General features: G+C 39.6%; 4 protein-coding genes across 4 annotated transcripts; 2 read left to right on the top strand and 2 right to left on the bottom strand.

Annotated features, from left to right (window-relative positions):
* Positions 1-18,504: 18,504 nt before the first annotated feature.
* On the top strand, positions 18,505-33,318 carry LOC122055013 (protein TPX2-like). Its single transcript, XM_042616412.1, has 5 exons — positions 18,505-18,582; positions 21,949-22,077; positions 22,147-22,206; positions 22,288-22,382; positions 33,006-33,318. The coding sequence occupies exons 1-5, from the start codon at positions 18,505-18,507 to the stop codon at positions 33,112-33,114; spliced, it is 471 nt and encodes a 156-aa protein (XP_042472346.1). The 3' UTR covers positions 33,115-33,318.
* A 4,201-nt stretch (positions 33,319-37,519) lies between these two features.
* LOC122056751 lies at positions 37,520-49,518 on the top strand. Its single transcript, XM_042618847.1, has 5 exons — positions 37,520-38,006; positions 38,717-38,815; positions 46,739-46,783; positions 47,624-47,761; positions 48,789-49,518. Exons 1-5 carry the CDS (start codon positions 37,632-37,634, stop codon positions 49,113-49,115), a joined length of 984 nt encoding a protein of 327 aa, XP_042474781.1. The 5' UTR covers positions 37,520-37,631; the 3' UTR covers positions 49,116-49,518.
* Positions 49,519-49,683: 165 nt separating this feature from the next.
* On the bottom strand, positions 49,684-51,455 carry LOC122056752 (light-harvesting complex-like protein 3 isotype 1, chloroplastic). Its single transcript, XM_042618849.1, has 3 exons — positions 50,994-51,455; positions 50,175-50,312; positions 49,684-50,094 (listed from the first exon to the last, which is right to left on the bottom strand). Exons 1-3 carry the CDS (start codon positions 51,382-51,384, stop codon positions 49,838-49,840), a joined length of 786 nt encoding a protein of 261 aa, XP_042474783.1. The 5' UTR covers positions 51,385-51,455; the 3' UTR covers positions 49,684-49,837.
* A 3,864-nt stretch (positions 51,456-55,319) lies between these two features.
* LOC121968437 (uclacyanin-2-like) lies at positions 55,320-56,140 on the bottom strand. Its single transcript, XM_042518813.1, has 2 exons — positions 55,965-56,140; positions 55,320-55,873 (listed from the first exon to the last, which is right to left on the bottom strand). Exons 1-2 carry the CDS (start codon positions 56,122-56,124, stop codon positions 55,443-55,445), a joined length of 591 nt encoding a protein of 196 aa, XP_042374747.1. The 5' UTR covers positions 56,125-56,140; the 3' UTR covers positions 55,320-55,442.
* Between the last annotated feature and the right edge of the window lie 15,949 nt (positions 56,141-72,089).

Raw genomic sequence — 72,089 nt, 5'->3', positions numbered from 1 at the left:
AGCCCAATTCAATAAAATAATAGTAATTAGATCCTGTATCCCCGAGATCAGGATCTAGTCAGGGTCTCAACTTAGGTTTTTCAAATAGACCTAAGCAAGATCGACGTCTATAATTCCCTCAACGAGGAACGCATCCTCACTGGATCTCTCCTACAGTTGCTTACCTTCAATTACCGCTTGGAGTCGCTTGACTTGCTTTTGACCCACTAGGTCTTCCCGCTAGTTGTAACGTCCCGCCTTCTACTGACTGAGTTGTAAGGCCGGGGGTTACATTGTCTAACTATTGTGTGCGGAAAACTGAACTAATTAAAATCCCACTCTGCTAATAACTATTAAAATCTGTAACTTATGTTCAAAATACCTTTTCATTGTTGTACATATACTAAAGAATGGAATCTAAACTCTCCATATAGTCAAGGAACTGAAATCATAGGTTTCCAGCCGAAATCAGGCTTCCCCAATCGATTGAGGTGGAGGCTCAATCGATTGAAACATGTCAATCGATCCACGGATCGATTCAACGTGCTTCTGTGCACGGAAGAACCATCTGAATCGATTGGCTGATCGATCCAGTCTGACTGATCGATCAGCTGATCGATTGAGCAGCTCTCTGTACACGCAGGTTGCGACTCAATCGATCGGCTGATCGATCAAGGACTCCTCAATTGATCAGCTGATCGGTTCAGCAACCTTCTGTTCGCGGGGTGTTACTCCCGATCGATCGATTGATCGATTGAGGACTCCTCAATCAATCGGCTGATCGATTCAGTAACGTTCTGTACGCGGGGATTTCTTCCAATCGATCGGCTGATCGATTGGGTTTCTGATTTTACAGAAATTCCACCCGAACTCATACAGAACTTTCAGAAAACCACTAAAAGCATAAACATTACTACTAGGCATGACATTACTCACATTTTGTTGGACCCCGTGGGTGTTTTGATGTGATCAACCAAGTTGGTTAGGTCCTGCGTTTTGTCTGATCCCTGTGTCTGAGTGTGCAGGAGCTTAGGAGCACAGGAAGTTGAGCGGAAGACGCAGCTAGCGAGAAGGACGGCACAGGTAGGGAGCTGACGGGCTCGGTGCGTCCGAAGGACGAGAAAGTTGCGGAAGAGTACTCAGGTGGAGCAAGAAGAACGTGCGCGGCGTTCGAGGGACGAGAAGACGGACGGAAGCCTGCTCGAGGAAGGCCGGAAATTGGGTTCGGGTGAGCCCTATTTCGATTGGCCGGAATCACCCAAAAGACCGGAACTACGGAAGACGTCGGAAGACGAAGCAAAGAAGCAAAGGATCTGAAAAAGCAGCTCAAGGCGCCTTCATCATGCTTGAAGGCGCCTTCAACTTGAAGGCACCTTCAACTTGAAGGCGCCTTCAAGGCCTGTTTAAGGCGCCTTGAGTCTGGTCAAATCGATCGTTTGGCTTCGGATAGAGTTCTATCCGAACACTTGCTTGGAGGTGCCCTGGACCATTGTTGGAGGCGCCTTGGAGCTTCGGGATAGACTTTCCAGGGGCTATAAAAGGACCCCTGGACCTAGGAATTCATCATTCATTCAAGCTTTCAATTCCTAGCAACTTGTGAGTTCATTAAGTGTGTAAAAAGGCTTCTCCGCCTACAGTGAAGGAGACTCTGCTAGTGCAATTTTCGATTGTCCTGGATTAACAACCTCCTTGGTTGTAACCAGGTTAAACCTCGGTCTCCCGTTTTATTTCCGTCTTTAATTTTATATAGTTGCTAGTTATTTTTACTGCTGATTTTATTTCTAAGTTGAAATCCGAGGAGGGTATAGTTTATTTTTGATTTCAGAAGCAATTCACCCCCCCTCTTTCCGGCCTCCACTACACCTACAATTGGTATCAGAGCCTGATCGCCTCAGAAGGACTAACCGCCAACTGAAGCACTACGATCAAGACGATGGCCGGAGCGAACATCCATCCCTCGAAGTTCGACGGAGACTTCGCCACATGGAAGCGCAAAATGGAGGTATTTTTTAAAATGGATTTTGATATTCTTATTAACATGAAATATGATTTTACAGCGCCGAAAGACAAAGAAGAAAACACATGGAGCAAGAAGGAGCAAGCCGATTTCGTCGCCAACGGAAATGTAGAGTTCCACCTGCTCAGTGTGCTGCCACCACAAGAGGTAAGTCGAATCGGAAGCTACGACTCTGCGAAAGATCTCTGGGAGAAATTCCTGAAGCTTCACGAAGGTACCTCCGAAGCAAAGCTAGCGCGACGCGACATCCTACGGACCCAGTTGAAGAACCTCCGGATGAACCAAGGCGAGAAGGTAGCGCAACTCCAAGCGAGGATCAAAGAGCTGATCACTCAACTCACCAACCTTGGAGAAGAAGTAACAAACTGGGACTCAATTCGATACGCGCTCAACGCCTTCCCAAGAACTCCCGAGTGGGCCTCCTTAGTAGATGCTTACTACATCTCTAAGGATCTCGAGGTAAGTACATTGGAACAATTGTTTTCAACTTTCGAACTTCATGAATCTCGACTTGCAGAAAATCTAGTAGAGAAGTCGAACCTCAACATTACCCTACGAGCCGAAAAGGACGATCCTGACTCCGAAGCGACAATCAACGAAAACGAAGCTGCTTTAATAGTAAGACGTTTTAATAAGTTTTTTAAATCTAACAAATTTAGATCGCAGTCAAGTAAACATCGTCAAAAGAGAAGGGCAGTCCGTTGCTACAACTGCAACGAAGAAGGGCATATCAAGGAGGACTGCCCAAAATTGAAGAGCAAACAGAAGGATAAGGAAAGGAGCAAGAAGCCAGCTCAAACCAAACACAACCTAAAGGCCACGTGGGATGATTTGTCATCCTCCGAATCGGAAGTCGAAGAATTCTCGGGACTAGCACTGATGGCCAACCATCAGCTAGAAGAAACGTCCAGCTCAGAGATGAGCATCAACGAAGGGGGAGGAACGTCAGAAGAGGAAAGCTGCAATGAAGTGGGAGCATCACCGAGTCAGGTAAGTAAGGTACGCAATCTAACCCCGACTCAGTCCTTTAAATTTATAAAAGCACTTTCTAAAGAGTTAGATAAATTTGAAAAGAAAAATAAAATTTTGAAATTAGAAAATACAAAATTAAAAAATGATATTGAAAAATTGGAAAATGATGCATGCTTAAAGAAGTTTCTAGATTCAAAAATTAGAATTTATGGTAAATTAAATTGGTACATTAGAAACCATCAGGGTCAACTTAGAAAAGTACCAAGAAACTATGTACCCCCTAAATTTTTGAATAACCCTGTAGGGAGGAACCTCTATTGGGTTCCAAAATCTGTGCTAAATTAATATTTTTTTTAATTAAAAGCTTTAAGAGAGAAAATTAAACATTGAAATTCTTTATGGAAGCTTTGTCTAAGGAACTGGTTGTTGCTCCAATAACCAAGAAGGCATAGTATCTCGCCACGACCTGGAAGCTAAAATATTGAAAGAAAATGTTTAATTAACTTTCTGAAAAAACATTAAAAATAAGAATTAAATAATGCTTTGAAAGTTTATCAAACATTTTTTTTGAAACTATTCTTGAAAATTCTAACTTAGAAATTTTTTTTAGTTAAGGATTTTTTTTCCTGGAGAAATTCTAAATAACTTTATTTGACTTAGAAATTTTTTTGGAAGCATTCAAAAAAGTTTACTTAGGATTTTTTTCACTTAGAAATTTCTTTTAAAATTCAGGTTTAAACTTAGAATTTTTTTTTTAATTCTAAAAATTCATTTTTGCTTAGAAAATTTTTTAAAATTCAGTTTAAACTTAGAAATTTTTGCTCAGAATTTGTTTTACCTTTATAATTTGCTTAATATTCTCTTATTGGTACCCCATTTTTGCTGTGATCAAAGGGGGAGAGAAAGGTACAAGTTTAGGGGGAGTACGAAAATTATAAAAAATTTTCTAAACTGTGTTGCAATTTTAATTATTGCAAATTTATGCTTAAATATGTTAGTTTAGTAATTTCTTTTAAAATTACTATTGTCTAGTTACCCTAACTTGAACTTGGGTTGATGCACATCAAAAAGGGGGAGATTGTTGGATCCCGTGGGTGTTTTAATGTGATCAACCAAGTTGGTTAGGTCCTGCGTTTTGTCTGATCCCTGTGTCTGAGTGTGCAGGAGCTTAGGAGCACAGGAAGTCGAGCGGAAGACACAACTAGTGAGAAGGACGGCACGGGTAGGGAGCCGACGGGCTCGGTGCGTCCGAAGGACGAGAAAGCTGTGGAAGAGTACTCCGGTGGAGCGAGAAGAACGTGCGCCGTGTTCGAGGGACGAGAAGCCAGATGGAAGCCTGCTCGAGGAAGGACGAAAATTAGGTTCGGGTGAGCCCTATTTCGGTTGGCCGGAATCACCCAAAAGACCGGAACTACGGAAGACGTCGGAAGACAAAGCAAAGAAGCAAAGGAGCTGAAAAAGCAGCTCAAGGCGCCTTCATCATGCTTGAAGGCGCCTTCAACTTGAAAGCACCTTCAAGGCATGTTTAAGGCGCCTTGAGTTTGGTCAAATCGACCGTTTGGCTTCGGATAGAGTTCTATCTGAATACTTGCTTGGAGGCGCCCTGGACCATTGTTGGAGGCGCCTTGGAGCTTCGGGATAGACTTTCCAGGGACTATAAAAGGACCCCTGGACCTAGGAATTCATCATTCATTCAAGCTTTCAATTCCTAGCAACTTGTGAGTTCATTAAGTGTGAAAAAAGGCTTCTCCGCCTACAGTGAAGGAGACTCTGCTAGTGCGATTTTCGATTATCCTGGATTAACAACCTCCTTGGTTGTAACCAGGTTAAACCTCGGTCTCCCGTTTTATTTTTGTCTTTAATTTTATATAGTTGCTAGTTATTTTTACTGCTGATTTTATTTATGAGTTGAAATCCGAGGAGGGTATAGTTTATTTTTGATTTCAGAAGCAATTCACCCCCCCCCCCCCTCTTGCCAGCCTCCGCTGCACCTACAATTACTCACATTTTACTATCTACTATCAAGACAACGAGGAGTCTAAGCATGGCGTAGTGTATACCTTCATAGTTCATGATACTTAAACACCCTAAAAGTGCAGAAAAGTAACAAAAATAGAAATACTAAGTCTTTAGATGGGCTACTCCCCAAGAGTCTTTATTCCTAGTTCCTTCTCACACACATCTTGACGCATTGCCCTCCAGCCTCTGCTAATCCATCTTCCCTTTACCTTTATCTGCAATATAAGGAAAAGGAAACTATAAGCTTGGGAGCTTAGTAAAAACCATCTACCTCACAAAACATACATTCGATAAAATCATGCTTTTAAAAGATGCTATGCTGATATACATGATGAGAATCATACTAAAATACTAAAACATGGCATATTGACATATAAGTCATGGCAATCAACTACTAAACATAAACTATTTATTGTATCAACAAGAAAACTAAACGGATACATAAGCTAAGTTAAAATTAATGTTAGGTTAATGCTGAAACTGTACTGTATTCACATAACTGATTTGTGAAGTTTTGAAAACTATTTTCATAATAGATAAAAATAATAATCATGCTGCTGATGGGCCCGGCAACTGTACTTACTATGCGTGCATCCCTAACTAGACCCGAGGTAGCTAGTCCCGAATCTAGTAGGGTTTACTAGGTTATCTAAACCTAGGATGACTATGGGAGCCCAACCCAAGGACAACTAAGAGTCCATCACAGTGCCACTGATAAAGTAAAATACTGATTCATAAGCTAATTTATCTTATCTTGCTCTTACTAGGTTATCTGAACCTAGAGCTAGGTTATCTGAACCTAGAGGCAACTATGGGAGCTCACCCATTGGACCGTAGTCCCATATAAACTGAAGAAAGACTAAGTATGCTATTTAAAATGCTTCTATGACATTTAACTGAGCTATTAAAATGCCCACTGCAGCATATAACTGTACTAGTCATTTTATCAAGCACTTGGTGTGCTCTAACTCTGCATATGGCTGAACTAAGAATATAGAAACATACGATTAGCTACTTATACTGCAGGTGAGGGGTTACTTACTTCCTGCGCTAGGTTTCTTACAATTCTGATCGCTAGATTTCTGGAGAAGAAGATCTCTTCGGCGGTCTTCTTGCGTCTACACGTTCTTCTCGCGGAGAGGAGAGTCCTCGTATCGGAGACGTCGCCGGAAGGTGCTCCTACGACCCTAGGGATGGAACCCTAGATCTCTTGGGGCTTGTACGCCGAGAGGGTGAGGAAGAGAGAGGGCGGCGTCGATTGAGGGTTTGAGGGAGAGTTGTCGATCCGAAATAATAAACTCCCACTTAAATTCCCTATTTATATTAAGTGATTAATACAACCCAACTTGATCATAAATATAATCCCTCTCCTCTTCTTTCAGCACACCCCTGCTGGGGCCCCCTGGTTACTAAGGTCATCTATAAATCGTAGGGTCTAATAGGTCTCGGGTTTAATTCCCGCTTAGGCTATTTTACGTTTTTATTTAATTTTTCTACTTCTGTTACTCCAAAAATTCCATAAAAATATTCTAAAATTCTAGAAAAATAATAGAATATTTCTAAAATTTATTTGAGAAATTTTCAGGCGTTACACCAGTTGTTAAGTCCACAAACCCAACTGGACTTCAGCAGTTGTTAGGTCTCGTGGACCTAACCAAACTTCCCATCAGATATCAGGCCCCGTGGATTTATCTGGACTTCCCACCAGCTATCGGGTCCCATGGACCTAGCTGGATGTTAACTTGGTGTATGATCTTTCATACCTGTAAACTCCTGCACACTTGGTAAAAAAGGTTAGACAAACAACACATCTAACTTTAACCTATTTGTCATACATCAAAATGAAAGTATTAGCACAACCTGTACAAACAATCTCCCCCTTTTTGATATAATGATAACCTGAGTTAAAGTTAGAAAAAAAAAATATAATTAAGGAAGCATTAAAAATTGAGTAAAGTGAGTTAACATGATTTGATTTTTCTAACCTATCCCACTATCCCTCCCCCTTTGACATATATAAAAAAATTAATACTATGCATCAAGCAGAAAAAATAGCAATTTGATCAAGGAGTTGGTCTATTTACCAAACTAAAGCTATATTTTGAACAACTTGACAAAGGTAAAAGCTCAGGTTCATTGGAGGGAGGAAAAATTATTTTTAAGAAAATTGTGCAAGGCTTTTTTTAAATAATTTGGTAAAATAATTTATACAATGGTATTCAAAAGATTTTATATAATAACTTGGCAAAGACGTTGTGAAAGAAATTACCAGAAAAATTTGAAAGGAGTTTTAAAATTTAGAAAATATTTTTTAAATATTTAAATTTTTAAAAATAATTTTCAAAGATAATTTTTGCAAGAATTTCAACACATAGAGTTTGAAGATAATTTTAAACTAAATAATTTTTTAAAATATTCTAAAGATATTTATCAAAGAGATTTTTAAAATATTTTTAAGAAAAAACTAATTTTGAAATATGATTTTGAAAACGTACTTTTCAAATGATGCAAGTATTTAAAATATTTTTCAAGGTAATTTTTGAACTATATATTTTAAAAAATTTAAACAACAGACATTAAAAAACTTTTTGAAAATATAATACTTTTAAAAACAGTTTTTAGATACCCTCCCCCGAACCTAATATTTTTATTGAACAATTAAAGAAAAAATAGGCTAAATCGTAAGTATAATAAGATAAAAGAACTGAAACATCTAGTAACCACAGTAAATATAAACTACTGAAATAATCAACCTAATAAGATAAAAGAAATATCTAAAGTGAACACTAAATAACATCAGTCAGATAAACTAGAAGTTGATCTACTGAGAAGACGAGGAAGAGGGGTCAAAGCCCAAGGATCGTATCAGGTCCATTAACTCAGTATGACAAGTCTACTCCCCCTCTCAAAGACTGGAGACGTTATGTCAAAGACTGAAGACCTCTTGTCGAAGACTGGAGACCTCCTGTTGATGACTCGTCATGGATCCCTCAAGTCCGATAACTCTGTCGTCTAACGTACGAGGGACCGGTGGTGCAGGCAGCCCAAAAAGATTAGTAATGTACTCATCTATCTCTTCCTCCTCTCTTGGAGCTAGATCAGGCTGATCCTAGGCCATAGGATTAGGTTGGGGCTGGGCTGCCGGATCACGTGGGGACTGGGCGATTGGGTCAGGCTGGTGCTGAGCCTCTCTCATCTAGGATAGGATACCCTCATCATCTATATGTACACTAGCTAAGGAGAAGTTCCTAGCACCTACTATATTAAACTCATTTAGAGCTCTGACATCACCCGTGGTGACATCAATGCCCAATCAGGCTATGTAGGTGGTTAAAATATGGCAATAGGGCATATGAACCCGTCGACTAGTGGTAATACTTGATGAGTAGATGATGAGCACTACTACAAATTGAGTCTGAGGCATCATCCTAAAAGTGTTATTTTTGGCCCTATAAATATTGCATTATGTCTAAGGTAATGCTTTTGACTCTATTTTCTAAAGTCCTGCCATGTTAGATATAACACAACGCTTTTGTCATTTTACGCAACACTTTTTTAAACAGTTACGATATATAGCAAAGGCAACACTTCTTTATATGCAACACATTTTTCTCCCAAGTGCAACACTTATTTTTTTATTACTCTTGAGCAATAGCAACAGTTTTTATTATTAATAGCAACACTTTTTACAATTTTTAAACCTAATAATGCAACATTTCCTTTACAAATGCAACACTTTTTATTAAAAAATTTTATCCCTTAAATGCATCACTTATTGCTTCATATGCAACACTTATATTTGTGTTTTATTTTTAAAAAGGTAACACTTTTGTCCATTAATAGTAACAATTACTTTTTCATGAATATATTATTGATAATGTAAGTTTATCATCCAAACACAATTCTACAAAATAGATTATCCAAAATATAATCATTGTATTGCAAAAGTTGTACCACACTACAAAAAGCCAACAATTAACATCTAAAAATATGTAGTTAGCTAAAGTATTATACAAAATCCATCAATTAATATCTTCATGAATCCCTCCATGTGGCATAAACATGTTCGCACCCATAGCTTTGTCATATACATATTTCAGTGTGAAGCTCATTTCAAAAATTGAATCATCACAATTCTTGTATGGCATCCAGTTCTACAGAGCTATACAAATCTTTGTGTCACAGCTAAAAATGAACAACCTCTCAAATACAACTATACCTTGATGTACTTGTCCACATACCCTTGCAGAAAACAAAAAGCAACCATCTTTACCATGCAAACTCCAAAGAAACTATGATTGCAATTGAATTTAAAGAAGCCCAATCAATTAACATAGAGGGGGCAAAAGAAAAAGTAAACTAACAAGAACATATTGAACTTTACTGATAAAGCTTGATCACCTACACTCAAAGCAAGTATCCTAATATGTTATTTTACCGATTTATAACAAGTACATAAGACTCTTGGTCACAAGCATGTTAACTATTTCTTTTTGAAGAATAAAGAAAGTAGTAAAGAAAAATAATTGAGTAAACAAACATGCAGCCACTAACCAAAACTACCAAATCAAGCATAGAATGGAATAAAAATACAATAAGCTAAAAGCAAGAACATCTTATCAACTCCAGAAAGAATAAAATGAGTTCAGAAAACCACATGAATGAACCAATGGACCATTAGAATCTTGTAAAACTTAAACATTTCTAAGTCCATGAATGGATTTCTTTAATAAAATGCATCTTTAGATAAAGCTACTAATACATTTGATAATGAAATTACTAGAAAAACATTCCAATAAGAGCATGATCAATTGTTTCATCAATTCTCATTATAGCAATCAGCTCTCCTACCTAATATAAAATCCACCAAGAAAAAATGGCAAAAGAAGTTTAAGAACAAGAAAACATAAGTTCTTGCCTTGAGCCATTTTTCTTTCAAGCATGGATAGTTGATAGAGTATTCTTTTATTGGGATCATGGGCCGCAACACAACAACATCACAATCTCATATCAGAACATCTTAGTATCCTATCAATACAATGAATAAAGATCTAAGTGAGTGAGATAAGAAAATTACCTTGCTTAAAGCAAGCATGAAGTAATTCTTTGCAGTAGATAAATCACCCTTTTTCCAATACAATTGCACAAACTCAGCCATGCATCTCCAAGAGAAGGATTAAACTTAACCTTTTGCTAGTAAATAATAAGTGACAACTTTAATAACACTAAGAAAAGAACAAAAACCCCAATATTCCAAAACAAGTCGACTCGAAATCCCACCAAAATGAAAAAAAAAAAAAAAAAAGTCAATAAAAATCAGCTCACTGAAGCCATCAAAAGAGAGAAAAACAAAAGAACCCATTTTGATGAAAACTAATGCTAATCACTCACAGCTTTGGAAAGATGATCCTTTGCATCTTTTCTATAATCAGAGAAGACATCCAACACTTTCCCTCTTAAATACTCGTGCATTGCTCATTGCATTGGCGATTCCTATTTTCTGTCCAATGACCACAAAGAATTATAAATAACTATGATCTAAAGTATGAAACTTCATTCCAAATTTGTTATTTTTCCATGAAAGAAGGGAAAAAATGGAAAAAGAAATATTTATACTTGGAGGTATAGAAATGAGGAGTTGAAATGCAAGATCATATTCAAACTGCAATATGGTTAATTTCTCATTTGGTTCAGCAGGAAAATAAGTGTCCTGAATGTTGTAAAGCTCATCAGCAGGACTAGTGTGGTAGTCATACAAACAGGAGAAGGGTCATCTACTCCGTTGGAACAGTGGCGACTGCAAGGGCTCAAGCAACGGTGAACATCGAGATCTGCTCACGATGGCGACATAAAAGTGAGCACGACAACGTTTCGTGCCTATGGTGGTTGCGATGGCAGAGATGCTCAGACGAGAGGGGCAGCAGATCCGCGAGAGAGAGTGGTCAGCTCCAGTGGATTGGGAGGCTAGGGTTTGGAGTGAAGTGGAAGAGATAGGGCGGTGGTGGTTCTCATTTGGTCGGTGATGAGAGGGCGATGCGAGAGGGAGGCGACGGTGATGAATCGGGGAAAGAGGAAGAGGAATGGGGGAAATGGAAAGAAATCGGGATAGGGGAAACTTAGGGTTTTGGTTATTACTTATGTATTTATATTACAGTACTTCTAAAAAGTATTATCTTTTCTAATAACAAATACAACACTTCTAAAACATGTGTCGCATTTTAGCTATAATGCAACACTTATTTGAAAGTGTTGCATGTTTTTTTTAAATTTGATATATGACAACACTTAATGAAGTGTTGCTCTCAAAGTGATACCTTAGGCTCATTTTGTAGTTGTGTGGTATGAAATATGTTCGAACTAATATCTATGTCTAATCTGTGACATAATGCATAAAGGAGAAATGAATGAAAAGGATGCATCATCGCTACGTCGCGAGTGGTCAGAGGTAAAATACATGTGACTAAGACCCTATAAAGGGCATAGTCCTAGACTCTAAGGGTGACTGATCGAAGCAGGGTCATAGCTGGTACATGCTAACCCCCAAAAAAATACGAATAGATTTTATCGAGCGTGATATGAGAGTAGGGATCAACGAATGGTGGATCCCGAGGGGGTAGCACTGGAAGGGGCATGTGAATGGTTGTAATCCTAAAAAGTCCTGGATGATAGTAAGGAATAACGTAACATCCGTATCGATGATTCTAGTGGTGTAGGTAAGATCATCAACTCTAACTAAGTTTTTATACAGTTTAGCACACAGACCTATGTTGACTGAACTAGAGCAATAGACTAAACACTACAAGTTATAATAATCAATAACCTCTACAGTAGGAATACATGATTGCATAAAAAATCCCTATCTAGATATCTAGAAAGTAGAGGAACATATATAGTGGATGAAAATCTAATCCTAAGTTCATCGGTGGGAAACCTAAGGTCTGTACTAGTAGTCGAGGGTCCAACACCAGGATGTGATCGTTTCCTAATTAACAAAAACATCCTAAAAATGAAATGCCAAAGGAAACAAAATAAAATTTAGGATTAAAATATTACCGATGTATCGTGAATATTTATAAAGGAACTGACGACCTTGGCTGATCCGCAGTGGCTGCTTAAGTACTGAAAAAATTTCTTTTCCCACCTTTTTACTTTTGCTGCAAAGCCCGATGAGGAGCCATTGCAAAAGAAAAAGGGGAGAGGTGAAAGGAAAGGGGTACCCACTAGCCACTGGCCCCCTTATATAGGTCGATCCGGGCGCTTGGAGCTATGTCCGGACGCCTGGACTGGGCAGTTGGGCGAGGCGCCCGAATCCCTCTTCCCAACACCCAGAGCCTTATTACTAAGGGTGCCCACCCCTAGTTTGTGCAGTTTATTTAATTGAATTGGTGAGAGATTAATTTAAGTAAAATATTAATTAAGTTAAAATTAGATTATTTAAAAATTAATTAAGTTGTTGGAAAATTAATTTAAGTTTAAATTAAGAGAGAAATTAATTTTAGTTGTTCAAAAATTAATTTACAAAAAAAAAAATATTTGTTGAAAGATTAATTTAAGTTATAAGTTTATTTAAGTTAAGAAAGATATTAAGTTTAAAAAAATTAAGTTAATTAAATAAGTTATTTTTTAAAAAATTAAGTTAGACAAAGTAGTTTAAGTTAAAACATTAGAAATTTATTACAGGTTAAGAAATTAATTTAAGTTAAGAGGTTAACTAAAAATAAATAAATTAATTTCAATTGATTAAATTAATAAATTGATTTAAGTTAAGAATTAATTTAGGGTAAAGATTAATTAAATTATTTAATAAGTAATTTAATTAGTTAGATTGTGTAATAATTAATTAATTTAAGTTAAGAATTAATTTTTTTAAAGATTAAATTTTTTAATAAGATATCTGATTAATTAAATTTTTTAATAATTAAGTTTAAAAAAAATTGAGTTGTTTTAAAAATTAATTGTTGAAAGATTAATTTAAGTAATAAGTAGAATTGATTTAAGTTAAAAATTAAAAAAATAATAATTTATGTTAAAATTAATTGTAAAAAAATTTAATTAAGGAAAAATTTAATGAAAAAAAACTTAGTTTAAAAGTACTCATCTAAAATTGGTCCCTAAATGTCTAACCTTAAGTTACTAACTAACTACCAGAAGATAACAGTGTTCACTTGGTTAGTCAAGTTAAGTATTAATGTTCTGTTAGACTTCGCCAAAAACAGGATTACTTAACTTCATTAATGTATTATTGTATTTTTCACCCAGACTTATGTTAATGCACTGATATAAATATCTAAAGTCCAGGTAAGAGGCTTACGCATCTCATGTCATTCTATGTTTTTGAATACACAATCAAGATAAACTTAGTATGTTTGTGAGATACTCGATTCATAAATATGTAGGAACATGCTTTCTATAGATTTGATCTAGAGCAAGGCCAAAATAATTTTTGCGACACTAAGAGAAAAAGGGAAATTTTTAGAAAAGTAAATAGTTTTTTCTTGAATTTTAAAAATTAACCGAATAGGCATCCTCCCCCTTAATTTAAGATCTTAGTTTTCAAAAATTAGTATGATTATTGAATTTAAGATTGATTAATTAGAATTAATCATAATTTTACTTATTCATCTCACCAGTCTAAATTTTTAGACAAAAGGGATCCTATGATTTTGTGAGATGAGTTACGTTGTATTTCAGGATTTGGTTTAACTTGTATTAGATCAAGTTTAGCTTTGGATTTAACAAATAAACATTCTTTGGATAAACTTCTAAGCTGTGGTGAGTCACTTGGACATCATTAGAGTAACCACGCCTTCAAAAAATTTTAAATAGTCCTATTCATTGAACTTAATAACAAAATTTTAGTCTAACCAACTAGGATTGATAAGGGATAGCTTTAGCTAGTTTCACTAAGTCAAATGCACTAGGTCAAAGTCATATCTTCCTAAACATACATAGACATAGTTTCCCTAACCTACTATCATCCAAAGCTCCTTAAGTGTTATTTTTCAAGTTAATTTTTTTATCCCTTTTTAATCTAATCCTAATTACCCTGTCAGGTAAACTATTATTTTAAATGTGTCAGCTGATTTTGAGCCTCTCTGAATTATTGAACTTTTAAGTTTAGGTTTTAGGTTTATGTCGATTATTAGTGTAGTTAATAAACTTAATGGTAATTTAAATTAGCCTTGTAATTATTTGATTTAAGTTTATTCTTTCGATTTGAATTTGGTTTGTTTTTACATTTTAGGTTTGAGTTAGGTGGATTTAATTTTAGGTAATGAATTTCATTTTGGGGTATATAGAATTGATTGAGTCCTACTTGTGTGGTTAGGCACGCTTTTGGAACCCAGACTTTGGTTAGTTTCTTGTTCTGACTTATTAGAGAGATAAATATTTTATTTGTCAAACTGGATTTATATTCAAGCCCGGACTTATTATATATGACTTTTTGTGTTTTAAGAATTAGGTCTAAATTTTTTGATCTTGTGGTAAAGGTTTCTAGCAATTCTTTGAGTTTGTTAATTTCACATTTTAAGCTTGTATTTTCCTCCTCAAGTTTTATTTCTTGATTTAATTTCTATTTTCAATTTATTTCTTGAGTTGTTGATTTTCCTCAAGAATTGTTTCAGTTTGTTTTTCATAATTTATTAATTTTTTATTCAAGCATGTAATTATTGTAAAAAAACCTTAGAGGTTAAGATAGAAGATACCTCGTTTGAACCTTCAGAAATGAGTGCGGATTCATGGTTTGATTCGTACTCAGACTCATCATCTTGTTTCATTTCACTTTTTGATTCCTGGTCGGATGTTATCAGCGCGAGTTAGTTGTGATGCTTCTAGTCTTCGACATCTGATTCTTCTGAGGATGATTCGTCTCACGTTACCTTGAGTGTCTTCTTTCTTCTGGTTGTTTTGGGTTTGTTGTCTTTGATTTTTGAACACTCATACTTGAAGTGTCCCTTTTTGTTGCACTTGTAGCATGTGACCTTTGCCTTTGTATCATTTGATTTGATCACCTTTTGTAGGTCCTTCTTCGTGAAGTTGTTCTTCCTTCTCGTGAACAATTTCTAACCATGTTCACGAGTTGTTCTTCTTCATCTTTCGAGTCAGATTCAGATTCTAGCTCTGGACTGTTCTTGTGTTTGGCTTCTTTTAAGGGACCTACAAAAAGTGCAATACCTTTCTCAACCTGCTTTGAGTTAGTTTGTTCATGGAGTTCAAGTTCACAAAATAACTCATCTAGTTTTAATTTATTTAAATTTCTCAAAATTTTATAGGCATCTACTATAGATGCCTATAGTGCATTTCGAGGAAAAGAATTTAAGGCATACCTGATTACATCTTTGTTCTCTAGTTGGTGTCCGATTAGGTGGAGCTCGTTCAGAATGTCTTTGATTCTCACATGTACTTGAGTAGCCATTTCTCCATCCTGTATTTTAATATTGAATAAGTTATTTAATAATAAATCACACTTTATTACCTTTACATCACTTGTGCCTTTGTGCAGTTCGATCAATTTATCCCAGAGCTCCTTAGAGTTCTCGAATGGTCCGATGCGGTTCAGTTCTTCCTTGGTAAGCCCGCATTGGATAGTGTTCTTTGCATTCAAGTCGTCTAGGCCTTTTTCTTGTCTTCTAGAGTCCATCTTTGTGGGTCAATTAGTACTTTTGTTTCTTCATCCATCGACACCCAGTATCCTCGTCAGATGGTGAACCATTGATCGATATCGGTCTTCAGGTACACCTCCATCTTCTTCTTCTAGTACAGGAAGTCATTCCTGTTGAAGATGGGGGACAAACAATGCTGCATCCCTTATTTTGGGCCATTTAAGGAGCCTTGTGCGCAAAGAGACAAAGAAAAGAAGTCACAAGACTAGGTCTTTGATTAGCAGTGTGGGAGAAAATAAAGATATTAAGACTCGATTGGTGTTGTACCAATTCAGAGTAGTTTGTAATAGAAAAATTTATCCAAAGAGGTAATTGTACCAGTTTGGATTTTATTAAAAAAAACTCAATAATTGAAAGAGAAATGTTAAAAAAAAAAAGGTTAAAAGGCACCCCTTTCCTGATTGGTGGTTGCACCAATTCAGAGCGGTACCTGCTCTAATACTATTTGTAGGACCGTAAATATGCTAGAGGGGGTGAATAGCATTTTTCAAAAATCGAGAGCGAATTGTGTAGCGGAAGAAGAAAGAAAATTGCACACTAACAAAAGTAGTTTTACTTGGTTCGGAGTCTTCGATGACTCATACTCTAAGGGTCACACTCATTGAGTACTTTCGTTAGACAATCACTATCAGTTCATAAAAGTATTACAAAGTTGAGTACATGAATTGAAAATAATAAAGTTACAGATAAACAGAAAGGAAAAATGAAGTCTCTCGTTCCTCAAACTTCAGAGCAGCCTTTTGGTGTCATCGGAGTCCTTTTAGAGTAGCACTTGAATATGAAGTTGTTGGTCGAAGGCCCTTATATAGGTCCATTTTGGGTGCCTGGAACCCCTCCGGGCGCTTGGACCATGACAATCAACGTGGCTCAACCAGTCTATGTGCTCCACCTCAGCTTTTGGATGAGTTTTCGGGTCCAAGCGCTTGGACTAACTCTAGGCGCCCAAACCGCTCGAACCACCCGGGTGCCCGCAGCACCCACCCGAGTGAGCTAGTCCAGGTGCCTGGACCAGCTCCGGGCGCCCGGACTCCTCTTTTTCTAACCTTCTTCCATGCAAAAAAGAGTTAGTCCTGGGCAGTAAAAATCAATATATCCTGCAAAATAAAGCTAGCCCAATTTAGTAAAATAGTAGTAATTAGATCATGTCTCCTTGAGACTAGGATCTAGTTAGGGTCTCAGGTTAGTTTTCTCAAATGGAACTAAGTTGGATCGACGCCTATAATTCCCTCAACGAGAAACGCATCCTCACTGAATCTCTCCTCTAGTTGCTTACCTTCACTTACTACTTGCAATTGCTTGACTTGCCTTTGACCCACTAGGTCTTTCCGCCAGTTGTCAGGTCCTCAAACCCAATTGGACTTTGGCCGATTATCAGGTTCCGCGGACCCAATCGGACTTCCTGCTAGATATCAGGTCCCACAAACCTATCTGGACTTCCCATCAGCTATCGAGTTCAGTGGACCTAACTAGATTTCAGCTTGGTGTCAAGTCCTTCAGACTAGTTAACTCCTGCATACTTAGTAAAAAGATTAGACAAACAGCACATCTAACTTTAACCTATTTGACATACATCAAAATTAGATTATTAGTACAACCTGCACCAACAACACGCACTACGAGTCTCTAAAAGGCTTAAAATAAGTTAAAGAATAGGATTCTTAGATCAAGAGATAAATATTTGATTGGAGAATACATAAGACAAATATGAAAATATTTATCAGAATGGAGGTGTAGATGGGCCACATTTCTTATGGAAGAGTTGGACCCTAGTGGTTAACTTATAAACCAAATTGAATTAGTCACGAACTAATTTGGTTTAGTTGTGAACCAAACTAAGGGGTTAATGGACTAATTTTTTTATTAAGGAATAATGGGTTGAATTTAGGCTTCCTAATTCAATTCATTAATGAGGGCTATATATTGATATGGTTAAGAGAGAATTAGACACACAATTTATTATTTTGGTTGATTGGGTTTTTAGAAACCTAATCCTCCTCTCCTCCTCTCTCTCTCTCTCTCTCTCTCTCTCTCTCTCTCTCTCTCCACCAATAAGAGGAATCCCTTCCTCTTGTTGTCATGACCACCACAAGGAAGGAATTCCTTCTTTGTTTGCTTCTTCTTCTTCTTAATCCCTCTCCTCCGCAGATGGCTAGTAACTTTCGAATGATAGGCTTGTACTCAAGGAGTTATCTTAAGGAGCTTGGCATGGATACAAATAGAGGCGAGGTTCGACAACGTCATTACAATTGATGTCCTTCTCGTTACAGGTCATCCATAAGGTATACCTAGAATAATTGTTATTCATTTTCATTTTCATTTTCATTTTCATTTTCATTTTTATTTTATGATCTTGTCTAGTGTGATTGTATCTTGTATGCGTGTGGTGTGTGTTGTAATAAATTAGATTTATTTAGGTTTTAGTCTTCCGCTGTGCATGTTTACGAAATATGTTTTAGCATATACTTTATTGGCCATATCCCAACAAGAACATCACCCTAAAAGTAAAAAAGAAACAAACCAGACTCTAAAGCTTCTCTCGACGAAGACAAAGAAGCTTTTCTAGTATGAAAGTTTTTAAAAAATTTTAAATCTAACAATTTTGATAAGAGACAGGCAGCACAACCATTTCAAAGTAAAAGGAAGGTTTGGTGCTACAACTACCAAGAAGAAGGGCATATCAAAGAGAACCGTCTAAAGCTAAAAAGCAAAGGAAAGGATAAAGGGACAAGCATATCCAAACACAAGAACTTAAATGAAACATGGGATGAGTCCTCATTCTAGTCCGAGCTAGAAGAATATGTTGGGTTAGCACTGATAGTGGATCATCAGGAAGACAATGAAAGTTCGTCCAAAATGAGTATCGATGAAGGGAGAGATGCATTGGAAGAAAGCACCGATGAAGGGGAAGTGCCAGACTACAAAAACAACATGGTAAGTAAGGTACGTTCCTTACCTCCCGAAAAATTGTATAAGTTCATGAAAATACTTTCTAGAAGTTCGTACAAATTAAAAACAAAGAATGCACTATTAAAGAAAATACCGAATTAAAGGTTACCTTAGCAAAAACATGCTTCTTAGAAGAAGAAGATTACTACTAGGTCCAAGTGCCCGGGATGTCCCAGCCACGTCAATGACTCATTGCAAAGAAGATTAGAGCTGGAGTACGTCTACGTTAGTAGACTCCAGGTGCCCGGAAGTTGATAAGTCATTGACGAAGAGCCATTACGGAGTATATTGAGGCTACCACATCCAGGTGCCCGGGAGCTTCCATGTCAACAAACAGCTAGTTCGACTAGTAAGCTATAAATAGAGCCTTAGTCTTCGAAGAAAACAACAACACACTAGTTATTAACTTCCAAAGTTTGTAATTTCATTATGTGCTTCCAATACTTGTAAGAAGCTACTCCGCCTTCTTCAAAGGAGATCTTAATGAGCTTTCATTGTCTTAGATTAGCAATCTCCATGGTTATAAATCAAGTAAAATCGGAGTCTTTTCTTAATTTCATTTTATGCATTTATTTTTGCTTAACTAACATGTGTTTGTCCTTGCTAAGTTTTGAAAGCAAGAGAAACTTCTAACCTTAAATTGTAAGGTTATTCACCCTCCTCTAGCCGGCCTACATCGGACCAACAATATACATCCATTGGTATTCCAATCTCATTGAGTCAAAGTTGTAGTCGTCTAACCAGGATTGTATTACTCTTTGAGAAACACTCGACTCAAGAAATATAAATCCATTGGTCTTCTAATCTCATCGAGCCATAGCTATAGTCGTCTAATTAGAGTGCTGGCCATGATTGCATTTATTTTTTGAGAGATGCTTGACTCAATTCTTTAGTCAATTGCAACATATGTGATGTACTCCTTCTAAATAATCTATTTTGACCTCCACTTAAGTTTCATTGAGTTAGACTCAACTCGGGCTTGATCTTCTATATGAAGACTTCATTAGTCTTCTTTTTGGATAGTTTAAACTTACTATTATCAACTTTATGATTTTAGTCAAATGACCCCTACAAAACCTTGATCATTATTAATGTTACATTATACCCATGGTATAGTTTATTATCGTCCATGCATCCTTTTAAGGCATGGTTCTCGTATACAAAAATTCTATTCTTTCTTATAAATAACTCTCCCGCCACTTAAGGTTCACTTTTAGATGCATTAGGACATCTTTTGATAGTAACATTTTCTTCAAATAATATAGTGACTTTTATTGTCATCTATTGAAGAAGATTACGAAGAATTTCTTCGATTTCTCTCCAATAGGTGTGAGACCCATAGTTGCAATAACCATGAATATCATTTTAAGATTGTTTAATTTTCTCCATATTTAATGAAAATTTCATCTTAAACCTTATCAATTATTATTAATTAATTCAATTATTAATCTGATTAATTATTACTTAATCTATTATAAATATTGATTAATTAATTAATTAATTAATTAATTAATTAATATTGCAATCATGATTAATCTTTTAATCAATCAATAGAATTAATTATAATTTCACACCACTCAATGATTTTACATATTCGAGTTAGCGTTCATGTAATCTCATCCATGAATCTAACTCATGTGCAAGTCAAACTTCTGTCCGATCATATCGAACTAACCCTTCATCAAACATTAATTTTTTATTCACTCGAGAAATTCGTTTACGATAGTCTACTCGTGAAATAGTGATCTTATTCCTAATTAATTTATTAATCACCAAAATAATTTTTTCAACAATCATAACCATATTTAGTAATGTAAAATCAAAAGGGACAAGAAATCATTGGGAAGAAAATTTATGTCACTTACAAAAACTCGTAAATTCCCGAACAATCATCTCTACCTTTCGATGACTTCTATAGATCTTGTTAGATGAAGAGAGTTTACATATGACTTTAGCCTAGACTAGGCCTCTCCTTATAGGAGTATACTATCTAGCCCAAATATCTAAAGTCCATTATAAATTTTCTAACTAATCCAGTATATCCTCTTCTCCATACCCTTGTAGATTGTTTTGTTGTTTAAATTGAGCGAGAGTTTGCTAATTCAATAGATGTTGAATCCATAATAGATGAGTTTGATAAGAAGTCTCCCCCCCCCCCCCCCCCAAATTTTAATAAAATATTTTTATAGTTTTTTTTTTTATTTTATTAGTATATATATTATTTTACCCCTATTTAAAATATATTTATAATTAGTCTAATGGTAAGTTTTGTTTTTATTTTAATACACCTCTTGAGTTTGAATCTTTGTAGGACTGAATTTTAATTTTTTTTCTTTTATTTTTCACATTTCAACTAAATATACATTATGTATTTTGAAAGTTTGGAGAGGTCATTATTATATAATACATTTAATAATTATTTTCGTTACCCCCACTAAAATCCTAGATCCGCCCTTGTGTAGAGTAAACATAGTATCAATGCATTGTATTTTTGGTGTCTTGTATGATTATATATTTTTAATCTATTTTTATTTTTTGAATTATTTATTTTTATATTTTGTTAAAATATTATTATTACCATTCGAAAGATTTATTATATAATACTAGTGTAATCGTGCACACGCGTTGCGTGTGTAATATAATAATATATAAATTATTTGGGTAAAATCCGAATTGTTTAGATTTTCTAATGTCACCCTTATAAATCAAGAATTAATTATTTGGGTAAGATTCGTCAGACTCATGCAATAGTGACGCTAGAGGATCCCATCAACAAACTACTGTAATGGGATTCCCTATGCAAAAAATTATTTTAATTTAATATTATACTTATCTTAGTAAAAAAAACTAAGAAAAGTATATTTTTTAACAACGTCGGCCTAAAATATTTATAGAAGCTTCTTTGATCATAGTATTATCAATTCTAATATATGAGACTAAAGAGAACTATATTTTTTTTATATAAAATAACCAGAAAAAATTAATGATGAGAAAAATTCATAATAATACGCTGTAGCTGAGTCTCAAATTCTAGATCACTGATTGTTTCGCTTATGAAATTACTAATAAACCTTGGAATTATTTTTAGTGTAAATAGAAAAAATGACATTAACGTAAATGCATTTTAGGCTTCACCAAAGTTAGTTAGTAAAGGGGGGAGATTTTTAATAAAATAGTAAGATAATGTATTAATTTTTTTATGAATAAATTTTTTTCATATAAAAAATAATGATTTATTTTAAATTTAATCTCCTAAAATAAAATCAGGTTTCCCTAACTACTTTATAGTCATAATGTACTTCTAATGCAAAGTTAGTCGGTTTGAACCAACCAAATTAATTGTCGCATAAGTTTCTGAAAAATCTTCCTGTTTGGCCACAGAATCTTGCAAAACCAGTAGTGAAAGAGCAGACCAAGCCGAGGAACATCAGGCTTCACACAGAGCAAAGAGCAGCTCAGCGTGCAGGCTACAACCACCTGGTAGCTACCGAAACGAAATACTCGCATGCAAGAACAGCTCTGAAATGATTTAACTTGAGTTTTCTACAGGTTGCAAGCAAGATCAACTCCCTGCAAATCCTCAGGAGGTTCGAAGAAAAGCTTCTTAAGGTTAGTTCAGCATTGTGCATATCCATGGAGTTCTACCCAACATGAGTCAGTGACTAAACTACAGGCAATTCATTCTCGCAGCACATCGAAGAAGAGGAGATAAAGAGCATGAGAAGGGAGATGGTCCCAAAGGCACAACTCATGCCGATATTCGACAAGCCATTCTTCCCTCAAAGGTACCCTAAGCTTGTAGCATTTTTCAGTGAAGTGTATGAAAATTGTGTTCATTCAGTTTGTCTTTCTTTGTTTTTCTTTCTGTCACGCCCCCAGAAGAGTCCCTGTCCGAGAAAATTTCGGCAGCATCTCCCCTGTACGGCGGACAATCAAAATTTTCTACAAGCACTAAATACTCAGTCACAGGCGGCTGGAATAATAACAGTAATGAAAATCAATCACCACGCAGTTTATATATATATATTCAGCCTCTGGCTGATACAACCACGCAGTAATAATACTCTGACTCGAAATCAACCCTACTCAACTACACTCGTAAAGCCCAAATCCGATTTTTTTTTCTTACCTCTTCTGCCGTTCAGGCAGGCATGTAGTAGAGTAAATCCAAATCATACGAAAAGTTCATCCAACGGAAAGATTCCATACAATATCCATATGTAAGTCCAAAACAAAACTAAAATAAAATCTGATAGCGAAAAGCTAAAATGAAACAACTCAAAAACCGGAGTAGACACGTGCGTGGGGACTAGCGATCGAACTCCCTCCGACATCAACACGAAAATAACAACAATGGAGGCGGGTGAGTCCAACACTCGTGACAGTTGATATGCAAAGTAAAGAAACAACACCTAGCACTAATTATGCGTGCGGTCTCGATAAGAAAGATAAAATACATCCAAGTAAGCAGGAGAATCTTTGTACTAACCAGTCCCGAGTATAAGGTCAAGCAGTCAGAGGGATAAGGAAATCTGTATGCATGTCAAACATAGGTATCAAACAATATGCAGCATATAAATACCACAAACACAACAATAAATGCATCATGCATATGATGCCAATGATGCGCCTGGTCACCCGACGCCGGTCGATCATCTCACACACATAGTGAGGCCGAGTGGGTAGGGGTGTGACAACCGTGCACTCTGTCGTCACTACTCGATGAGTGACCGAGTGGACGGGATGCTGTCGGAGTACACCTATCCTCCTACCCCAAATCAGGGATGCGCAATGCTCTCAACTCCGGTACTCAAAGACGGGGAGGAATCCCTGCAGGATAACACGTTGTGTCACACTACCCATGAGCGGACCAACGGTGCCTAACGAGTCCCTGCTGCAACACACACTTGAATCGACCACTAACCCATGAGTGGTGGTGTGTGCAGATCCATGTAACTGGCGATGTGCTCAACAATAATGGAGCGGACTATCGCACGGCATGCAATCATGCAAATGATGCATGGCAATAACCATATAAACATCCGACCTAATCCATATATATAGAAAAGTGCACCCTAGGTCAACGAATCATATCGAATCAAAGGTACACAGAAGGTATAAAACCTAGGTCCTGAACATGGTCAAGCATGGCATATCACTACCCCTATAAGCATATATAAACAGGTAAAATATACCTGAGATGCAAAACCAATCAATCAATCAAGCATGTAAGATTTGGGTAGTGATTAACCGAAAACAGATAAGAAACACAATTAATGCAGCATGTTAATTTAATTACTAAGCATATCAAATGACATAAGTCAAAAGTACCCGCCTCCAAATAAGAAATGTCCAATCCAACGTCGAGATACCGTCTCGCGTCCAGTCCTGTAATAACCACATTTAATTTAGCTACATATATATCACATAGCTAAAGAAAATTCCTTATTTACCAGAACCCTAATTCGTTCCACTATAAAATTTGATTTAGGTCTAAACCTAAATCAACTTAAACTCTCCCAAATACGAACCTGATACCAGAACAAATTTATACACCTTACCTCTAAACAAACCATTAGATAGAAATCCAAAAACCTAAATCCAAGTACTCATGAACATAATTACTACACCTTACCTCTTCCTCACAGCCCCTCTTCTGATGATCCTCTGCCAAGACCGTTGCTACTGGCAACCAGGTGAATCGCTGGACCAAAGCACACCACAAGCAAACCGGATCAAAAATAAAAATCCTTGCACCTACTAAATTTCCAACCAAGCAAAACCTCACCGTGGACTTGATCAATGGCAAAGAGCACTAGGGCACAACACAGTGGAGGAGGCCGACACAAAGGAGATCGGCAAAGGCTCAACTGCTAGGGCTGAGGAAAGCTTCGGCCTCTGTGGTCGGCGTCGGCTCTATGGTCGGCGTCGGCTCTGTGGTGGCGGCAGAGGAGAGGAGAAGAGAAGAACTCGGCCGGCGGCAGCGTCGGGTACGCACGGCTAGGGCAAGCAGAGGAGAGGAGTTTGGCTCGGGCAGGCGGTCGGGCGGCGGTGCTAGGGCTCCGGCAGAGGAGAGGAGGCAAGGAAGAGAGAAACCGCCGACCGGCGGTTAGGGCAGAGAGGAGGAAAATCGGCGGCGTCGGGGAGAAGGGCTCGGGCTCGCGGAAGAGGAAAAGAAACGGAGGAATAAAAATAAGGAAAAAGAAAAAGAAAAGGAAAAGAAAAATAAAACTTTTCCTCATTTAAATAGGATAGTCTAAACAGGCTTTTCCGGGCCCCGTTTTTATCCCCGTGAACTTATCCGTACGAGCTCCGAAAAATTCCCGAAAAATTTCCAAAAATTCCGAAAAATTCCCTTAATCATATTCGCCTATTTCCGGTATTTTACATTCTCTCCCACTTATAAAAATTTGGTCCCCAAATTTCGTTATCTACCATCAGCAAATACTAACAACAGACAACAAGTATAAATGCTGAACGGTAACTAAATCACATACCTCAAGTGAAAAGATGGGGATATCGAGCTCGGATAGTGTCCTCGAGCTCCCAAGTAGCCTCCTCGTCTGAATGATGCTGCCATCCGACTTTAACCAGCCGGATAGTCTTGTTCCGCAACTGACGCTCCTTCCGGTCGAGAATCCGTACCGGAACCTCCTCATAGGTAATGTCAGGCTGAACTGGAACTGGAATATCAGCCAGTACATGCGTCGGGTCGAGTACATATCTCCTCAGCATGGATACATGAAATACATCGTGCACGCCTGACAGGGACGGTGGTAGTGCCAGTCGGTAAGCTACTGCTCCGATCCTCTCCAGTATCTCGAAAGGACCAATATACCGCGGAGCTAGCTTACCTCTGAGGCCAAATCTCTTCACCCCTTTCGTGGGTGAAACTCGCAGAAATACATGGTCGCCAACAGAGAACTCTAGTGGTCTGCGTCTCCGATCAGCATAACTCTTCTGACGATCCTGCGCCTCTGACATCCTCCGTCTGATAGTACGGACCAACTCTGCATCCTGCTGAACTCTATGAGGTCCCAACAACTGAGCCTCTCCAACCTCATCCCAAAGGACGGGTGTCCGACAAGGTCTACCATACAACGCCTCAAACGGTGCCATCTGAATAGCCGAATGGAAGCTGTTGTTGTAGGCAAACTCTACCAACGGTAGATGGTCCTCCCAACTGCCTCCGAAATCCATAACACATGACCTCAACAGGTCCTCTAAAGTCTGAATGGTCCGCTCTGACTGTCCATCTGTCTGTGGATGGAAAGCTGTACTGAAACGGAGCTGTGTGCCCAAGGCCTGCTGCAGACTCTGCCAGAAACGAGACGTGAACCGTGGATCTCTATCCGAAATGATACTCAATGGAACACCATGTAGTCTGATAATCTCTCGGCAATACAGATCTGCCAATCGATCCAGGGAATCAGTCCTCCGAATCGCTAAGAAGTGCGCTGATTTGGTTAATCGATCAACGATTACCCAAATCGCGTCATGGCCTCGTCGTGTCCTCGGCAACCCTACCACAAAGTCCATAGTAATGTGATCCCACTTCCACTCAGGAATAGGAATCCGCTGAAGTAACCCTGCAGGTCTCTGGTGTTCAGCCTTCACCTGCTGACAAACAAGACATCTAGCTACGAAATCCGCGATGTCTTTCTTCATACCGTTCCACCAATAGGAACGTCTCAAGTCTCGATACATACGGGTCCCGCCTGGATGGATCGCAAATCGAGAACGGTGTGCCTCCTGAAGTAGCTCCTGTAAGACCGGATGAGACTGAGGTACGCATAATCTGCCTCGGAAGTATATGATACCCTCCTCGTCTCGTGTAAACTCGATGCTGCACGAGCTATCCGATCGCTAATAAGCGCAAATGCCGATCAACGGCTGTGCCTCTCGGATCCTCGTCCCGATCGACGGATCGAGCAACCATGGTAACGAATACCTGCTCGTGGTCCTCCTCAAGATCTAACTCGAGAAACTCGAATCAAGTCGATCAAGTCGGTGGCAAGCCAAAGTCCTCTGGACTTCCTGCTGAAGCATCTGCAACCACATTAGCTTTCCCGGTGGTAGCTAATGGTACAATCGTAGTCCTTCGGAACTCCATCCATCTCCTCCGTCGGAGATTAAGCTTCTGAGTGAAAATGTATTTGAGACTCTTATGATCGGTGAGAATCTCAAATGTGATACCATATAAATGATGACGCCAAAGCTTCAAAGCAAAGATGATGGCAGCTAACTCCGTGTCATGAATCAGCTGACGAGAAGCATAAGAGACTACTCTGCCGTGCTGCATCAGAACAGCGCCCAAACCCTGAAGAGATGCGTCGGTGTAAAGTACAAATCCATCATCTCCAGAAGGTAAAACCAAAATTGGAGCCGACACTAATCTCTGCTTCAGCTCCTGGAAGCTGGTCTCGCAATCCTCTGACCATATGAACTTCACGCCTTTCCTGGTAAGGCGTGTCAGCGGCATAGCAATACGCGAGAAGCCCTCGACAAAACGTCGGTAATATCCGGCCAATCCCAGAAAACTACGGATCTCCTGCACTGACTTCGGTTGCTCCCAACCGGTGACAGCCTCGATCTTCTGAGGATCAACTGAAATACCTCTGCTAGAAACCACGTGTCCAAGAAAACCAACTGAGGATAACCAGAACGCACACTTGCTGAACTTCGCGTACAGCTGCTGTCGTCTAAGAATCTCCAAGACTATACGAAGATGCTGTGCATGCTCCTCCTCGGAATGCGAGTAGACCAATATGTCATCAATGAAAACGATAACAAACTGATCCAGATACTCCAGAAAGATGCGGTTCATCAAGTCCATAAACACCGCTGGAGCATTGGTAAGCCCAAATGGCATTACCAAAAACTCATAATGACCGTATCTGGTACGGAAAGCTGTCTTCTGGATATCAGAATCTCTAACTCTCAGCTGATGATATCCGGATCGCAGATCAATCTTAGAATACACTGAAGTACCTCTGAGCTGATCAAACAAATCCTCAATCCGTGGTAATGGATATTTATTTCTGACAGTCACTGAATTCAGCTGCCTGTAGTCAATACATAACCTCATGGTGCCGTCTTTCTTCTTGACAAATAGAACTGGAGAACCCCATGGTGAAACACTAGGGCGAATAAATCCTCTGTCTAAAAGCTCCTGGAGTTGAACCTTCAGCTCGTTCAACTCTTTTGGTGCCATACGATACGGAGCTTTCGATGTCGGCGCGGTTCCTGGAATCAGCTCAATAGCGAACTCCACTGGCCTTTTAGGAGGCAAACCTGGCAGCTCCTCGGAAATACATCCGGTATTCGGGACAACAGAACATCGAGAGCTGCGAACTACTACGCTCCTCGATCGATCAACGATAACGAAAACCATAACAGCCGTGAGACAGCAGCTTCTGCGCCTGAATCGCCGAAATAATCGAGATGTCGCCGTCTCTGATGCCGGTGAAACTCCACGAGGGTTGGTTCGGAGGCCGGAAGGTGACCACCCTCGTCTGGCAATCAACGGTAGCATGATATATTGACAGCCAATCCATGCCAAGAATGATATCAAACTCGACCATCTCCAATACTAGAAGATCTACCGTAAGTATCATGTTGCCAAAGTCTAACGGGCAACCTCGATCTCTGGGTGACTTCTAAAGTATCACCGGACGGTAGGGAGACAGTCAATCGCCGCAACCTAACGGTAGGTAATCTACCAATCTCCCGCATAAAAGTACGGGATATAAAAGAGTGCGAACTACCAGTATCAATCAAAATATTAGCAGAAATGCATAAATGGAAATCGTATCGCGGAAATCGGCCCGCTGAGCATCCTCTCGGTAATCGCATGAACATGACCGGTCTCTGGCGGAGGAGGAGGTGGTAACATCTTGCCGGCCAAGGTAAGCTCGCCATGGCCTGGACTATGTGCGATAAGACCGAGAGGATGGTGGATCTGTTGGTGGGACCGAGTTTGATCACGCTTGAGTCGGATAATAAGGTCTGAAGCAAAACTGGGGTGCTCACCGAGTACTCTGTCCAAGCATGCCAAATCTGCTGCGGAGGGGCTGCCTCGCCGACGCTGTGAAGATTGGGCTTCGCCTCCTCGATATGCCCGATCGACTAGACTGCCCCTCGACTGACCCTCGGGCCGTATCTGAGCCTTGGTGACAATCTCGGCTCTGGTGCCCGGCGATTGCAATAAAAGCAAACCGATCCCAGAGCAAGGGGTGAGGTGATCTCGGATCCACATCTCAAACAATGAGTATCAGGAAGGTGGTTCTGAGAAAACCGGAACGCGTCAAGAAGACCGCCGATTTACGAGGCCTCGTGCGCCCAGTACCGACCGACCGTGCAGGATCGCCCGAGGCCGCCCTGTCGCTGTCTGCTGGACACAAGTCGCCAGATGCTTTTTTCCGTCAGGATATCTTTGCCGAGCTAACTCTATCATCAAAGCTCGATTCAATGCATCGAGTATGACGTAATCCCTAATCCGGCAAGCCGTACATGCAGATAACCATCCAATCAGCATCGATCGAGTTACTCCCATGACTAACTCGACAAAACGAGCCAACCGAGGAAATTCTGTATTATACTCGGTCATCGAGCGATTATTCGCCTCGGACTCATAAAATCCTCGTGAGACATCGATAGACGATGGAAAAACGGCTCAAAAGCCTCTGAACTCGTCCATGGCGTTAAGCTCACCAATAATTGAGCGAGTAACCCACGGGCATTAGCTTCATCCAGTAAATGGCAAGCACTGCTTTCTCCCACTCGGAGCAGGCCATATAGAAGAAAGTCTGCTCCATAGTCTCTATCCATGACACAGCCATACTCGGATCGAGATCTCCGCGGAAAAGAGTGAAACGAGTCTTCATCGACTCGCCAAGGTCTTGGAATCCTAGCTCGTGCACAATATCGATGTGTGTTGCGAGGCGGCTCTTGGGCGATACTACGGTGGTACTGCTGGAATAAACCGGAGGAGGAACTCCGGTCTTGTATATACCAAGCATACGTCGGTACCGCCTGGGAACAAAAGTGGTGGCAATCGGAGTGCGGTGGAATAAGGTCTGGGATATGGTGTAGGCCATCAGAGGCAGGGGCACCTGGTGTCACTGGTATAGGATACACAGTAGATCCAAGTGGTGGTGGCACTGAATACGCCGTAGGCTGCGCTGGAGCAGATGTCGGGTACACCAATGGTACCCCTGATGGTACGATAAACAGGGTAGGCGTGGATACCGTCGGTGTGGCCAAAGTAGGTATCTCTACAGGAGCTATCGGGATTTGAGAGCCCGATGCTCCCGCTGCATCCTGAGTCTGTCCCTGACTGACAGGCTCACTAACAATGGGCATCTCTGGCATATCCAGAGATCCCGTGGTCCTCGCACGTGGTCGTCCAGCACCACGTCTCGCAGCAATACGAGTAGATCGTCTCATATCTGTTAAATTAAATTACAGATATCAATACCAATATAACAACCATAAAATAACAACATACCTATTTGCCGTCTGGAGATGTTCCGTCGCTGTCCAGTCCCCAATTTGACCTCAAAATTCCGAACGTACATATCGCCGGAAATCCAAATAAATCCGAAACGGAAATCCGAAACATAACCATATCGAAAATCCGATAATGCCCAGTTTGACTCGCAAACCTGGCTAACCCAAATATCCTGAATACCCACAACAGGTATCCGATAAATCTCCAGAACACCAAAAGCAGGTATCATAACCCGCTCTGATACCAAATAATAAATTGGTATCAGCTAAATCCCGAAAATCCAAAATACGAAACAAAAGATCGTAAAACCTGGCTCTGATACCACTAAATTGTCACGCCCCCAGAAGAGTCCCTGTCCGAGAAAATTTCGGCAGCATCTCCCCTACAAGCACTAAATACTCAGCCACAGGCGGCTGGAATAATAACAGTAATGAAAATCAATCACCACGCAGTTTATATATATATATTCAGCCTCTGGCTGATACAACCACGCAGTAATAATACTCTGACTCGAAATCAACCCTACTCAACTACACTCGTAAAGCCCAAATCCGATTTTTTTTTCTTACCTCTTCTGCCGTTCAGGCAGGCATGTAGTAGAGTAAATCCAAATCATACGAAAAGTTCATCCAACGGAAAGATTCCATACAATATCCATATGTAAGTCCAAAACAAAACAAAAATAAAATCTGATAGCGAAAAGCTAAAATGAAACAACTCAAAAACCAGCAGCGGAGTAGCACTACGTGCAGTGGGGACTAGCGACTGGAACTCCCTCCTGACAGCATCAACCTGAAAATAACAACAATGGAGGCGGGGTGAGTCCAACACTCAGCAGGTACAGTTGATATGCAAAGTAAAGAAACAACACCTAGCACTAATTATGCGTACAGTCTCCTGATAAGAAAGATAAAAATACATCTGAAGTAAACAGGAGAATGCTGTACTAACCAGGTCCTGAGTATAAGGTCAAACAGTCCGAGGGATAAGGAAATCCTGTATGCATGTCAAACATAGGTATCCAAACAATATGCAGCATATAAATGCAGCAACCACAAACACAAACAATAAATGCATCATGCATATGATGCCAATGATGCGTCCTGGTCACCCCTGACGCCAGTCGATCATCTCACACACATAGTGAGGCCGAGTGGGTAGGGCTGTGACAACCGTGCACTCTGTCGTCACTACTCCTGATGAGTGACCGAGTGGACGGGATGCTGTCGGAGTACACCTATCCTCCTACCCCAAATCATAGATGGGGGAGCGCAATGCTCTCAACTCCCGGTACACGATGACGGGGAGGAATCCCTGCCGGATAACACGTTGTGTCACACTACCCATGAGCGGACCAACGGTGCCTAACAGAGTCCCTGCTGCAACACACTCTGCCTGAATCGACCACTAACCCATGAGTGGTGGTGTGTGCAGATCCATGTAACTGGCGATGTGCTCAACAATAATGGAGCGGACTATCGCACAGCATGCAATCATGCAAATGATGCATGGCAATAACCATATAAACATCCTGACCTAATCCATATATATAGAAAAGTGCACCCTAGGTCAACGAATCATATCGAATCAAAGGTACACAGAAGGTATAAAACCTAGGTCCTGAACATGGTCAAGCATGGCATATCACTACCCCTATAAGCATATATAAACAGGTAAAATATACCTGAGATGCAAAACCAATCAATCAATCAAGCATGTAAGATTTGGGTAGTGATTAACCGAAAACAGATAAGAAACACAATTAATGCAGCATGTTAATTTAATTACTAAGCATATCAAATGACATAAGTCAAAAGTACCCGCCTCCAAATAAGAAATGTCCAATCCAACGTCGAGATACCGTCTCGCGTCCAGTCCTGTAATAACCACATTTAATTTAGCTACATATATATCACATAGCTAAAGAAAATTCCTTATTTACCAGAACCCTAATTCGTTCCACTATAAAATTTAATTTAGGTCTAAACCTAAATCAACTTAAACTCTCCCAAATACGAACCTGATACCAGAACAAATTTATACACCTTACCTCTAAACAAACCATTAGATAGAAATCCAAAAACCTAAATCCAAGTACTCATGAACATAATTACTACACCTTACCTCTTCCTCACAGCCCCTCTTCTGATGATCCTCTGCCAAGACCGTTGCTACTGGCAACCAGGTGAATCGCTGGACCAAAGCACACCACAAGCAAACCGGATCAAAAATAAAAATCCTTGCACCTACTAAATTTCCAACCAAGCAAAACCTCACCGTGGACTTGATCAATGGCAAAGAGCACTAGGGCACAACACAGTGGAGGAGGCCGACACAAAGGAGATCGGCAAAGGCTCAACTGCTAGGGCTGAGGAAAGCTTCGGCCTCTGTGGTCGGCGTCGGCTCTATGGTCGGCGTCGGCTCTGTGGTGGCGGCAGAGGAGAGGAGAAGAGAAGAACTCGGCCGGCGGCAGCGTCGGGTACGCACGGCTAGGGCACTGGTGGCCGGTGCTAGGGCTCCGGCAGAGGAGAGGAGGAAAGGAAGAAGAAGTGGCCGGCGTTTTTGTGCTCTCGGAGAGGAGGAATCCGCCGGCCGGCGGTTAGGGCAGAGAGGAGGAAAATCGGCGGCGTCGGGGAGAAGGGCTCGGGCTCGCGGAAGAGGAAAAGAAACGGAGGAATAAAAATAAGGAAAAAGAAAAAGAAAATGAAAAGAAAAATAAAACTTTTCCTCATTTAAATAGGATAGTCTAAACAGGCTTTTCCGGGCCCCGTTTTTATCCCCGTGAACTTATCCGTACGAGCTCCGAAAAATTCCCGAAAAATTTCCAAAAATTCCGAAAAATTCCCTTAATCATATTCGCCTATTTCCGGTATTTTACACTTTCTCTCTTGTGTAGATCAACAAGACCCCTGACAGTCCCAAGGGAGCCTTGCTTTCATCTTGTGAAACCAAGTTACAGCATCACGAGTGGCCAACCTTACAAACTTCACTTCACAAGTATCTGAGCCAAACTATGAAGTCTATCTAGCAATTTCACCATATGGAGTTTTTTTGTTTTGTTTTGTTTATGGTGCTGTGAAAATGATTCAAAGGTATATGGAAACAGTTGGTGTGTTTCTTTTTTTTCTTTTTGGATGTTTGTATTTTGAAGAAAAACCTTGGTGCAAAAGTAAAATTATTGTAATGTAACTTGACTTGATGGTCACATGTTTGAGTCGTCCAAATAATCTCTTGTAATCCCTTTTCGGAATCCCGCATTGATAGAAATTCCATGTATTGGATTGCCCTATTTTATGCTTGTGCTTGGTTTGGTCTTGTAGAGGAGCAAGTGATAATTTAGAGTTTTATTTGAAAAAGAGAAAGTATCCTTGAAACAATCTTTGAATATGAAGTGCAAACTCATTGATCAAATTTCTCAAAAACTATAAAAAAGTATAATTATACAAAACAATAAAAAATAATAATAATATATGATAATGATAATTAAATTTTTATTTCACTAATTAAAGTTAACTATATAGATCCTCAGCTCTTCTTTAGTCTATTTCCTTGACTAATGTGTATATGATGATCTTATATCTTAAATATATTTTCCAAATTTTTTCTTAATAGATACCATCTTAATTTTCTTATTAGAGAGACAAATAAAAATAAAAATTTACAATTGTTGAAAGACAATAGAGCATGAGTTTCTATTGAGATGATGTGTTAAAGAAAAAGAGTTCTCGTGAGCTTCTTTTGATAAACTTGGGAGTGACTATCTATTTCAGAGTTCATCCCAATAATATTAAAAATATGTTAGAAAAAATTACGTACTACATAATAATTAATTGTATCATCATCTTTGAATTGACTTAGTTGAATATATCTGTACACATATGATCATAATCAGTGCAATAATAATTTATTAATAGATTCGTAAAAAATTTATAGTGAGATTTTTTTTATAGTAAAAAGATGAATAAGAGTTTTTAGTTTTAGTGTTGCATTGGTGTGATAGGGTAAAACTAAAAAATAAAAAATACTCGCTGTCAACTCCATGTCTTTTGGAAAGAGGACAACTTAAACTTGCAAAGAAAAAAACAAAGGACCACATAAAATGATGATAGTAAGCCAGCTCATGTATGGTACTTAAACTTTGTAGGTTGGAATGTGTGAAGGAGAAGGAACGTAAAGTGTAAAGCAAAGTGAAAATGTTACAATGTTTTATGTTTGTAAGAGAAGAGAGAGGTACCCCACAAAGTAATATAAACATGAAGATTAAATTTCAAATGAGAGGAATATAAGTCAACTTTTAAATATGCATTAATTATAAACAAAATGTGGAATAGTCACATCAGTGACCCCTCTAAAATCGATCTTATAAATATGGAGAGAGATAAATACAGGTACATAATTGAAAGATGACTAAGACGTTAATCCCAAATAATGACATTCCAAGAATTGAATCCTAGACTTCTCAGCAGCTATGAAATTATATGACTTAAATAAACATTAATTATGTTTCAAATTTATATGATAAGTGAACTAAGAGGAAGACGGTATAATATTAGAAAAAACTAAAAATGAGAAGAGAGAGTAGTGACAGGACATTCAAATTTCAAAAATAGTAAAGGGCAAAGTGCCCCTACGACTATCGTGTAATAGTAAAATACTCGAAGATTATAGTTTGAATTTCTCTAGAAATTTATATTCTATAGGTCGATCCCGAGACATATTTTGAAGATTAGTCTCGTATGCGTTGTGTTTTGAATTTATTAGAATTCATCTATCTTTGAGATTAACCGAGTGAGATACATAATTATATTATCAAATAATAATAATAATAATAAATGCTCTAGAGTTATAGTACGACGAACTTTTTAGATAATAAGAATTCAAATCTTACTCGGAATATATTACATATGAGGAATTCAAATTACTTGTGATGTTGAATTCTCTGTCAAAATTTATTACTTTTTATTTTATTTTGATAGTTGGTAAAAAATTTTCATGAAGCTAAATCAAATGTTACTAGTTGAATAATTAGAACTCAAAAAATAATAATAATAATAATAACAATAAATATACCAAAGCCCGATTAAAAAAAATACGAGGATTGTCCATTAAATTATTAACCAAGTAAATATTTAATAAATAATAATAATAATAATAATAATAATAATAATAATAATAATAATAATAATAATAAGCTCTTACAATTGCTCTACCAGGAATATTATGGGCCACCCCACCGCCTCGATTCTAAAAACTCAACAACAAAAGCAATCCTTTGCCTCGATTCTAAAAGTATTAATGTGTTGAACATAAGGAGAGGATTCAAAACATCTTCATTATCACTAAGGACGTGTTTGGTTCAAGTCATCATCGATAATCTTGATTATATAATTATCAGGTAATCACATAACCAAGGTTATAGGGAATATAACATAATCTAATATTGTTTGGTTCAATTCTAAGTAATATAACTCAAACTTATTTATTTGGAGGTTCTAATATATAACCTAATTTAATATTTACGGTATTACCCTTTGTTCCATCTAAGGTATTTTATAACTAAATCAATTTAATATTTGATTATTTTTTAAAATAAATTAAATTAATAATATTAATATTTAATAATATAAATAAATAAAATTAGATAATATTTTCTTTTTTATTTTATAATCTATTTAAATAATTTATTAAAATTAATAATGAAGTTTTACTTATAATTTGTTTTAATTTAATAAAGTTTTAATTAAAATAATAACATTTAAATTAAAAAAGTAAAGTAAAAAAAACATAGCCGATAATAGGAAAGTCGGTTCTTCTTCCTCACGTTGCCCACTACCGCAAGCCGCCTTAGCTGCCCACCGTCCGCCCGTCTCTCGTTGCCTGCCACCCACCGCCTTGGAGTGCTTGGCGAGAAACGCCAGCGCCAGCGCGCCCTCCTCGTAGGCGCGCGCAGCTTCAGCCTCATCGACGAAGGTGCCGAGCCAACGCGCTTCTGGCGCTTGTAGATCTGAGCGCCCCACCGGCTGTTTGGCTACGGTACGACACCCCTGTACTGAGACGAAGGCAGCTTCGAATAAGTCGTCCCGGCTGCAGCCGCTTGTTGCAACCATCCAACAATCTGCTGCCACCTCCAACGACGCCGACCGCTGCCTACTGACCGTCGCCCGACGTCCGACGGCCGACGCCCGACACCCGATGCCTGTTGCTGCAGCCTACCGCCACCTTCATGCTCTGGTCATATCGATTCGAGGATAATTTCGGAAAAATAAATTCATAACCTCAGGAATCAACAAAAACCAAGGTAGGCGAAGGTATTTCTATTCCGGGTTGAATCCCCCAATTGATGACGTGTGCTGACGTTTTGGAATCGAGGAAAACTTAGGAATCCAAAAAAACCTCGAACCAAACGCAGTTATCATGAATAACGATAGACAGATAACTAAAGTTATCCACGATAACCCCGAATCAAACATGCCCTAAGAGCATTTGCAATACCATTAATGTGTCATACGTTATTGACAAATGTTATTTTTTTATCTGTATTTATTAATGCGTTTAAAGAATTGAACGTGTTAATACTGTACATCCATATAGATGTTAATGCTTCATTAACATAATTGTAAATGCTCTAATCAAAATTTAGGTCTGATAATTTGATCACCAGAGTCAATATTTTTGGACAAAATTTAAAAGGGCATATCAAATTAAATTAAGTAAATCATCCCTCTCTTAAAAAAGAAATGAAAAAAATGAAAAGATCAAACATTTTATCCCGATAATATTTTATGGATAATACTAAATAGGAATCTGATCAGTTAAAATAAAATACTTTATATTTATTTCTGATTAACCATATTTTGACCATTAAAATTTATTGTATTTTTATTTGTAATCCTACTGTAACAACTATAATTAATTATTACAAGATATATAACATTTAATATGATATTATTATAGTAGAATAAATTGGAAAAGAATCTCTAAATATAATTTAAATTTTGCCTGCAATCCCTATCTTTGCATGTAAATTTTCCGGTAGTAGTATTGTAGTAAGTAAATTAATAACTTTTATATGTTAAATTAATAACTTTTATATGTTACAACCGTTAATATTTGAATATAATATTTTAATCCCTCGTTTCCATAAACTATTTTCAAAAAAAACTTTCAAATTTTTGGCCGGAGAAACTCATTTATTTTTAGTCCCCATGGAGGACTTTAGTTGGCATTCCAATACACAAACGGTTGTCTCCCGCGTTGACAGTAGCCCATCGTTAATTTGCGATCAAAATGACCATCGCCTGTCTGAACGTTGCAGGGGATCGTTATTATTTATTTATTTATTTATTCATTCGCAAGCATACCACACCATCTCCGTTGGACGCTGATCCGGATCGGCGGATAAAATATCCCTTTCCTCTCTCGGTTATTGCTCTTTCAAATCTCGAACCTTCTTCTTTCCTTCTTCTCCTGGAAAGCGACAAGTCAAGTCAACGATCGGTCCCTTTTGTCTCGATTGCGTCGGATGGCGAGGAGGCCCAACGGGGCATGCGGGCGGCCGCTCTGGATCCTCGTGGCGGCGGTGTTCGTCTTCTGCCCCCTCGCCTACTTCGCCCTGTACGTTTCATTCCGACGCCCGGAGGATGGCTTGTCGGCGTCGGCGGACGACGACGCGGGGTTGACGTGGAGGGGAGTCCAGCGCGGCGAGGATTGCTGCAGCGGGCAGGAGCATCTGGAGCTATGGGGGAACGCCGTCAAATGGGGCGCCGATTTCAAATTGAACTCGTCGGCTGAGTGCTGCCGCGCCTGCAAGGCCATGTGTGGTAGTGGCGGGCCGTGCCGCTGCAACTCCTGGGTGTTTTGTGGGGATAAGGGGCGGTGCGGCGAGAAGTTCGGGGAGGTTAGTGATTTGTTCTATTTTTGCTGATCTTGTTACGGTTCTTTTTTGATTAATTATTGCGGAATTTTTTTTTATTGGATTCGATCTTGTTGATTAGGGTTTGTGCATTTTGCTTGTCAATGTTTTATATTTTCCCTGCATTTCACGTGTAAGAAAATAATTTCCTTCTGTTCACTTTTCCTAGTGTCAATTTTCCAATGGTCTTTCATGCGGTTTCCAAGGTGCATCGAGGCACAGAATTTGTTAATTATTACGGAACATGAGAAGATCCTGTTTTTATCCACAAAATATTGTTGAGAACAGTAATCTATCACTGCCATTGATTCGTTCCAAACTCTTTTGTATTGAATATAATCTTGTTCAAGCTAATTGGAAGCAGGTTACGGAACATGCATCAAGTATTGGGAGAGCGGTTCAGTGATACTCATAATTGTTTGACATAGTTTATCAAATTGTGAATCTCAACCATTTGGAATTGAACTCAATATGGTTAAGATCTGTGCTCGTAAGTTTTAACATTGCTCTACTTTGTCTATTACAACCTGATGCAACTTCCACTCTTTTTTTCCTGGCTTGTGATTGACATGGATGGTTTTATTTAGCATTGTTATTAGTAATCATGTCCCGCCCTTGCAAAGTTATAATTCACCTTCTACGTCCTGGTAAAATTTATCTTGACATATAAATAATCAGCATCTTATTTCTTACAGTGTTGGCTGAAGAAACAAGACGATGTTTTGTTTCCTTCTCTTCATGAATCAGGGGAAAAGGTGATGTGGACTTCTGGACTTATTCATGGAAAAGGAGAGGTAAAGTTTTGATAGAGGTTTCTTAGTAGCTAACGTATGATTTCAGTACATGGATCTAGAACTACATTTCATTATATGATTCATAAATCACGGACCTAGAACTACATTTCATTATATGATTCATAAATCACGGACCTAGAACTACATTTCATTATATGATTCATGTAATTCTCTTCTTTAATGTTCTATACTATTTCTATTTCTCATTTCAATAAAGAGTAACTGAGTTACTTGTTAACCCAGAAAGTAAATACATACTGGAAAACACAGCGTGGTATTTTTGCAGTCTTGATTCATCATGATGTTACTTACAGACACAAATAAGTTGAATCTAGGGTACAGACTACAGATTGATGATTTCTTAGTAGTATTTCACAGAGAATATAGGTCTAAAAACCAAATGCTTCTCATTGTTTCTTAGTTACCTGCTTGTTTTAACATAATAGACCAGATGATTCAATTGCTTCTTTCCTCTTTTGCAAGCTGTAGCTTATAACTTGATCTGTTTTTTTCTTCTCAAATTCTTGTCTTGCCAAATTGGAAATGTTACAAACTTGTCTTATTTTGTTCATTGTATGTTATTGATTAGGTGTTGCAGTGGTTAAAGAATGTTTACAGATTACTGCATCACATTTTTTGTAGAGATATTTTTTTGCAACTATAGTAAAACTTTATGATTAGGGATAGAAAGAATCGGATATATGATTAGCGTCAGTCTTGTGTTTAATATTGTTTTCTACAACGCTTCCATCAGAAATATCTTCCATCCATACTGTATCACACCTCTGATATTGAGCTAACTGGCACACTGAATATCTATGACTCTCAATTTCCTTGCTAAAGAAGACAACACATCCTCATAGAGTAAAAGTACTGTTCACCATGCCCAGCAATTTATGCATTCAAATTGCATATTTTTCAGCGATTTGTTGAATGAACTTAATGCATTTAATTTCTAAAGATCTTCTTTTGAATACCATCCTCAATAGTAAATATCCTAATACGAAGTGCACTATGGCTGCTCACAAAGAAAATCTTCTCCATCTCCTCTTTCAATTACGAAACTAGTAAGTGAAAAATATAAATGAGCCTAGGCAGACAAAAATATGTGAGATAAGTACCAGATTATCAATTGATATAAAAGCTTCTTGAAAATAAACCGAATTTAAGAAAAATAAAAGTAGTAGTGCTAAGCAACACATAAAGGAGAATCAATTATCTTCTTACAACAATTTTGAGCATAGAGATTATATACAATGGTGTCATATTTCCAATATTTTTCAGGCTCCTAAATTTGTAACTTCTTTTATTTTTCATAAATATATGCTAGATATATCCAAGATTATCTGTCCCTTAAGATGGTCTCGTGTAAAGAGCAAAATGGTCAATTCAGCAGTACTTCTAAATTTATTATTTAGGTATCCAGCTTTTCGAATTGATCTTGGAGGTGACCAATCCGGCTCCACGGAAGTTTCCCACTTGCCACCAAGGTCAAGAAGCGCTTCCGGAGGCCCATCCAAGCGGCCAACTTTCTTAGGTTTGTCGTCCCACTAGAGGAAAATCCCGCAACTGAGATTCGAACCTTAGATGTATAGTTAACCGCTTGGAGTGCCTAACCGCTACACTTTAACCTCGGGGGCAAAAATTTCCTAAATCCCAAACCCTAAAATTATTCTTTTACTCTATGTAAAAGGGGATGCCATGAGCTTCATTATTGTTGATGCAAACATCTATGAGTTGCCTGATTATTTACATCTAATAGATAATGAAGCACAATGAAATAGTATAGAACTATAGATTGTCAATTATATAAACTATATTTAAAAAACATTGTTCTCATGAGATTGGATAGTATAATTTTATGATTTTCTTTTTTCACAAGTCATCATTGTCATAATCAACCAGCTTTGTTTGTCTCAACTATTTATTATTGGCTATATAAAATCTTATCCTCCATTGATAGCTACTCAAAGCTATGTTGGAGCAATCAATGTAATCTTAGGTTTTGATATTTGGGTAAAGGTTTAAATTAAGTTTATTGTTGTATTTGATATGCGCTTGTGAGTATGCAGGATGCATGTACAGCAAGGAAAGTTCAAGTGGGATCTTGGCAAAGGCAAAGTCCAAGGGTGAGTTTTGGCAGTGTAAATCCAAGTGTATAGTCTTGGCAATGTAAGTCCAAGTGTGGCTTGGTAAGGATAAAGACCGAGGCCGAAGGAAGCTCTTGAAGGCAAGTCATGAAGGATGGGGAAGCATCCGAGGGATGTAAGGCTAATGGAGGAGGCTAGAAGGCAAGGTCATGAGAAGATTCGACAACAAGGACAAGGCCAAAGGAAACATCTTGAAGGCAAGACGTGAAGGATGGGAAAACATATGAAAGATGCAAGACTGATGGAAGATGGTTAGAAGGCAAAGTCGAGGTTGTGTGGGCGAGGACGAGTGCATAAGAGATTGTACTCAAGGACCCTAGGTTTAGGGTTTTACCAGTCATTTGGACCAGTCGACTGGAGCAGGGCACAGAATGTTTCTGTGCCCGACAACTGTGAAAACCAGCCTACTGGTACATAGTAGCCAGTCGACTAGTACACTGTAGTCGATTGACTGGTACACTGTAGCCGGTCGACTGGTACACTGTAGTCGGTCAACTGGCAAAAAGCTGTTGACAGAATCGCAGATTTTGTGGAGTGTCGTTGGCCAGCACCAGTCGACTGGTGCAAAGACCAGTCGATTGATAACGGTTAAATCAGCTTGCTGATTTCCCCAAGCTCTATATAATAGAACTTGGGGTGGCGGGCCTTAGTGACGAAATTAGAGATGGTTAGCCCATAATTAGAGTCTCCCAAGCCTTTAAGTGCAATCCAAGTGTGATCGTGTTTGTGGTGACATTTCTCCATCAAGGAGGATTGTGCTAGCCGGAGTTTGCCAGGGAATTATCGATCGACGGATAGGGATCGCCCACCTTACATATAGTCGTGGAGTGGGAGCATCATTTCCGAATCATGTTAAACGAAACGTGTCGTTAGGTTTTGTTCTTTTTGTTTATTGTCTTCTAGGGTTAGCTTTTGTTTTACACTTGCCATTTTGTATTTCCACTGTGCTAACAAGTGTAGGAAGCGAACGTAGAGGGTGATCGTCTATTCACCCCCTTTAGCCGGTATCAATGGTCCCAACAATTAGTATCAGAGCAGGTTGCTCTTCATTGGACTAATCGCCAGGAGGAGCAAGTGCTAGAGGAAGAAGATGGAATCGGAATGGCCATTAGGATGGGATATCCGGATCCCACCTTCATACGATCGAGAAGACTTTGAGTATTGGAGGAAGCATTTGGAGACTTGGTTCCAAATGGATTAGGATCATTGGACCGCGTTGGAAGTTCCTTTTGAACCTCTAACAGACAAGAAAGGGAAGCGTCTTCGACCTTGGTATTGGACCGAAGAGCAAAGGTAACAATCGGAGACGGATAAGGAAGTAACTAGAATTATATTGAATTTATTAACTTCTAATATTGTGTCACGTGTAGGAGAGTATAAGTGTGCTTATGAGCTATGGAGCAAAGTGATTGCTTTTCATGAAAATCCTACACAAGCACAAGAAGTGGAGGAGCCCAAGGAGAAGGGCTCATTGGTCTAAGAGGAGGAAAAGGACCAATCAAATGTGGAGACGAGCTCAACATTCGAAGAGGAGGAAGAAGTGAAACCGTCCATATCTTTAAGTGAGGAAGAAGAGTTCAAGACAAGTGAGGAAGAAGTCTTGGAAGTTCAACCCTCAACCTCATCTACTGAGAAGAGTGGGAAGAACTACATCAAGTGCTTTGAGTGTAGAAAAATGGGACACTACAAGAGTAGGTGTCCTTCGCTCTAAAAGGTAAAGGAGGTAATTCCTAAACCCACTAAAATTCTTATAGAGTCTAATGTGGATTGTAGGAAGGAGAGTGCTAAGAAGATATGACACATCATTTGCTTCACATGTAGTGAGCGGGGTCACTACCACGCGAAGTGCCAAGGTAGGGGGAAAGCAAAAAAGAAGCAAATGAGGAAGTGGAGAAAGTCATGTGGATGTTCATGTCAAGGGGGAGCTCCAATGGTAAGTAGGAAGGTAAACCCTTACTTGAAGTTTAATTCGTACATTAATTCAAGCTCTAGGTTTATGCATGCTAGAAATAATGTTGATTATTTATCCATGCACAATTATGGATTTAGGTATAATGATAGGAATAGGGTTAACATGGTTAATAATCCTAGGAAATCATATGCAAATGTTAGACCTAACAAAAACCAAACTACCATGCCTAAGGAGAGAAAGGTAGTGAAGGATCTAAGCATTAATCCGAAGAAGGGGAGGCACATGCCTAGAAAGATGGGTAGGTCTAGAAGTGTTCATGGTATACAAGTTAATTCTAGGGTTAGAAATCTAGAATTGGAAAATCAAGCTTTAATGGAAAATCTTGATAGGGTAGAAAAAGTCTTAGATAGATTTATTGTTGGATAGGACTTGATAAGATGTTGGGTAGTCAAAGACCTAAGGGTGATAGATCCGGTTTGGGATACTGGTCTTCATCAAACAAGGATAAGGGGAAGTTACCCATCGAGCACTTTGGCTGATATGCCATAATAGAGTCCCCTAGGCCAAAAGAAGGTCACATGCAATGATTGCAAGTGCAAATGGTAAGAGAGAATCCTCCAAGGCTAGAGAAAAGTCATATGTTAGGGTGACATATGATTATAGCAAGGAGAGGTCAATAAATGTCAAGGAAAGTCATTTAAGGATAAGGAGAAGTTAACCAAGGACAAGGTGTCTAAGGTTAAGAAGGTCAAGTTGTAGGTCTATCCAAGGTGCACTGAAGTGGCCTAGACATAGTGGATGAGTCACATAGGGAGGTGGCTAAGGTTAAGAGCTCTAGGAGGAACTCAAAGAGTCAAATTGGGACCCATGGTAAATGAATCTCAAGTAGACCTTGCTTGATATTCTAGATGGGTCATGGAATGTGCCAAAGGGGTTAGAGATGAACTTGAGCCTCTAATATAGTTAGTTGACACATTTGGAATGTGATTCATGCATGAAAATATGAAATGGGATTTATATTGCATGGAAATTGGTTTTAGATGTATAAATGTCATATAAACTAATGTTAGGGATGGATTATGGTTTAGTATGGGCAAATACATCTAGAACTTTAGGTTAAGGTTCAATTGAACCATTTAGATAGTTTTCTATTTTGTATAAATCTTGAGATCCGTGATAGATATATTTTTGAATATATTTTTCCTAAATAGATAATGATAAAATAGATCTCTCCACAAAATTTGAAAATTTTTGTAGGTCTTTGGAATTTCTAGTGCATTTCTGAAATTAGGTTCAGAAATACAATTGAGGCTGAAATAGGGTGCTAGTCGACTAATTCGGATACCAATTGACTAGTAACACTGTTCATCGAACTCAGAATGGTCCTGTGGGGTTGATTCGATGAGGGGTACAGTCGAATATTGACTTTCAGCCATAGAAAATGATCAAATGGGGAATATACATGAATGTAATCTTTTGAGGGATTAATACATGATGATTATGGTTATTAGAAATATAAGAGTCCAATAATTGGGATATTGTTGGAGCTCTTTTTGATGTGTGCAAAGGGGGAGAAGTTTAGGTTTAAATAGAAAACCTAAATACCTTTACGGGAAATCCTAGCTCAAGGGAGAGTTTAGGTGAAGGGGAGCGTAGGTTTGGGTTCTATTGCTTATGCATGAGTGATTGCATATTTTGTTTGCATGTTTATTATATTATATATTTTCCTAACTTAAACGGGTTGTCAAGCATTAAAAAGTGGGAGATTGTTGGAGCAATCAGACCCTAGGTTTTGATGTTTGGGCAAAGGTTTAAGTTAGGCTTATTGTTGTATTTGATATGCGCTTGTGAGTATGCAGGATGCAAGTGCAACAAGGAAAGTCCAAGTGGAATCTTAATAAAGGCAAAGTCTAAGGCTGAGTCTTGGCAGTGTAAGTCCAAATATGTAGTCTTGGCAACGTAAGTTTAAGTGTGGCTTGGCAAGGATGAAAATCGAGGCCAAAGGAAGCTCTTGAAGGCAAGTTGTGAAGGATGGGGAAGTATCCGAGGGACACAAGGCTGATAGAGGATATTAGAAGGCAAGGTCATGAGAAGGCAAGATGTGAAGGATGGGGAAGCATCCGAGGGATGCAAGGTTGATGGAAGATGGTTAGAAGGCAAGGTCGAGGTTGTGTAGGCTAGGACGAGTGCATAAGAAATTGTACTCAAGGTAAAACCCTAGGTTTAGTGTTTTACCAGTCGACTGACGTCTTGACTAGTCGACTGGGGCAGGGCACAAAATGTTTTTGTGCCTGACGGTTGTCAAAGCCAGTCGACTGGTACACTGTAGTCAGTTGACTAGTAAAGCACCATTGACAGAATCACGGATTCTGTGGACTGATGCAAGGACCAATCGACTGGTAATGGTAAAATCAGCTTGCTGATTTCTCCAAGCTCTATATAATGGAGCTTGGGGTGACTGGCCTTGTGACAAAATTAGAGGTGGTCAACCCATAATTAGCGTCTCCCAAACCCTTAAGTGTAATCCAAGTGTGATCGAGTTTGTTGCAAGATTTCTCCATCGAGAAAGGATTGTGCTAGCCAGAGTTTGTTAGGGAATCATCCACCAACGGATAAGGATCGTCCACCTTACGAACAACTGTGGAGTCGGAGCATCATCTCCGAACCACGTTAAACGAAACGTGTCGTTAGGTTTTGTTCTCTTTGTTTATTGTCTTCTAGGGTTAGTTTTCATTTTATACTTGTTATTTTGTATTTCTGCTGCGCTAACAAGTGTAAGAAGCGAACGTAGAGGGTGACTGTCTATTCACCCCTCTCTAGCCGGCGTCAAAGGTCCTCTAACAGGCTATACACTAATAGTTTTTGAATCAGTTAAATAATTTTTTGTTATGTTGATTAGTATTTTCTTTAGTCTCCCTCTATCCCTACACCTCCAATTAGAGGTGGTTAACTCCTAATTAGAGTCTCCCAAATCCTTAAGTGTAATCCAAGTGTAATCAAGTTTGTGGCAAGGATTCTCTACCGAGAAGGAGGATTGTGCTAGCCAGAGTTTGTCGGGGAGTCATCCACCGACAGATAGGGATCGTCCACCTTACGAACAGTTGTGGAGTCAGAGCATCATCTCCGAACCATGTTAAACGAAATGTGTCGTTAGGTTTTGTTATTTTTGTTTATTTTCTTCTAAGGTTAGCTTTCGTTTTATTTTATTTTGTATTTCTATTGCGCTAACAAGTGTAAGAAGCGAACGTAGAGGGTGACCGTCTATTCACCTCCCTCTAGCGGGTGTCAAAGGTCCCAACAGGCTATACACTAATAGTTTTCGAGTCAGTTAAATAAATTTTTGTTATGTTGATTAGTATTTTCTTTAGTCTCCCTCTATCCCTACACCTCCCATTCAACTCTTTACCTTGCCTTTGACTATGTACACACCATCTCAATGTCGATTTTTGTAATTGCTTTCAAATAATAGTATAAAGACCACTGGCAGAGAATTCCTTAAATATGGTCAAATTCATGTTCTGTCATTGAATGCATAGGTTTTCGAAAATGCTGAAAGTATTTGACCCTTAGGGAGATGGGAAATGAACATATGAAAGCATTACCTTGCTGCTACCACAGATAAACTTGAACTGGACTTTCTGTGAGATATATTCTTGAATATTGGACATATTTCAGAATTTGTTTTTATTTTTGTTGTGAACTTCCACCAGAATATTGTGTATACCTTATTATTTTACTTGCAAGTCGCAATCCTTCTCATGTCATTTTATTAATAAACAAAATTTAGTTCTATCTTCAACATAACAGCAATCTAACTTTTTCCATTTTCAATGAAACATGCTTTTTTTTTTTCTTATTCAGGGCATTGTTGGTCTAGAAACAAAATATGGAACGATTCGAATCAAGGTAATGATATTTGTATAATGGCAAGGGTAATATATGAATGTGTGATGTCCTACCTTTTAAGTGTTTTCTGCATAATCTTCAAATAGCAACATTACAATTTATAGTTTCAATTGCACAATCCATGGATACCCACTTAGGTTTTCTTTAAAGATTTGCTAATTATAGTGCCTATTCAATGATGATCCACTTGGGTTTTCTATAAAGAGGATTATTTATGCACATCATGGGATGAAAAGGATGCGCATAATTTCTCCATTTCCATTGAAGCATATGAAACAAAATATTAACATAATTTCTGATAGGAAGAAAAGATTATTCATTTCCTAGGCTGTGAAGGCTTAGTGCAATCCACAAACTCTTGTTATTCAGGCTTGGGAACAAAATTGCCAAGATTGGGGCATCCCAGAAACATGAATCACATATTGAGCTCTATTATGCATATGCTATGTTATCATTTCTTACATCATGTTCTTATATTTGTATGCTATTATGCTATTATGCTATGAGGAGCTCTTAGATTTGCTTGATGATATAGTTATGCCATAACCTTCCAGTGCAAGTTTATCTGGCTGTTTTTTTGGAGCAAATTTCTGTGTGGTTCTCAATCTTGTCATTGCATGTGAGCTTTGTTGCTTTGTGCTATCGTAAACTTAATGGTTGACAAAGAAAATCCCTTTAATGTTATCTCGATTGTGATGGATATGTTACCTGCTGCTTTGGAAGCTAATCTGTTTTAATTTCATAAGTGGATTCTTGACTCTTTTTCACAATACCTAGAATCATGTATTATGCCTATGGTTCCAGCTATATTCTCACCATTTGTTTAATGCCGTGATACAGCTATTCCCTGATTGTGCACCACATTCAGTTGCCTTGATACGCGAGCTTTTGGGATTACGTCATTGTTTAGGTTGCCAAATTTATCGTGCTGAGAGCCGAGGCCAGTCTTGGGACAGTGCGGGGAATCACATATCTCATGTAAAATGCTTAAACCGTGTTATTGTCACCTACCAACTTTGCCATGCATTAGCTGCTTGCTCAATTAAAAAAAAAAGTATCGATAAGGTCATATAATCTGATTTTTTATGTTTGCATCACATGGAGAGTAAAACCTTGTTATATAACTAAGTTATGTCAGGCAATATCTACCTGCTCAGTTCCTAAATCACTACCACAAACATTCTGCTGATAGCGCATGAATTAGCCTTCATGATGGCAGAATGTTATTCCCCTTGTGAAAAGGAACGTTTAGAATTTAGTCCTGTTTCATGCCAATCAAGAAAATATTTAATTATTCCTAGCCTGATTTGTGCCACTAAAAGGATATAATATATGTAGACTATCCATGCATGGATGGCATCTGCATACACATGTAGTTGCACTGATAGAATACGTGCATTTAAGCATGCATTTGTCTATTTAAATTTTTTTACAATGCTTGCGTCGCTAATATATAAAATTAGTTAGTTTTAGAATTGGAATGATGCAGAAAGAGGAAGAATGGAAGGGAAGATGAGAGGAAAGAGATGATGAATTTCAGAGAAAATAGAAGCAATCTTTCAAAACATCAACATCACTATCCAACAGAAACCTTGGTAATATTGAAAACAATGAATAATGGATATTAAGCTTGGTACAACACTATTTGTTCTGAAACACAATTAATAAAGAGAATTTGAAAGTGACACCTCACAACTTGCATATATAAATGGGCAACACCTATTGACTTCTTTGATTTTAAAATGATTTGATAACTTTCCATGTCATCTAACTTAATTCTTTAGAGCTAACTAATCTTAGATCTTATAAAAGGGCAGCCTGGTGTATGAACGAACCTCGGCTAATGCACGGTCCTGGAGAAGGGTATTGTACGTAGCCTTATTCTATATTGCAAGAGGAAGATATATATAAAACGTGAATGTGAAAAAAGGACTTCATCCTTTTCCCTTTCTAGGAATAACCAAATCCCTTGAAGTTCTCTAATTTTTTTTTCTGATTCATGTAGGCTTCTTTTGGTCCTCCTCATGCTTTGATTCAAGGAACACTGGAAGCAGAAGGATTTACATTCAGTAAGTTACCACTGGAATCATCCCATACAATAAGGAGAGGTTCAATTGCATGGGTAGACTCTGGCCCTGAATTCTTCATTAGTTTAGCAAATCACATCGAGTGGAAAAGATCATACACAGCTTTTGGTACTGTTTTTCCCGAAGATATGAATATTGTTGAAGAAATAGCTGATCTTGAAACAAAGTCAGATGTTTGGAACAACATTACTGTGTTGGTATTGGAAAGACCTATTGACCTGAACCTCAAGAGAATAACAAAGTGAATGAATGAAGGTGTCGAGTCTTTAACTGAACACTCAGCAGATGCTTTGTGCTGGAACTTACAGATTTTGGTCCAAGAAATAGCTGGTCTGCTGTTTTGTTTCAGAAAACACTACAAGTAGAAAATATGTATTGGGAAAAGAGTGAAAAGAATCTATTCAGAGAACAATACATGCTTTCGAAACCATTGTTTCTTTGTACAGAAAAGAAAATTGAAGAGTTGGCGACCAGCCAAAGAATTTTTCTCTCCTAAATTGTCCATTAGTGCTCTCAGAATTTTGTTGCTCTCAGGTTGTTCTCTTTTATTAAATATGATTGGAGATATCCCTCTTTCATGCTTTGTAAAGGTGAAAACGCTTTTCATAACTTGAGTACATTCCTGCAATCTTACTTTGCATTTCTTCACATCTTCAGCTCTCAATAAATTTTGGCATTCTCTCAATTTTTTTTAAATTAAATTGTGATATCATATCCATGTTTAATTTGTGTTCTGAACCATCTGGTTTTCAATATTACTGGCTCTAAAGAACAGGAACCAGTCCAACTCGCTCGAAATTTCCAATCCAAGCGTTCAACCTTTAAATCTGCCTCTCTATGTTAAAGAGTAGATAAAAAGATATTGTTTACACTGCTAATCTCTGGAACCATACTAGACGAAATCATATCTTGTACATTGCTCATCTATCAAAGAACAGCAATCGAAACAACAGAGATCCAACTGAGGCTACTCTTTGCCTTTAGTGCCACTTGAGGATTTATCCTCCAGCCAAGTTGCTCGCCACTGATTGTCATAGAAGGTTGTTTCTTCAAGTAGCTTCTTTAGGGTGTCAAGATCATCATTCTTTCGAATCAGTAGAACTCCCGCAACAGCCACAAATAGCAAAGTTTTGCAGAAGAAGTTCCCCATCTGATCAACGAGACCTACTCCGGTGAGGCTATCCACAAAATATGCCATGAAAAACCCAATCATGGCAGCGCGGCCTACATGAATTTGATGCCAGGCAAGGGATGAAACTTTCTGCAAATGATTGAACAGCAGGGAGATGCAGAAGGGTACCAACCATTGAGTAACTCAGCTTCTGGAAGGTGGAATCTTTTGATCCAAGTCAACCACGGGATGATCGACGCCTCGAAAATCACAGGCTCTTCATTGCTCGATGCTTCTGGATTATCTTCAAGCCATTTTCTTCTCCTGACCTCTGGAGGAATTGGGCACGATATCAGTCCGTCTAAATCCTTAAATAACAACATAAGGAACATGAAAATTCATAGAAACATTAGTCTCATTGCACACTTTGCCAGTGACATTTAGCATGCACCAAAAGGTTGAAATCTGCAAACCCTGAAATTATGAACTGGATTCACAAGATGGAATTAACCTGTTGCCATCTAAGCTCAAGGCTTTAGACAACATTCAGTAGTAACCATTACCACATCTGGTTAAGGGTTCAGAGATTGCAATTGCTGTCTCAAAGACTCTAGATATCCACCTAGAATTGTATTCTGCCCTAGTTCTTTCACAGTTGGGATCATGAAGTAGTTTAAGAAGAGCATTGCGTCAGTACGCAAACAAATTGTTAGAGATCACAAAAAGGGCATTTTTCCTGTTAACCTTTTGGCATCTAAGCTTAAGGCTTTAGACAACATTGTAGTAACCATTACCACATTTGGTTAAGGGTTTAGAGATTACAATTCCTGTCTCAAAGTAAGCATACCACATCCAAACCCTAGATATCCACCTAAACTTGTCTTCTGCTCTAGTTCTTTCACATCTGGGATCATGAAGTAGTTTAAGAATAGCATCACGTTGATTTGACTGCCTTAGGTAACAAATCATCGCCATTAGCACACAATTCATTGGAGAATTAGAGAAATCTCACCGGCATCCAACACCGCATCCCAATTGGTCTTCCCGTCCTTCATAAACTGCTTCAAATCCCACGTCCCTCCGACCCACCTGGGGTCCTTGAACTTGGGTGGCGGCGCCAGCTCCTCGGCTTTCAGTGCGGCTCCGTTGGATCCAAGATTAGGCCCGGGAGGGGTGGTTTCCCCCTTGTTCTCCTTCGATTCCTGCTCCGCCTCCTTCTCCTCCACAAGAGTCGCCGAGGATCTCGCTTCTCCCGCCCCATTCTCAGCGGACCTCGAGAGAAAGAGGGAAGGGAGCTTCCTGGGGAAGACAGTGAGATGGGATCGGAGGCAGAGGTGGGATCTGAGGGATAGGGAGGAGAGGGCAGTGGGAGGAGGCGGTGGGGAGAGGAAGGCCATCGACATGGTGAGGGCTAGTGGAGATTTAAAGAGAGGAAGACGAAGAGGAGAGTGATGAGCATGAAGCCTCTGGTCGGTTATCTGGAACATGACCTCTGAAAAATATAGGCCTCTAAAAATTAGGAGAATATTTCATTCTACTCCTATATTTTATTTATTTTTTAATTTTACCCTCTTATTTTGTAATTTATAAATAGTGATAAAATATGCTTTCATGTTGATGCTATTTCTTTTTTTTTTCTATGAGAAAAAATAATTTCTTTATTAGGTTGCATACGTGACAGAGTGAACATTCGGTTGAAAATAAAATCCAACTAATTGATTTTTTTTTTTATTTTTTAGATAAATTGTACTGACCAAATTTTATTATTAAAATCAAATCGATATAAATTCGATATTAACCAAATTTAAAATTTTAAAATCAAGACTGAATCTAATAAATCAAAATAATTATTTTTTAAACCTGCGAATAACAACAAAAAGGTGTTAAAATTCTATGGTCTTACATTAATTAATTAATTAATCATCTTAAGAGACCCATCAAAATTAATTAATTAATTTATAAAAATTTTAAATTATTAATTTGACAGAATAATTAATTAATTAATTGTCCTAAGTCAATAATGAGAAAAAAAGAATTAACAAGGGTGGGCGTGAAACTTGAGGTTTTTATTTGAAGAGAAGTTGTGAAATTTAAAGCTCAAAATTGAGAACGTGGGTGGAATCCATAAAAGAATTAACTGAAATGACCGACCAACGACTAACTTTTCATGGTTGGTAAAAGCAATAAATAACTTTTATTTGACCATTTTGTTGCAGCAGAGGTATGGATTATGGAAGTCTTATATAAGGAGATCATGATCTCGAGCAAAGAGACTACAAAAGAAGAATAGAAAATTTTCTCTATCCACTTAGTTTCCCTTTTCTGTTGTGCATCCTTCTTCGCTCAACAGATTATTTATGATAGATTTTATTTCAATTTATCGTGATCATTAGTAGAGCATCTTCAATGTAAATTTTGTCAAAAATTTATAAAATTTAAAAATCTCATTAAAAAAACTTTTATGATTGTATAAATGAGATTTGAGATTTTTAATTCAAGAACAGGTTTAAGTATTCAAATCTATTTTTCTCTTGAAGGTGAAACTAATAATTAATGTACATGATTTTAATCATTTTTAAATAATTTAAAACTAAATTATTTAATGAGTTATTTATAATGTTTCAGTTTATAAATAATTAGTAATAATTAAAAATATATTTTTTAAAAAAAATAAATATATTTGAGATAAGTCAAAAAAAAATATACAAATAACTATAATTAAATTAATTTTATAAAATAATTAAATATTAAATAAAATGATAAATTATATTAAATTAAAAATTAATTAATTTATTAATTATTAATTATAAATAAATTAAATTAAAGATTATAATATATTAATTAAAATATCAAATGAAAACTATATAAAGATATTAAATGAAAAGATTGTATTTAGGGTTTTTTTTTAATTTGTGGAGAGAATAGTAGATTTATATTGAAATTGATGTAATATGCATGGAGCCATGCAACTACGTGTGGAGAGAATTACAAAAAAAAGTTCACTCAAAGTTTTAACGATTAAGAATGTTTCAATGAATTTTTATAATGTTGATGTGGCATGTTAGAATTCTAAAAAAAACGCATTCAAAGCTTTAACGATTGGAGATGCCCTTAGTGGAGATTAATAGTTTGTCATTGTATCTTGGAAAACAGACAACACGTAACAATCTCAAAGCACCATTGAAGGAGGGGCAAATCTGTTTTAAGGGTACTGTGTCCAACACAGATCTTGAGGTCTAACTCTCGATTCGGTGCTTAAGCCATCCACTTGAACTTGGAAATACTTCTCTAACATTTGGAGGTTTCCCGACTTGCCTTCTCTATTCCCGAGCCTTCATAAATCCACTTGTGATTACTTTCCCAAGCACCCAAGGGCAGAGCCAGACATTGGCTTACCCCAGCTCTAGCCCAGGGTGCTCAGCTGAAGATTTGATTAATTTTACTTGTTCACACCTTGTATTTTAGATTTTCAAAGGGAAAGAAAAGGCTTTTAGCTTGGGGGGCATTTTTAGGTCGAGTGGGCTACCATTCTTGGCTCCGCCAGTGCAAGCACCTAATCTCCACGCCCGAGTATTTGGCTCTTGGGTGATACTCGATAGTTAGACGACTTCTCTCCTAATTCAGCGTTCGGTGATCGGCGATTCGCGATCCACTCAGCAGTCAGATGATGTCTCTCCCAACTCAGCACTCGAAGTACACGGCGATTCAGCACTCAAAGCACTTAGTAATTCCGCACATGGAGGACTCGGTACTCAAAGTACTCAGTTGACGTGATACTCTATCGGGAGAACTCGATTGCAACTAAAGAAATCCCACTCATGTGAGAACAACCAGTAACTCGGCCTAACCTCAAGATCGACAGCTTCAACTTATACGGTTCAAACGATAAGTTGAAGTTGAATTTGTAATTTTAATTCTTCAAATTCCTTTCTATCTCGGACTGTTGGTTTCAATCAAAGTCTCACATTGGAAAGATTTGGTAAAGATCATGAGATTAAAAGGATGCAAGATATCTCCATTGGTATGAGACCTTTTGGGTAGAACCCAAGAGCAAAGGCATGAGGGTCTAGGCCCAAAGTGGACAATATCATGTCATTATGGAGATATGTGGACATCTTTTGGGCGCAACAAATGGTATCAGAGACATCGTACGAACCAGATACCATGTGGGGTGGCCTTGAACAAAGTTAAGGGTGGCCCCGGAGTAGGTCAGGGTGACCGGATGTTCGTGGGAGGCCTGGAGCAGGTCAGGGTGATCGGATACTTGTGCGGAAGCAAGTAGGTCAGGGTGACCAGATGCTCGCAGAGAGGCCCAAAGCAGGTCAGGGTGACCGGATGTTCATGGGAGGCCTGGAGCAGGTCAGGGTGATCGGATACTTGTGCGGAAGCAAGTAGGTTAGGGTAACCGGATACTCGCGGGGAGGCTTGGAGCAGGTCAAGATGACTGGATGCTTGCAGGAGGCCTGGAGCAGGTCAATGTGACCAGATACTCGCGGGGAGACGAGTCAGTAGGGATGCAAATGAACCAAACGGTTCACAAGATATTCGAAACTCGATTCGGTAAAAAGCTCGTTCGAGTTGGTTCGTTTATCTTATCGAGTCAAGCTCGAGCTTGATTTCGAGCTTGACAGTTTTATCGACCTGAGCTCGAGCTTAAGGATATTCGACTCGTGAGCTCGTGAACATGTTCGTTTATAGGATCGCGAGCAAAAAAAAATGAGCCTTAAACCGAGCCAAAAATGAGCTCTAAAACGAGAAAAAAAAAATGAGCTCTAAAACGAGCTTTAAAATGAGCCAAAAAATGAGCTTTAAAACGAGCTCGAAAATGAGCCAAAACGAGCTCTAAACGAACTCGAAAACGAGCCCGAGCTCGCTTAACGAGTTAGGCTCATTAACTTTGATAATCGAGCTAATAACGAGCTGAGCTCGAACTGTTCGCGAGCTTGATAATTCTAAAACTAGCCGAGCTCGAGCCTTGTGATAAAAGCTCGATTCGAGCTCGAGCCGAGCTCGGGCTCGAATATAACTTAAACGAGCCGAGCTTGAGCCTAATACTGTTCGGCTCGTTTACATCCCTACGAGTAGGTCAGGGTGACCGGATGCTCGCAGGGAGGTCCGGAGCAGGGCAAGATCACAGAATGCTCACGGGGAGACCCGGAGTAGGTCAAGGTAACCGGGTGCGGATGCCCAAGAGCAAAGTCATGAGGGTCTAGACTCAAAGTGGACAATATCATACCATTATGAAGATATGTGGACATCATTTGAACGCAACATGGACAACAAAATTAATCAACAATAATACAATGATGAATGGATTGTATCGAAACAACAATTGCAGTAAAAAAAATATCAAGAAACTCCATTAATAGCAATGAATAACCAAGCCTACACTCATCTTATTGTTCCCATGAGTCAAACATAACAAGCGGTTTAATATCCAGAGATTAATGGCGCTAGCTAGCTATCCCATGATCGCTAGTCCTACAACCACCAAGCCACCAAGCCACACTGCGCTCCATCTGCCTCCGTCAACAGCGATTCCGCCGCTGCTTTCGCCGGGAATCGTCGACGGAGGAGCATCGTTGGACGATGAGCCGGGAGTCGTCGGCGTTGTCGGAGTCATCGGCGTCGGCGTCCCTGACGAAGACGACGGTGAGCTCGGTGCCGTCGAGCCGCCGGGAGCCGAACCTGAAGCTGCGACGGTGACGGCCAGCTTCATGCCCCCGGAGCAGTGGCCCGACGTGCCGCAGATGAAGTACCTGCTGCCGGGCGCGGTGAGGCTGATCCTGGTGCTCCGGTCGGTGTGGGTCTGGACGGAGTTGCTGGCGGAGCAAGCGTTGAAGTCCGACTCGCCGACCTCCGCCACGCTGTGTAGCGGACCGTACTGGAAAACTGCCCGCCGACCGCCGACCGCCGACCGCCGACCATTAGGAAATATTGAAGTGTGGTGTGCGATTCGGAAATTAATTATTAAGAAGCTTACGGAGCGTATCGCCGACGTTGAAGGTTGTCCTGGAAGCCCATGAACTGTAATCCACGCCGCTGGTCCACCCTTGCGAACCGCCGACGGTGTAGTCGGTGGCGACGGCCGCCGGCACGGCTGCTGCAAGAAAGATAAGAAGAGCTGCTGCTTCCAAAGCCATCAGCTCCTGCAAGAAAGCAATGAACACGATGAAGCAATGAAACCCCTAAATATAGGCACGCAAACTGATCACCTAATAATAATAATTATTATTATTATTATTTGGATGGTTGGATCATTTATTGATACGAGTAGATATGAGTTCTTCACTAGCTTCCAAGGCTTTGGTGTACCTAATGCAATTGAATCATGGAATTAAGATTTTCTAGCTTCTCCTAATTGTGTTACTTAATTTGCCTACCTAATTCTAATTCTTAAGAGTAGGGAGGTAAAAAAGCAAAATCTAACTAAATTTTATGTTGTTTAAGCTTATTTAATAATCTAATCAAAATAAAGTAATTAAGTTGAGTTTGATAATTGTGTTGCTTAATGAACAAAATTGTTGAAACGAGACTATTCAACCTTTGCTTGATTTCTTTTCTTTCAAACTTGAGTTTGATTCAATTAGATATTTTTCGGCTCTTATTTGAAACTTTTATATTTTTAAAGATTGTTTGATTAATAATTAGGTTTGATAATATAAATTTATTTGTTTATTTTGATAATTTTTTATGTTCATTTACAAGTTTGAAAAGAGTTTTTTTTTATGAGCAAGATTTGTGAATATTATAAATATTAATGAGTTAAATACATACGTTCAAATTTAGTCATTTAGTTTAACAAGTTGATCAAATTTATTTATTTAATAAATTTTGTACCAAATAAAATACTGAGTTTACCCACAAATATTTAATTCATTTACCACCCTAGTTGAAGGGGAAGATTCAACTCTTAGATCTATTTGAATAATTATATGTATTATCAAAATAAGATATAAAAAATAAATATTATTAAACTATATTCTAGGTTTTATAAATTTTCATAATACAATTTATAATGATGTGGCAGATATATAGAGGGCTCACACATAATATCAGAAGTTAATCTTCTGGTTAATGTGGCCGTCAAAATTTAAGGTAAGCCAACCCGAGTGAATGGTCAATTGGGGCATCAAAGACCATGATCGGATCTCCACCTCATGGGGCTCTACTCCTCTACATCTTCCCGATTGGCTCATAGGATCATGGGGCTCTGCTCCCCTACATCCTCCCGATCGACTTACAAGATCACGAGACTCTACTCCTCTACATCCTCTCAATCGGTTAACAGGATCACGGGGCTCTGCTCTCATACATTCTCCCGATTAGCTCACAAGATCATGGGGGCCCTGCTCCCCTATATCCTCACTCGCTCGATTCCCGATTCGATATCCACCTTACGAGGCTCTGTTCCCCTCAATTCCCTATAAGATTGACATATATATAAGAAGACCCATCATCCCATGATTAGAGATTCGACCCCCTTTTTACTAATATCCATTATCCCACTATTTGGATCAGATCCAAAAAGCCCAATAGGCCTTTCAACTCAAGAGCTCATTCCATAATTAATGTTGCATATGGAGTTGTCAAAAGCACGTGGAATCATATCTTTGTAAAGAATATAGGATACCAATAACGTATGGGCGATGGGACTACACACTAGAGCTGAGATACACAGATTTGACATATCTCATAAGTTGATATAACATTTAATTAATGCGGAGATTACAATGGTGTTATAAAAGGGTTCTGCCCCCGCGAGCATAGGTATGTCTTTTGTTTTTGTACACATCTTATATTTTTCTACTACTGTTAATCTTCTATAATTTTTTCCACCTTACTGATATGAGCATCGGAGTGACTACGCTAGGGCCCCCCTAACATGCTTGCTAATGTAAGGAACTATAGCGCTAAACATGTCGAAAAGTGTAGCGAAAAAATAAGTTCCTATCCAGAAGATCCATGTAAAGGAAACCATATACTAAGTTTTGTTAAAAGATATATACCTTTGCTGTGTGCCCTTCGCAATCCCGACAGCAACGTTTCTTTAGGATGTAGATCTCAGCACGATCAACACGTCCACGCCTCTACGGTATCCACACAAATACGTTCTTCGTCCGTCTCATGAACTCATGAAAAGGAGAAAGAAACAACCAAAGGTTGTGCTAGCAACCTCTTGTGGAAGTTTTGGCCAAGAGTGGAAGAAGGAAGAAGAGCAAAAACCAAGAAGATCACATCACCCAAAAGGTCACTTCATTTATATAAGGTGACTTCACAAAAGGGTTACTTTACCAAATATGTTATTTCACCAAAAGGTCACTTTACCAAAAAATGTTACTTCACCTAAAGGTTACTTTTACAAATTGTTGGTGCAATATTCCCTAGGTCAAGGTTGACCTGGTTAACCAAGCCTGAGTCTTGGTTTGGGTTTCGATGTTTGACAATATATTGGGTATAGATGATATGGACAATGCAGGTGCAGTTGTTCATTTGGGGAGATTGTTGATACAATTCCCGTTTGGTCAAAGTTGACCAGTTAAGATTGTGAAGGAAAGTCAAGTACGTCAAGGTTGACTGGATACTTGACTGAAAGTCCTGGTGAGTGAAGCCAGACAGAAGGAAGTCCTAGTGAGTGAAGCCAGGCAAAAGGAAGTCCTGGTGAGTGAAGTCAGGTAGAAGAAAGTCCTAGTGAGTGAAGCTAGGCAGAAGGACAAATCCTAGTGAGTAAAGCCAGGTGAAAGACCTAGTGAGTGAAGCTAGGCTATTGGGAAGTCCTAGTGAGTGAAGCTAGGCAGGAGGAAAATCCTGGTGAGTGAAGCCAGGTGAAAGACCTAGTGAGTGAAGCTAGGCAATTGGGAAAGTCCTGGTGAGTGAAGCCAGGCAGGAGAAATCCAGAGGGGTCAAGGTTGACCAGACATCTGGTGAGAGTCCAAGTAGGTCAAAGGGATTGACCGGATACTTGGCACGAGGAAGAAGAGTCCAAGTAGGTCAGAGGGATTGACCATATACTTGGCAAGAAGAGAAAAGTCCAAGTGGGTCAAAGGGATTGACCAGACACTTGGTGAGAGAGTCCTAGCTGGTCAAGGGTGACCGGATGCTAGGTCTTATGTACCAACAAGTCATGATTGACTAGATGTTGGTTTAGGGGGCTTTGGACTTGGTTTTGGGCAAAAACCAAGATCTGGATTGATCAGCCGATTGATCCAGCAGATTTAGATTAATAAGCCGATTGATCCAGCAGATCTGGATCGATCAGTGGATCGATCCAGAAGATCTGGATCGATCGGCCGATCGATCCGGTGAGTCCCCACGAACAGAACCCCTCTGGATTGATCGGTGGATCGATCCAGAGGTCCCAATCGATCAGTGGATCGATTGGGAGCTGTTGTTTACGCACGATAAGCCCGGGATCGATCCACTGATCGATCCAGGCTATTCCAGAGAGCACAGAGGCGCTCTAGATTGATCCGTGGATCGATCCAAAGCCTCCCCGATCGATTGGGAGCAATCCAATCGATCGGGATCCGACCGTTGGCGTCGATTTAAGCCGCAGGCATTCATTTCCTTCGGCAGAACTTCACTGATTCACTTCATATACTCTCCAGCACCTCCATAGCTCTCTCCAAGCTCCAGATCGCCAGTTCTTGAAGATTCTTGGTGGCTTTTCCAAGTCAAGAGGCGGATCGAAAACAAGAAGAAGAAGTTAGGGTTAGGGTTTTTATTGTACATCCTGTAAGCTTTTGCTTATCGTGTATTTCCCTTTCTTCTTCTTGTATTGAGAGTATTGTAGGGTTTCTCCACCTTTGGTAGTTACCATAAAGGAGTGTTATTCATAGTGGAGGGTGCGTGAGTAGGTGTAGATCCTTGGACTAGTCACCTCTTGTGAGGTGGATACCAAGTAAACCATCCTTGTTAGCGTTGTATGCTTTTGTTTCTTATATTTCCGCTGCATACCATCAAAGAAACGAGCAACGCCAACGACGAGCACGCGAAGAGCTATTCACCCCCCTCTAGCTACTTTTCGGTCCCAACAAGTGGTATCAGAGCAAGGTCGCTCTTCACCAGAATCATCGCCGGAAGGCGCAAACAAAACAAGCAAAGCTAGAGGGTGAAGAAGTTGAAGCAAATTCATCAAAAGTCAAAGATTTCAAGAAGCTCAACTTCAAGATGCAATTCCAAGATGGACTTGGATTTGACACAAGGGTGGCTCCACCGTACACATCCACAAGCTTCGATTCTTGGAAATCAAGAATCGAAAATTTTCTTATGATGGAGATAGAGCAATGGTTTGCTATAATGGAAGGCTTCAAAGCTCCAACAAACTCCAAGGGCAAGCTTCTCAAGAAAAGCAAATGGAGCTTGGAGCAAATTCAAAGGAGCGAGGCAATTGATAAAGTGACCAAGCTTTTGGTCAACTTATTGCCTAGCCACATTTTGGCTCAAATCGGAGAATTCAACGATGCCAAGGAGCTTTGGAGCAAATTGGCAACAATCCATGAAGAACCCTCCACTGTACCGAATCAAGAGAAATCCAAAAAGGGCGACTCATTGGAGCAAGATCAAGAGGAGAACTCCGAAGTTGAGAGATGCTCAATTTCCGAAGAAGAGGAAGTCCAAGAAGCTTCATCCTCAAAGGAGTGCAATCAAAAGAGCAAGGAAGGAGCATATTCCTTGTTTCATGTACAAGAGGATGAAGAAGAAGGTGAAGCCTCCACCTCTAGGATTGAGGAGGAGCAATCTTCATTGACACCGGAGCAAGAGCAAGAAGAATCCTCCACATCCGGGTCAAGAGAAGATGAGGATGAAGAAGCTTCCACCTCCGCAAGTCAAGCAAAATCGAATGGAGGAATATCTTCGGATCAAGAGGAAGCTTCTACCTCCGGATCAAAAGGAGAAGATGCCACCCCTACAAGCAAATGTATAAACATTTCAATTAATAATAAAAATCATATCATATGCTTTGAATGTAGGGAACATGGGCATTACAAAAGTAAATGCCCTAAATTAGTCAAGAAGAAGGGCCAAGTGGCACAAAAGGACAAGGTTGTTGGGATCTCTTCGTACGGCTAGAGAGGGGGGGTGTGAATAGCCGACCCCAATTTTCTCGCGTTTCTTTCTACAATCTAGGGTTAGCGCAGCGAAAACTAAATGCAGAAAGAAAACAGGAGAAGAAATCAAACCTCAACACAAGGATGTAACGAGGTTCGGAGATGATACTCCTACTCCTCGGCGTGTCCGTAAGGTGGACGAGCCCTATCAATCCGTCGGTGGATGAGTCCCCGGAGAACCGGCTAATATCAACTCCTTGTGGGTGGAGAAACCTCGCCACAAACACTTGCAACAGCAAGCTAAGAGTACAACAGAATACAAGAAGTAAATACAATGAATGTAACAATACAAGCTTGCCTTCTTGTCGTCGACTGAAGTCCTGGAAGCAACAACTTCACGGACGAATGCCAACAAGCAACTCAGCCGAAAGAAGCTCACGCGGGGCTTCGGAAGTGAGCTCAATAAAGCTCAGTCGAAGCTTAAACTTCAGCAGCAGAACAGAAGTTCTAAGGAGGAAAAAGGAAGAATACCCTGCACAGAAGATGCCCTCGTCTCCTTATACCTGCGAAGAAGAAACAGCGAAGAAACTAGCCGTTGCGTCACAACGGCTAGAACCCTGATCGGTCTGTGGACCGATCAGGCAACATCCTGATCGGTCTGCAGACCGATCAGGGAAGAAGCCTTCGCTTCTGTTCCGTCCCTGATCGGTCCATGGACCGATCAGGATGTTAGGACCAAAAGTAGCTAGAGGGGGGGTGAATAGCTCGTCGCGTTCGCTCGGTGCGCTTCGTTGCTTGGCGTTGCTTGTTTCTTCTTGGATGTGCAGCGGAAAATACAGAAACAAATACAACCACGCTAACACTAGGATTTTACTTGGTATCCACCTCCAAAGGAGGTGACTAATCCAAGGATCCACACCACGCACGCACCCTCCACTATGAAACACTCCTTTTCGGTAACTACCGAGGGCGGAGAAGCCCTACAAGACTCTCAGTACAAGAAGAAGAAAGGGTAGTAAAGATTAAGTAAAAGCTTACAAGAAATGCAGTGAAAAACCCTAACCCTAACTTCTTCCTCTTGCAATAGATCCGCCTCTTGACTTGGAAAGCCTCCAAGAACCTTCAAGAACTGGCGATCACGTGCTTGTAGAGAGCTGTGGAGGAGCTGGAATGAATCTGAGAAGAGCTCGTGAAGAGATGCCGAAGACCACGCTCGCCTGCGGCTTTAAACACGACGCAACGGTCGGATCCCGATCGATTCGAATGTTCCGAATCGATCGGGGAGGCTTTGGATCGATCCACGGATCGATCCAGAGCGCCTCTGTGCTCTGGAAACGCGCCTGGATCGATCCACGGATCGATCCAGCGCTTATCGCGCAGCAAGATCGTCCCGATCGATCGGTGATCGATCGGGACCTCGATCGATCACGGATCGATCCGAAGCTTTCTGGGAAGAATCGGATCGATCCACCGATCGATCCACATCTTGGATCGATCCACGGATCGATCCGACGCATGGTTTTGCCCAAAACCAAGTCCCAAACCTCTAACCAACATCCGGTCAACCTTGACTGTTGGTACATCATGCCTCGCATCCGGTCACTCCCTTGACCTGCCGGACTCAGTGTCCGATCAATCCCTTTGACCCACTTGGACTTTTACTCGTCGTGCCAAGTATCCGGTCACTCCATTGACCTACTTGGACTTCCCCCAGATGTCTGGTCAACCTTGACCCATCTGGACTTCCTTCCTTGCCAAGTATCCAGTCAATCCCTTTGACCTACTTGGACTTCCCAATACCAGATGTCCGATCATCCTTGATCCATCTGGATTTCCTTCCTTGCCTGGCTTCACTCACCAGGACTTTCACCTAGCTTCACTCACTAGGGTTTTCCATCTGCCTAGCTTCACTCACCAGGATTTTCCATCTGCCTAGCTTCACTCACTAGGACTTTCACCTGACTTCACTCACTAGGATTTCCTTCTGCCTAGCTTCACTCACTAGGACTTTCACCTGGCTTCACTCACCAGGATTTCCTTCTGCCTAGCTTCACTCACTAGGACTTCCTTCTGCCTAACATGCCAGTTAGGACTTCCCAGTCAAGTATCCGGTCAACCTTGACCTACTTGACTCTTCTTCGATCAATATCTTATTGTCAAACATCTAAACCCTAACCAAGACTCAGCTTGGTTAACCAGGTCACCCTTGACCGGATGCACCAACAATCTCCCCCTTTTTGATGTTTGACAATACCACAATAACACTTACAATCCCACATGTAAGTTAGGCTAATCCTATAGCCTCCTTCTTCATGCCACTAGGTAATGAACCCATAAATTAAGCTTTTCATTCTCCCCCTAAGAGGGCAAACTCCCTCTAGGTAATGAAAACCTAACTTACTTCCTTTCATTCTCCCCCTATTGGCACACATCAACCCACTACAAAAAAACACATCAACCCGTCTTTGGACACACATCAACCTATGCTCCAATTTTGGGCACACTTCAACAACTCCATTTGTTGAAGACTCTCCCCCTGAAGAGTTGCTCATCGTGATCACAATTTCACTCATGTGATCAACTCAATATTGAAGGTCTCATACCCTTCATTATCCTTAACTTCTCCCTCAATGTTGACAAATACCCAACCTTGAGCATTTTCAACCACTTGAGTTGCCACTTGAAATGATGAGGATATCCACTCCCCATTTATCCCCATTTCAAGTTTAAATGCTCAACCTTGAGCAAGTTCACAATGGATAACCACCTTCCAATGTTCATGAAAAATAATTTTCATGTCTTTAAAGAGTCCCTCCCCCTAAAGACATGGTGGTAACTTCTGTCATTGCACCAACAATGACTTGGAATCCCTAAACCTTTAGGAAACCCAGATTTAGAAGTTTTGAGGTTCAAATGTTCAAAATTTGAAACAAACCTCAACCTAAACTTCAATGAAGTCTTCCTTTACCATTCCATCCTTGTTTTCAACACGAAAACACCCTTTTTATGTATACAAATGTATTTTAAGGGTTTGGAATGGTTACCTAGACTAAAATAGGTTCAAAGTGCTGAAATCAGGCTTTCCCAAAATAAGCAACTTGGATCGATTGGAGTTGGGTTCCAATCGATTGAACCTTTACGAATCGATCCACCGATCGATTCAGACTACTGGATCGATCGGCTGATCGATCCGGTGAGTCCTCGCGCGATTTGTTTCCCGAATCGATCCATGGATCGATTCAGCACTCAATCGATCCATGGATCGATCGAGACTCGATAGTTGCTGAAATTCCATTTCAGTCAACGAAACCCTAGAAAATTCTACAAAAATCCAAAAATTATGAAATTTCGTGTAGACATTGTTTAGGGCATATATTATCAAGGAAAAATAGTTTTCTATGAAAATACATCATATTTTCAAAGATTGACACAAACTTGAAAACTTGCAAAAACTTTAGTGTTTTCTTCAAGTTTGTGTCTAACTATTCAATGGTGATTACTATCAAAAGATAGCCTTCACCAAGGTTTTCCAAAAAAACATTTTAAAAATATTTTCAAAACCAATATCCCATCATGTTCCTTGGGCATAATGCACATGACTTGTACATTAGCTTTCCCAATGATGGGAAAACACATAACTATGTGTTTTGATGAACCTAAAACTCAAAAGAATGCACTAAATCAACATTTTGAGTTTTGTTCATCTTCCTAACATCTCACTTGTATCTAATGTGCACTAAAACACATACAAGTCATCTTATAGTCCTTGTGAGATGTAAAATTTTGGTTTTGCCCTATTCTAGGGATCATGCATATCTATCTAGGCATTTTAGATATATACTAGACATCCACCAAGGATGTCACTTGTTAATAATTGTTGTTAAATGCCTTTTGTCCTTAATTACAAGGAATTAAACTAATGCATGATAATGTTATGGCATACATCAAAAGGAAATAATTTTCAAAAGAAAATATCCTATAACTGCATGATGTATGAATGTCATGACATGGTATTTTTGTATTTTTCATAATAAGTCATGAATGCAAAAGTAGACATGATGTCATGGCATATGATAGGCAAACAATCATGGCAAGATTTAGCATAAATAAAATATACCTAGATTAACTATCTAAGTATCCTTAAAACCTTAGCTAAACTTACAACTTAAACCTAGATTGCCCTTAAGTGCGTCAAGAAAACGCCAAAACCTAAATTAGCATTTCTAATTCCCTTGATTAATTTATGCCAATTGAAATTAAGCATATTCCTCAAATGTTGGCATAGTTCATTTTTCCACAAGAGTAGCACTTTAAAGTTAAGGCCCGGATTGCCTTAAATTTCCTAAGAACATACCAAAATCCCAACTTGGTAGCTCTTATGAATTTCCCAATATGTGCCTTTTAAGATTAAAATCAAATTTTCACCACTAGGCACATTTTACTCTTTCAAGGAGTAAATAATAGTTCCATTTCATTTTCAAAGGTTAACAAAAACCTTGAAAATGCTCCTTGAGTGTCAATTTCCTCAAAGTTGGGTTAACTACCCTTCTAATTGGAGTTGACACTCTCTAACCCATTTATGGGGTAGAGAAGATGCTCATAGGAACCCAACACCTATTGGTGCTCCTTGGATGCTCTAGGTACTCACTAGGGATAACTTCCCTAGATACCTTCCTAGTGACCTTGTTGGGCTTCTTAGAAGCCTTGGTCACATTTTCTAGGTCAACCCTAGGGATAGCCTCCCTTGTGACCTTGTTAGTGACTTTCTTAGACTTCTTAGAAGTCTTAGTCACTTTGGTTGCAAAAATACTCTTAGGGATGACTTCCCTAGTATTCTTGACTTGACCACTAAACCTAGGGTTTGTTCCATAACTATATGGAACCCTATGATAACTAGGCACATCCTTCTTAGCCTTTGGTTTGTATCCCAAACCTCTATGGCTATTTGATGGCTTTGACTTTCCTAGCCCTAGGTTTTGCTCATTTTGCCCTTTTAGGATATTTTCCATCCTTTTTAGGGTCTTTTCCATTTTATCAAGTCTTGATCTCAAGACTTGATTTTCTATCATTAAATCCTTAGAATTTGGTTTTTCATTAAGTCCATGAGCATTTTGGTTTCTAGGCTTGTATCTAAAATCCTTAGAGTTATTGCCTAGACTTTTACCTACATTCCTAACCCCAGGAGTGATAGTCTTAGCATGTAGGGCCACATGCTTTTCCTTAAAGCCCTTGTGCTTTCTATTCTTATGGTAAATTGCATTAAAATGATAAAAATTAGAACTATCATGCTTTTTATCATTTTGCAAAGGAATAGGCTCAATGAAAGTTACCTTCCTTTTTACCTTGGAGGCTCCCCCTTGACTAGTGCCTCCTTGAGCCTTGACCTTCTTCTTCCCCTTGGGGCATTGACTACGATAATGCCCCTTTTGATTGCAAGAGAAGCATATAATATGCTCCTTGCTCTTCTTTGTGTTGGGGATGGTCTCCTTGGGCTTCACCTTGCCCTTTTGTGCCACTTGGCCCTTCTTCTTGGCTAATTTAGGGCACTTGCTCTTGTAGTGCCCATGTTCCCTACATTCAAAGCATATAATATGATTTTTATTATTAATTGAAATATTTATACCTTTGCTTGTAGGGGTCGCATCTTTTCTTTTGGGGAGGTAGAAGCTTCCTCTTGATCGGACCTTGATTCTCCTCCATTTGATTTTTCTTGACTTGTGGAGGTAGAAGCTTCTTCCTCCTCTTCTTCTCTTGACCCGGATGTAGAAGCTTCTCCTTCTTCTTGATCCGGTGTCACCAAGGATTGCTCCCCCTCAATCCTAGAGGTGGAGGCTTCATCATCTTGAATATGAAACAAGGAGTATGCTTCCTCCTTGTTCCCTTCGTTGCATTCCCTTGAGGATGAAGCTTCTTGGATTTCCTCTTCTTCGGAGGTTGAGCATCTCTCAACCTCGGAATCCTCCTCTTGGTCTTGCTCCAAAGAGTCACCCTCTCTGGATTTTTCTTGATCTCGTACAGTGGAGGGGATCTCTTCATGAAGCTTGGCCAATTTGCTCCAAAGCTCCTTGGCATCTTCGAATTCTCCAACTTGAGCCAAGATGTGGCTAGGCAATAAGTTGACCAAAAGCTTGGTCACTTTGTCATTTGCCTCGCCCCTTTGAATTTGCTCCGAGCTCCATCTGCTTTTCTTTAGAAGCTTGCCCTTGGAGTTCGTTGGAGCTTTGAAGCCTTCCATTAGAGCAAACCATTGCTCTATCTCCATCATAAGAAAGTTTTCGATTCTTGATCTCCAAGAATCAAAACTTGTGGAAGTGTATGGTGGAGCACCCTTGTGTCAAATCCAAGTCCATCTTGGAATTGCATCTTGAAGTTGAGCTTGATGAAGTCTTGAATTTGAAGAATTTGCTCCAACTTCTTCACCCTCTAGCTTTTCTTGATATGCTTGACCCTTCCGGCGATGATTCCGGTGAAGAGCGGCCTTGCTCTGATACCACTTGTTAGGACCAAAAGTAGCTAGAGGGGGGGTGAATAGCTCGTCGCGTTCGCTCGGTGCGCTTCGTTGCTTGGCGTTGCTTGTTTCTTCTTGGATGTGCAGCGGAAAATACAGAAACAAATACAACCACGCTAACACTAGGATTTTACTTGGTATCCACCTCCAAAGGAGGTGACTAATCCAAGGATCCACACCACGCACGCACCCTCCACTATGAAACACTCCTTTTCGGTAACTACCGAGGGCGGAGAAGCCCTACAAGACTCTCAGTACAAGAAGAAGAAAGGGTAGTAAAGATTAAGTAAAAGCTTACAAGAAATGCAGTGAAAAACCCTAACCCTAACTTCTTCCTCTTGCAATAGATCCGCCTCTTGACTTGGAAAGCCTCCAAGAACCTTCAAGACCTGGCGATCACGTGCTTGTAGAGAGCTGTGGAGGAGCTGGAATGAATCTGAGAAGAGCTCGTGAAGTGATGCCGAAGACCACGCTCGCCTGCGGCTTTAAACCCGACGCAACGGTCGGATCCCGATCGATTCGAATGTTCCGAATCGATCGGGGAGGCTTTGGATCGATCCACGGATCGATCCAGAGCGCCTCTGTGCTCTGGAAACGCGCCTGGATCGATCCACGGATCGATCCAGCGCTTATCGCGCGAAGCAGCATCGTCCCGATCGATCGGCTGATCGATCAGGACCTCTGGATCGATCCACGGATCGATCCAGAAGCTCTCTGTTCGCTGGGAAGAATCTGGATCGATCCACTGATCGATCCAGCACTTGGTTTTTGCCCAAAACCAAGTCCCAAACCTCCCTAACCAACATCCGGTCAACCTTGACCTGTTGGTACATCATGCCTCGCATCTGGTCACTCCCTTGACCTGCCAGGACTCCCCACCAAGTGTCCGGTCAATCCCTTTGACCCACTTGGACTTTTACTCGTCGTGCCAAGTATCCGGTCACTCCATTGACCTACTTGGACTTCCCCCAGATGTCTGGTCAACCTTGACCCATCTGGACTTCCTTCCTTGCCAAGTATCCAGTCAATCCCTTTGACCTACTTGGACTTCCCAACACCAGATGTCCGATCATCCTTGATCCATCTGGATTTCCTTCCTTGCCTGGCTTCACTCACCAGGACTTTCACCTAGCTTCACTCACCAGGATTTCCTTCTGCCTAGCTTCACTCACTAGGACTTTCACCTGGCTTCACTCACCAGGATTTCCTTCTGCCTAGCTTCACTCACTAGGACTTTCACCTGGCTTCACTCACCAGGATTTCCTTCTGCCTAGCTTCACTCACTAGGACTTTCACCTGGCTTCACTCACCAGGATTTCCTTCTGCCTAGCTTGCCAGTTAGGACTTCCCAGTCAAGTATCCGGTCAACCTTGACCTACTTGACTCTTCTTCGATCAATATCTTATTGTCAAACATCTAAACCCTAACCAAGACTCAGCTTGGTTAACCAGGTCACCCTTGACCTGAGGGATATTGCACCAACACAGGAAACCTCCTGATCGGTCCACAGACCGATCAGGGAACCTTCTGATCGGTCCGTAGACCGATCAGGCTTCTCTTCTCTGCTAGTTTACCACTGATCTCCTTCTGATCGGTCTCCAGACCGATCAGATAACCATCAGTAGCATACTGATCGGTCACTGATCGGTCACCAGACCGATCAGATGAGCCATGTATCATTGGATCGGTCTGCAGCCCGATCCAAACTTCTCAGCCCTAAACCTAAGGCTTCCACACCAACATCCGGTCAACCTTGACCTGTTGGTACATCACGCCTAGCATCCGGTCACTCCTTGACCTGCTAGCACTCCCCGCTAAGTGTCCGGTCAATCCTTTTGACCCACTTAGACTTCTCCACACCGGATGTCCGATCACCCTTGATTCATCCGGATTTTCCTGCCCGCTTCACTCACGGGACTCTCCACACCGCCTAACATCCCGTTAGGACTTTCCCTGGCTTCACTCACCGGGACTTTCCAACCGCCTAACATCCCAGTTAGGACTTTCCCATTACCTAACATCCAGTTAGGACTTTTCCTTGGCTTCACTCACGGGACTTTCCACACGCCTAACATCCAGTTAGGACTTTCCTACTGGCTTCACTCACCAGGACTTTCCAACTGCCTAACAGTTAGGACTTTCCGTGCCAAGTCTCCATACTTGGACTTTTCCCCAAGTCTCCATACTTGGACTTTTCCGTGCAAGTCTCCATACTTGGACTTTTCGTGCCAAGCTCCTGCTTGGACTTTTCCAAGTCTCCATAATTGGACTTTTCCGTGCCAAACTCCTGCTTGGACTTTTCCGTGCCAAGTCTCCATACTTGGACTTTTCGCGTGCCAAGTCTCCATGCTTGGACTTTTCGCGTGTCAAGCTCCATACTTGGACTTTTTCCCGAATCAGGTCAACCAGGTCAACCTTGACCTACGGTTGCACCAATAATCTCCCAAACATCTATTCTTGTCCCATATCAAGAATACAACTTCTCTTCTCGTCAAACATCAAAATACAACTCAACTAGGTCAACCTTGACCTAAGGTTGCACCAACAATCTTCCTAAGTCAAACATCAAAATACAACTCGAGTCAGGTCAACTCGAGTCAGGTCAACCAGGTCAACCTTGACCTAAGGTTGCACCAACAATCTCCCCCTTTTTGATGTTTGACAAAATCCATAATCAAGTTAGGTTAACCTAACTTAGGTTTTCCAACCATCTTCCAATGTCCAATGTTCTTTCCTTGAACATTCTCTAGACATTCTTCCCTTAGGTTAACCCGATAACCTAACTTGGGTTCTCCAATAATTCTCCCCCTTTTTGACACACATCAAAAAGAATTCCAATGTTCTTCCTTGAACATTCCTTGACATTCTTCCCCTAGCTTAGGTTAACCCGATAACCTAACTTGGGTTCTCCAATAATTCTCCAATGAACACTCTCCCCTTTTTGACATACATCAAAAAGAAAAGGAGGGGATCGAGGTCAAGAGTTTCTTCCTAATGAAAGTCTCATACCTTTCATTGAAACTCTTAATTTCCCCCTTGATACTAAACTCAACAATCAACTTAGTGATAATCCCATATCACTAATCCTCAAAAGTCTTAAGGAGTAAAAACTCCCCCTAAAAGTCAACTCCCCTTGACAATTAGGTAAAACTCCCCCTAAAGGTCAACTCCCCCTTGACCATTGCACCAACAATGTCTTTGTGAGTTCCAAACCTTTAGAAATCCAAAAACACCATTTCCATAACTGAAATTTCAGACAACAGCTGAAAAATCAGAAATTCGGCACGCCCTGATCGGTCCCCAGACCGATCAGAAACCCCATGGATCGGTCCCCAGACCGATCAGGCCTTCACCAGATCGCACCAAGCTCTCTGGTTCTTACTGGATCGGTCTGCAGACCGATCCATGCTTCACTGGATCGGTCCACAGACCGATCAGGACTTACCTGGATCGGTCCCCAGACCGATCCAGACTCTGATAGGCAGATTTCTGAAATTTCCTTCCCGAAATTCAGAAACTCCTAGAAAATTTCAGAAAATTCGAAAAATTGTGAAATTTTGAGGATACATTCCTCATAACATATACTATCATGGAAAAATAGTTTTCTATGAAAATAACTTTCATTTTTCAATCTTGATACAAAGCTCAAAAACTTTGAAATAGTTCAAGTTTAACTCAACTTTGTATCACAATGTTCAATGATGAATGCTATCACTAGGAATGCTTCATCAAGGTTTTTCAAATCAATTTTAAAATGCTTTTAAAACCATTTGAATTTAGGACCATAATCTTAGGGCTAGATGTACATGACTTGTACACAAGCTTTCCCTATGATCCTTCATTTCTTGAATTAGGCTCATCTAGGTACAAGAACTATGCACCTTGATCCTAACTCATGATCCTAATATCTCACACACATCTAAAGTGTATCAAACACATCCAAGTCAATTTTGATGTGAGATATGGGTTTAGGTCATCTTAGGCTAAGTTCTCATGCATTTTCTAAACACCAATTTGATCTCAATATCAAATTGTGTTTCTATCCTTAAATCAATTTCATTGATTATTACTGCAAGAGATGATGACATGGCATGACATAATATCATAAATGAAAACATGTGCCAATGTCATGATATCATGGCATAAAGTATGAAACTTAACTAAAGCATGACATATAAAGAACCTAAGCTTTATCATGACATATCAAATGATGATAAATTAAGTATGATGTCATGACATGGCATATGGCAAACAAAATATGGCAAGTAACATGTAAAGGTATAGGAAATACCTAATTCTAGCCTTAGTTGCCATTTTTGATAATTTTGATCATTTTGCCATAGGTTCTATATTCCTAAGTGTAATAGATATAAAATCATATATCAAAGATGTTTAGATCACTATGTGCCAATTAGATTGACTTAAGAGAACTCCTCAAATGTAGTTGGCACATCACCTTAGGAATAATTATTAAGTTCATTTTCAAGGCTTGTTCACACCTTGAAAATTCCTAAAGTGCCACCTTTTGCCATGATTAGGTTAACTACCT

This window comes from Zingiber officinale, chromosome 3B, assembly GCF_018446385.1.
Source record: "Zingiber officinale cultivar Zhangliang chromosome 3B, Zo_v1.1, whole genome shotgun sequence".
NCBI classification, from domain to species: Eukaryota; Viridiplantae; Streptophyta; class Magnoliopsida; order Zingiberales; family Zingiberaceae; genus Zingiber; species Zingiber officinale.
This window is presented reverse-complemented; position numbering and strand designations above follow the sequence as displayed.

Coding starts and splice junctions, on each gene's coding strand:
- LOC122055013 (XM_042616412.1), top strand. CDS start 18,505: ATGAGTATCGATGAAGGGAGAGATGCATTGGAAGAAAGCACCGATGAA. Junction 22,078..22,146: donor GTGCAGGCTACAACCACCTG/GTAGCTACCGAA, acceptor AGTTTTCTACAG/GTTGCAAGCAAGATCAACTC. Junction 22,207..22,287: donor TCGAAGAAAAGCTTCTTAAG/GTTAGTTCAGCA, acceptor TCATTCTCGCAG/CACATCGAAGAAGAGGAGAT.
- LOC122056751 (XM_042618847.1), top strand. CDS start 37,632: ATGGCGAGGAGGCCCAACGGGGCATGCGGGCGGCCGCTCTGGATCCTC. Junction 38,816..46,738: donor TTATTCATGGAAAAGGAGAG/GTAAAGTTTTGA, acceptor TTTCTTATTCAG/GGCATTGTTGGTCTAGAAAC. Junction 46,784..47,623: donor ATGGAACGATTCGAATCAAG/GTAATGATATTT, acceptor GCCGTGATACAG/CTATTCCCTGATTGTGCACC.
- LOC122056752 (XM_042618849.1), bottom strand. CDS start 51,384: ATGTCGATGGCCTTCCTCTCCCCACCGCCTCCTCCCACTGCCCTCTCC. Junction 50,313..50,993: donor GGATGCGGTGTTGGATGCCG/GTGAGATTTCTC, acceptor CAATTCCTCCAG/AGGTCAGGAGAAGAAAATGG. Junction 50,095..50,174: donor AGAAGCTGAGTTACTCAATG/GTTGGTACCCTT, acceptor AAATTCATGTAG/GCCGCGCTGCCATGATTGGG.
- LOC121968437 (XM_042518813.1), bottom strand. CDS start 56,124: ATGGCTTTGGAAGCAGCAGCTCTTCTTATCTTTCTTGCAGCAGCCGTG. Junction 55,874..55,964: donor CAACGTCGGCGATACGCTCC/GTAAGCTTCTTA, acceptor GTCGGCGGGCAG/TTTTCCAGTACGGTCCGCTA.